The sequence below is a fragment of the Nipponia nippon genome, unplaced genomic scaffold (assembly GCF_047370975.1).
Source record: "Nipponia nippon isolate SJK-2023a ecotype South Korea unplaced genomic scaffold, ASM4737097v1 scaffold_11, whole genome shotgun sequence".
NCBI classification, from domain to species: domain Eukaryota; kingdom Metazoa; phylum Chordata; class Aves; order Pelecaniformes; family Threskiornithidae; genus Nipponia; species Nipponia nippon.
The window spans coordinates 20,315,513-20,386,922 of NW_028262302.1; the positions used below are offsets into that span (position 1 = coordinate 20,315,513).

General features: G+C 48.4%; 1 protein-coding gene across 5 annotated transcripts; it reads right to left on the reverse strand.

Moving 5' to 3' along the window:
• Nucleotides 1–18,565: 18,565 nt before the first annotated feature.
• On the reverse strand, nucleotides 18,566–60,080 carry LOC148056859 (exocyst complex component 3-like protein). 5 transcript variants are annotated; one of them, XM_087747788.1, is made up of 14 exons: nucleotides 59,804–60,080; nucleotides 43,750–44,064; nucleotides 41,465–42,059; nucleotides 39,643–39,760; nucleotides 38,635–38,748; nucleotides 35,471–35,545; nucleotides 33,239–33,339; nucleotides 32,110–32,202; nucleotides 30,636–30,768; nucleotides 29,303–29,413; nucleotides 27,630–27,785; nucleotides 24,449–24,570; nucleotides 22,660–22,845; nucleotides 18,566–20,727 (listed from the first exon to the last, which is right to left on the reverse strand). In XM_087747788.1, the coding sequence occupies exons 2-13, from the start codon at nucleotides 44,021–44,023 to the stop codon at nucleotides 22,665–22,667; spliced, it is 2,073 nt and encodes a 690-aa protein (XP_087603914.1). In that variant the 5' UTR covers nucleotides 44,024–44,064; nucleotides 59,804–60,080; the 3' UTR covers nucleotides 18,566–20,727; nucleotides 22,660–22,664. The 5 variants fall into 5 exon arrangements, with proteins under 5 accessions (XP_087603914.1, XP_087603916.1, XP_087603917.1 ...); XM_087747790.1 differs by lacking the exon at nucleotides 59,804–60,080 and adding an exon at nucleotides 52,723–52,814; XM_087747791.1 differs by lacking the exon at nucleotides 38,635–38,748.
• Nucleotides 60,081–71,410: the final 11,330 nt, after the last annotated feature.

Below are 71,410 nucleotides of genomic sequence, written 5' to 3' on the forward strand. Positions count from 1 at the left end.
AGACAAATATATGCAGGGTAAGCCCAAAAGGAGGAGGGTGGGCACCGGCCCCTAGAGGCTGATGTGACTGGCCTCGGGAGCCAGTGACAAGCTATACGGTTGTTCTGTTTAGGTGTTTCACCTGCATGTCATCAGGGCAGCCTGTGAGGTCTGGTGAAGGAGGTGTTCTTCTCTAAGACAGGCTGAGAAGTCACCCAGGGGCTGGGGCCAGTGTCACCTCTCCCAGCAGCAAAGAGCCGCTTGTCGGACAGCCGCTGCAGGAGGGAAATCCCTGCCTACCTATGTAAGGATGCAAAACAACCATTGCTGTAGTCAAGTGGTTGTCTATCTCCTGGATAAGGAGGGAACAGGAAGAGTTCCGAGGAGGAAGGTGGTGCCTGCCTGGATGTCCTGGGAAGATGTCAGAAGAGGATGGTTGTGCCATGGGAGGGGAGGGTGATCTGACACCAGCACCAGGAAGGGGGACCCAGAGCTGGTCTCTGAGACAAGCTCTTTACCTACTGCTCGTTCTTGCAGGTGAGTCTCTGTCGGAGGCTCCCAGTGGGCACAAGCCAGAGCACAGGAGCAGAAAGAGGCTGGAGGCCTTGTTGGCGTAGCGTTAGTGCAGGAAGCGATGCTTGCACATCTTTCATGTCTTCATTTGCAATGGTGTTCTCAGATGGAAGAACAAATTATGAACCCCTGGCTGTGCTTATGCTCTTTAATCTGGCTTGGGTAACTGCCATGTGAGGTGACTGGGTAGCAATGGGTTATCCTGACAGACCATGGCATTCCTCCTCCAAAGACATAGCAAACCCACAATCAGGGGCTGAGGCACCATAGAACAGTGCTCCAGCTCCCCCAAATACTCCTAGCCACAGGCATGACACATGAGGGCAGCAAAGGCATCTCCTGGGGGCCTGGTGGCTCTCCAGTACACAGCACAAGCTGCGGGCAAATGCCTGGACACGGACAGAGCCACGGGACGGATGTCACAGCTGCGACTGAAAGCCAGAGAGACACAGCCTTCAAGGTCAGATGATGACTGGCTTAGGACGTGTGGCTCTATATTTGGCAGTGATGCAATTAGCTAGAAGCAAATACTTGGTTTCCATTGATCTGTAGGCAGGGAAACCGTCGCCAAAGGTAACATGAGCACCATCAGTGACACACGAGACGTTGTTGAGGTTCAGACCATCTGACTTTCCTGTGTTTCCGTGTGGTCAACAGTTCTTAATGCACTTTCATTTCTCTTGGGAAAAAAACAAGCAGAGAATGGATTATTTCCTTCTTGCTATATAGTACCAAGCATGACAAGAAATGGTGTGGTATTTCCACAACCTTAGGCAGAGGTTTCCTTTCCCAGCCAGGATTTCTTTGTCACTCTGTAAAGCTTCGGTGCTGTCAGCCACAACTGTGCTGCACACAGAAGCCAGTCTGAGGCCAAGATGCTTTCAAGGGTGGAGTGTCATGCAGCAGTGTCTGCTGAGGCAAAATTTAGCTAAGCAGTGGCAGAAACCTGGAGGAGGGAGCACCCTGCCCTGCCCACAGGAACCACAGCCCTGCAGATACACCTTCACCAGTCTGTAAGCGACCAGTCCCACAAACAGTATCTTGTCCTAAAGTCAACCCTGCCTTCAGCTACAGCTCCCAGAAAACAGAGGCCCTTCTTGAGCTGCTTGGCCAGAGCTCTATCCTAGCCCTGATTTTAGCTGCCGTCTGCCCAGATCAAGGCATTTTCTTTATGGCAGAGGAGTGTGTTGCTCAGCATGTGTCTGCTCTCCTGTTGTCGTCTGTGCTTCACCCAGCTGAATTCAAGTAATGTCATTAATGAGGGTCACTAAGCATCACTTATCATCTCTTATAGCCAGACCAAAATGTCTAAATGCTGCACATTATGCAGATCAGTTGAGGGGGGAGCAGGAAGGAGAGGGAGATGACTGCAGAATAAGAGTGTTTACATGCACTGCACAATGCTGGAGCCACGGGACACAAGTGCCCCTGACTTACATCAAGCCAGAAATATGCTGAGCTGTGTCTGCTGGGGCCCCAGGGACGCCACTCCCAGCGGGCACTGATCCTGCTCCAGCAGTTCTGCTGGCCACCAGACGATGGAGTTGTCATCAGCCACCTCCATCCCCACCCAGCCCTGACGGATGCTGTTATCTCACTTACCTCTGACAGCAACCCACCTAAGCCAGGAGGGAAAGGAAACCTAGGGATGAGCTGCGTTTGTGCAGTGTGGGGAGCTGGTCATGGGGAGCTCAGAGTGCATCTTGCCAAGGTCTGGGGCGAAGATCGTGGCCTTGCTGCAAGAAGATGACGTGCGCACCAAGCTGCCTCCTGAAGCCACGTGTCAGGGACACATGACATCGGTCTCAGAGGGGACCTGGTAGCTCTGGAAAGCAGATTGGTCTTTCTCACTTACCATATGGAGGAGACAGGTAATTCATCAGCAGTGTGCAACCTTTTGAAGTCCCCGATGTGGCTGCTCCACTGTGAAGAGGAGGAAACCTTTGAGGTCTTAGCCCGGGTAGCAACTGCACCTTTGGCTAAAAACTGCTCCTCCCAAGAGCTACCTAGAGAGATCATCGTGGGCAAACAGAGCACAGAGGTGCGCCGGGAGCCCATGGCAGCTGAGCATCCATCAGACCAGCAGCTGGGCAAGTGCTGTCTTCAGCCTCCCTCCAGCCTCCGCCATGGGACCATGGGCGCTGTGTTTACCCTGCACAGAAGTAAGACAGATGGCGATTTCATCAGCCCAGGAATGCACATGCTCTACGAGTCCTTGGTCTCATGTTTCCTCTGCCCTCTGCTCTCTCACTTTTCTGTCCTGTCCAACACACGCTTTAGCCTGTAGCTTTTTGGGGAAGAGGCTATCATGTGTGAGGCTGGCTTGGTGCCTAGCCAGACCTGCTTTACAAATATAAGTGGAGCTGTCAAGCATCTCCAGCAGCACAGCAGAGCAGCATGCACAGATTTCACTGTGCCTCAGTCCAGCTGACACAGCCACAGTGTGCGTCCACCAGGTCAGCCCACATCAAGCAAAAAATGAGGGCATCAGGCATTATTTTTATTGGCTTTCCTCCACGCAGTTGAATTGTGCTTGCTTCGCCTTGGGTTTGTTTGCTTTAATTTATCTCTCATTACAGGAAAGCATTGGAAAGAGAACTTTGAGCAATGTCAAATCTCATTAAGTTAATGGCTGGGAGAAATCAAACCCAAACAGCCTGCATACTTCAATCAAAAACCTGTAAGTTGAGTTAATATCATGGAGTCCATATTGCTACACCTATACTTAGTTTTAACCACACAAGTGACTTTGAGTCCTGTGTTTCTGCATAGATTTAAGCATGTAGATAAGCCAGATAGGACTGGGCTTAAAGGCCTTTACTAAGGCATGCTTTCTGCTTTATATCACCAGTACAACGCACTTGCCTGCTCCCATTGAAACATGCTTCAGTTCACAATGTGAATGGAATTGAGCCAAGCCAAAAAATTCTTAAATAAGGGGACTGCACTTTTTTCAGGGCAGATGCATAGCAATAACCCTGCAGAAATCACATTATGCTCCGACTGACTCGAACCACACTGCTGTTTCACTGGGGCAAGAGGCATTTGGCCTTGTTCCTCCTTGGAACAGCCATCTACTTAGATGGCCCCTTGTGTCCAGGATCACAGCCCAGTGCTGAGCATTTATTCTCTCTGTACACCAGGGAAAAGAGCTGTGCTGCATTTTACAGACCAGGAGAAGAAACACAGATATGACCTGCCCTTTGACACATGTTGTGAGCTTGCAGTAGGACCCTGACTTGAACCCAGGCACCCTTCAGCCACCAGACCAGCTTAGATTTTCAATCAAGCTAAGGCAGTGAGTTTGGAAATGGAGAAGAGCCTCCCACCATCCTCCCTTCTGACATCTATTATGCAATACTGATGGCACTGCGACACAAAAGGCACCAGCTAGAAGATGCAAGCTATGGCTTGGGAAGCCCTTGCATTGCATGCTGCTGGGGCCTGGATGTGGCAGAGAGCATCGCTGGGGGCATGCCTGGGTCTTGCATTCCTTCCCCAGCCACCACTAATGGCTGCTTTTTGTTTGCAATGGCGGTTTGCTTTTTTCTTTAACTATCGCAAAGCTTATGTGGCAAGGATAGCAGTGTGCATGAGGAATGGACACCCCATGAATAATATAAACCAGTTTAATCACACACTACGTGGATGGTTTCAGTTGTATTGGACCATAGTCATTCCAGGATTTCCATCAGATGATGCTGTTACCATATATTGCCACTGTCCCTGTTCACCTTCTGTCCTCCCAACACCTCTGTCGTCATCTGTGACCAGATGCATGGTGGGGTCTGCATGCGAAATGGAGAATCAACCTGAAAGAGTTCCTGCTCCAGCATGGTTAACTACATCCCACCGCCCTTGCAGAAGGACCTAGATATAATGTTTTCCTTCTACAGTTGCTGCCCTACATCCCCCTGCTGCATGCCTGAGGGCTCCCGAAGAGCCAGTCTTCACCCTTAAAAACAGTCATATCTGGGGAATAACAGAAACAACGGACACATGAACCAGAGAGTGTGAACAGCTTGCGGTCTCTCATTATGGCAATGAGCCCGTAGCTTTGCCACAACAACTTACTTCCCCTGTACATTCCCTGTGTTACTGTCACTGACTGCTCAGTGGATAACTCTGAGTTTCCCTATTTGTTGCCTCAACCCATTTAACGTTTTTCACTTCTTCTTTATCTGAAAGCCTCAGACCTCAAGCAAAGCCAGTGAACTAACATCACAGGATTTAACAGCAAGTTTTCTGTTTTCCCTGGCTGCAGCTGTTCACATTGAGCCAGAATGGCTGCGACACCCCCCCTGCTGCCGGACGCAAGCTGAACCTGCAACGCAATGAACATGGGTTAATTGGCCACATGCACCAGGAAACACACTCAATCTGTCTGTGCTGGGAAAGGACCAGGGTGTGGAAGGCCATTAGGTATTGAAACACTGTCTTTTTCCTTCAAAAGGTTAGCTCCAGCCAGCTACTATGTTTTGGGGCAGAATTTTCTTCCTGGAGCATTTTGGTGTATTCCAGCAAAGGGTCGGTTTGGCTGAGGGCTGGGTATCACAGCCTTACAGGTTTTACTTCATTTGTAAATTATCTTTTGCAGACTGGAACATGCAAGTTTTTAACTACCGCACAAAAAGGAAGGGAGAGAGAAAAGTCATTGTGTCCTCGGCCAAGGAGAATGCATCAGCCAAGTCAGGCTGGGCAACATGCAGAGGGAATAACCCAAACTGCAGCCTGTGCCCCAGGGCAGCTGCCCACCTCCACACCTGCCTGGACCCCCAGGACCCACCTGAAGAAACTCTACAGCTTTGGGGCAATTTTGTTTCCAGGGGCTCCTGGAAATCTGACAATTTAAGTCACTTTCCTGGATCCAAAGCTGTCTGCATCTTCCTCTGGAGGGCCTCCCTTGAGCCCATGGGCTTTGCACTGCTGTAAGCCAGTGGCAATCAGAAGCCAGCCCCACCTGGGGCACACTGGGAGAGGACGACTGTCACATGAACAGCTTCCCCAAATGTGTGCACTCCTTCCCACTCACAACTGGGTCATTTCCCCATCACAACTACAATGACTGTTTTTACCAGTAAGTAAACCCAGAAAAGCATTTGAGTTTTTTCTGTAGTCTCCATCTCTGTGTCTCTGCTACAGACACCCCTCCTGCCTGCCACAATGCCTCCCTCAGATATTGATCTTCCAGTTAAAAAAAAAACATCTCCCAAGAAGGTCTGCAAGCTAGGGCCCCCTCTCTGGGCTTCCAGCTTTAGCTTCAAATCCTGTTTGTTTGAAACTGAGTGAGCAACCTTCGGGGTTATCAGAAGGAAGGAGGAAAGTCATCATCATGGGTGCAGCGGACTCTCCTCACAGGCTGTCCTCCAGACCGCAGCTGAGACATCTCTGTTGTAAGGCAGCAGCCTCACCACCATGTCCCCATCTGCCTCTCTGTGGTTCTTATGAAACAAAAGTCAAAACCCTGGGGACAACAAGAAGGGACCCATGCACCCTGAGATACAAAGCTCAGATGTAACGTGGGGATGGAGAAAGGAGGCGTGTGACACACTCACAGACACGTGTAAAAGCTTTAGGAAACCTGGCAGATAGGTCTCTGTTTGCAGCAGATTCACATGGGAAGGATGTGCTGCATCAATCAATGCAAAACTGTTGGGTGGGCCTTGGAGAAGCACGAAGCAGCTGCACCCACTTTGCACCGTGGCCCCATGCCCAGGAAGGGCTCCTCACTGGGGCTGGGGAGGGCAGGCTCCCTCCGGCACAGGGTCTGTGTGGCTGCAAGCCCAGACCCTGCGGCAAGGACAGCCCTTGGGTGCTGCCAAATAACCAAATAACACCCACAGAGCCTGGCCCCCTTCCGTCGGGTGACACCGGCACCTGACAGGAGCCTTTGTCACCTTTCTCATGGTGATGCACTGGGGAAGAGCCAGCCCTGCTTGGCAAGGAGAAATGGCACCTCACAAGCCCACTGGTGTTCTTGGAGGAGGTGAGCAAGGGAGTGCAGAGGAGATGTGGCTGCTGTAACCTAATGAGGTTTCCAAAAGGCATTTGACAAGCTGTTGCCAAAGGCTCTGAGAGAAAATGGGAAGCAATAGGATGAGCGAGAAGGTCCTCACAGGGGCAAGTAACAGAGCAGAGATGGGAAATAAGGAGCAATTTTCATATTGGAGGGGTGTCTTTCCATCCAGGGTTGTGCTGTGGTCTCTGCAGGAACCTGGGCAGGGGTGGACAGGCAGGTGACCCTGTCATTTGTGAATGATACCAAATTGCTTATGGCAGTAAAAGTGACCTTATGAGGCTGAGCAAGCAGGTGTTCAAGTGGCAGAGGAGATCTGTGCAAAGGGATGCAAAATCCTTGTTTTGCATAGAAAACAGGGGAGCCAAATGAGACCCTGGGCAGACAGTGCTATGGAAATGTCACCTAATGCAAGGAAGTGAGCAGAAATCTCAAACTGAATGCTAAGAGTTACTAAGAGAAGAAAAAGTGAACAGATCAGGAACAAGAAATTGTGCCATAACGCAAACTCATGGCAGCCCCAGCTCAAGGACTGTGCACAGTCTGGGTCCCTCCATCTCAAAGATGTGCCAACAGAACTGCAGAAGGTCCAGAGCAGAGGCGTGGGGTTAGCAGAGTCATGGCAGAGCTTCTGGGTGTGCAGGACAGGATCCTCCAGGCTGGAAATGGGACAACTGAGGACGGAGGTCTGCAAAATAATGGAGGACTAGAAAGGGTGGAAAGAGGAAAACCGTCTCTTCCTACACAAGAGGTATCAGTTGAAGGTAGTAGGTGCAAGACCCAAAACCAGAAAACTGAAGCTTTTTTCATGCAGGGTGTAATTAGGCTGCAGCAGCTCCTGCTGCAGGATGCTGTGGTTGCTAAAAGCTAAGCTGTATGCAGAAAGCAGCCAGACAGGGACGGAGAGGGGGCAAGAGGAACAAAATAACTTCGAAGACTCAAATACAGACATCACTCTGGCTTGGAAAATGTGTAAGCTGCAAATTGCTGGTGTCTGGGAGAGTACATGGGGGTGCTTCATGCTTCTCCCATCCCTTCTGCTTTTCCTGGGCATCTATTCTGGCCACTGTCAGGGAGCAGACGCTGTGCTGGAGAGATGTTTGGCTTGACCCACACAGCTTCCTGCACCCGCTCCCACACTCCCCAGCTGTTTGAGGCTTGTGGATTGTGACATTTTGCTCCATACTATCTGAATTTTGTGTTTATTTTAATAATTTTGATGTAGTGCCCAGAGGTTCAGGAGATGCAGTGAGTGCCTCTATGAAAGGTCACCCTCAGACTCTGCCAAACCTCAGCCGCACTCATTTTCAAGCTCAAAAGCAATCTGGGAAGTCAAACTGGTAAATCAGTCTTCTCACAGTTCCTCCCAAAAAGTATCTTCTGTGCACTTTCTTCTTGTCACCCAGCAGAAAAACAAAACAAGGCTGATACTATGTTAAATATAGAAAATGTCTTTACAAGAGAGGAACTGCACTTATAAATTCAAGCCAACTTTAGCTCACCAAAAACTCCCAAATCTTTTCACTGTGGAGTTCTGGTTTCATGGGAGCCTGGAGCCCTGCCTCCCATCCCTGTGTGCAGCTAGGACATGTGTTTATGCTCCAGTCATGTCAACAAGAACAAACATCCCGAGCAAGCACCACTTCTTGGTTCGATGCCCAGAGAAAGCAGAGCCTTGTGGGAAATTCCACCCTTGCCACAGGCTCTTGGGAGGCCTTGCTTCCCAGGAAGTAGCACAAAAATGTAGGTCCTCGATGCCAACAAGCTTCAGACTGGGAAGGACCAGTGGCACAAGGAAATTCACGTACTTGACTCTGCTCTTATCTTGGCTGTCCCATCTTGTCCCATGTGGTGAAAAAAACAGACTGCTGACTTCGAGGAGATGCACACCTCTCTAGTCTACTCTTAATTATGTTTTCGCTCTCTTTGTTTGCTCTTTCTCTTAGTACAATAGGTCAACATTTAAAAATTACAGAAGGATAAGAGTGTTCTTCACCCCGGCTCTCCGTTCCATCAACCTCCCTGTTACACCATGCTTGGGAAAACAACCCTTCAGACAAAGACCACAGAGCATTCACCTCCTATTTCTTTTCAGGTGGGTAAGAAGTAGTGATCCATTACATATAAGCACTCAGACAAGCTGTAAGTAAGCTTGGCCTGGCCACAGGGCTCACAGGATGATGGCACTGCTGGGCTTCCAGCCCACCTTCCCATTCAAAGCAGGACCATTGCCAATACTAGCTCGGGTCAGCCCATGGTTTTGCCTAGCTAAGTGTTGAAAACCTCTAAGTGGAGAGTCCACCACCTCTCTGGGCTGCATCACCCCCTAGGGAAGAAGTTTTTCCCTGATGTAGAACCTAAACTTTCCAAACCACAACCTGTACCCTTTTCCCCTTGGTGTATCACCTGCTACTACTGAGAAGAGTTTGACTCTGTCACTATCAAATTGTCCTTTATCTTCCTCTTTGCCAGGTTAAGCAAGCCCAGCTTCTGCAACCTCTGTTCATCAGCCACATGGTCTAGAACCCTCAGCTGGACCTTCTCACTGACAACATGTCCATTACTGGGGCAACTCTCTCCTGCATGTGTTTTCAGATGTGGAGGACTTTGGTGGAGATCATTGTGGCCAACAACTGTGGTTTTCCAAAACTAGTAGCTGTCAGAGGACAGGCTGCTGCCCCTGTCTCCAAGCCCCCTGACTTCAGCTCCCAGCACAGCCCTGGGGACATGCTGGAGGTGTCAGCCCAGGCTCAAGGATGGCCTTTGCTGTTGGCGTCTAGTGTCAACACCTGGGTAGTGCAGCAGTGCTGCCCTGCCTATGCTGGCAGCCTGGCAGCCCTGGGGGAACCTGGCCAGCAGAGAAACTTGTCCCCAGCCCTCACCTATGGGAAGAGGGAAGTACCCAGCTGCATCCTAGCTGAGGTGAAAGGGGACTTTCATCAATGCTGAAACCATAGGAGTCCAGCACTGTGCAAAACATTTGAGGCTAACATAAGCATCTCCGCATTTATGAAAATGGAAATCAGATGGTGTCTAAGTGAAACCAGAGTGCTGTTCCTTCGGGGCAGCGCTCTGTCATTTCTCTGCGGATGGAGGAGCTACTTCTCTGGGAAGAGCATGGCTTTTCCAATGAAATGACTCAAGCCATGCTCTGCCTTCATTGGTAGTTACAGTCTTGCTTTGACACAGTGCTTAAAGCATGCAGAAATACAGGCTTATGTCATGCCTGGCAGCCTTGACTGTTTCCAGAGGCCTGGGGGCACATCTGATTTCCCAGAATCGCTGCTTTTCCTGCATCCTTCCAGCTGCGCCAGCCCTTAAATACAACCCCAGCGCTCTGCTGGGATAGGAGAGGGATAGTCCTAAACACACTCCTTAACCCCGGAGGGTTTGGCAGCTCAACCTCTGCTGAAGACTAGGACACATGCGAGCTAGACACCAGCCTGGGTTTATCTGCACAGCCTTGCAGCAACACAGGACAGACAAACCCCCTGCACCTTTCTACTGCTGGGATACTCATGACAAAACGTGGCAGGACAGGTAGCAGCAGTGCTGCAGTTTTACAATGGGAACTGAGGCAGCGTTGCTGTCTCGCAGCTCTTCCCAGGGCCATGCACCCACGTGCTGAGGTCTCCCCAAGCATCCTGCAGCCTTTTCAGCCCAAAGCTCAGCTGCAGAGGAGATTTGTCTGGAGTTCATCCACTTAGGGTAGCTCCCATTCCCAGAACAGCCCTGTGCTGCCCCAGAGGCTAGCAGCATCAGAGGCACCCATGTGCGTGAGGCAGTCTGGCTGCCCCCAGCCTCTGGGCTGTCCTCCTTCTCAGACCTTTTATACCCCCCCAGCCTGCTACTTTGGAGAGACCCCCTTTTCCTTCGAGGGCCCCGCCGCCCTCCTCCTGTCCTTCCAGAAAGGCTCGACCGAGCCATACCTGTGGGCTGCCATGCTTCAATCCCAGGGATGCCTCTCGTGAGCCTAAGCCTCCATAGATGCCTTGGAAAGTGCTCCTCACTCCTGAACTGAGTATGCAGGGCTCAGCACCACTTTCCTGATCCTCTTCTTCATGGGGTGGGAGACGGGATCTGGCGCAGGGCAGAGGAAGGTAGGCACCAGGGATGGGGAGACCAGAGAGACACCAATTCTCAGGACAGGAGGAGCTGGAAAAATGAAGACGGTGGGGGCAGGTTGCAGCAGACACAGATGCAACAGGAGAGACCCCAGGGCAGGTCGGTCTAGGGGGAAAGTGGAATTTAGAGAAGCAGGCAGCTCCTCAGGAAATAATATTTAAAGCACGAAGAAATCTCCCAGTGCAGAAAGAGGATGTGCAGCGTGATGGGAATTCAGCTGAATCGTGAATTCCTTAATCCCCTGAAGTTTAAGAACAAATTACAGAAAGAAAACAAGTTCTTCAAATTCCAGGATATTCATGTAAAACTGTGGCACAAACATCTGGGGAGCAACTGGAAAGTGCAGATGCTGGTACCAAGGGATAAGAAGCACCAGGGGAACACAACTGTAAGTGCTCGGAGGTGCATCTGCTCCAGCAGCAGCCTTGGCTTAAGCAGCCTCTGTCACCCCCCATCACCGCTGCCCCTCCTCAGCCCCCCACAGCCGCACTAGCGCCGGGCGGGGGGGACATGCAGTGGGGGCTGCTTACGCCAACGACGTTGCCAAAAAATAAATGAAATAAGATAATGCTAACAAACTGTGCGTCCAACTGCAGCCTAAATAAACTGGAGGCTTCCAGAGGCGGATTTCATCCCCCTACCTTGTCCCAGCACAGTGTGTTTGGAAAATTGGCCAAAGCCATCTCCCAGCCATCCACCACGATGGCCAAGAGGGAGGTGGCTCCCTGGGCAAGGTCAAGCAGTGCTGATCTTAAAAGAGGGGGAGGAATAAGCCCTGGGGTTATTTCCTGGAAAAATATTGGTAGAATTAAAGAGCTTTAAGCATGAGAATGATACCAAGGCAATACACCAAGACTGTTCTAATCAAATTTGTTCTGCATAAATGTACTTGCTTTCCCTCCATGGCAGAAGTTTCCCCTCCCTGAGAGCAGAGCAGCTGCAGATGTTGGGACTCTTGACTTTAGTAAGGTTTTTGACACCGTCTCAAGTACTATTTGTGTAAATAAGCAAGCTAGGGACCGTGGTCCCTGCCGATGCCAAGCACTGCCCCTGACAATGGCAGCAGGGATGAGGCAGCGGAGCAGAAGCGGGGTGTCACTGCTGGCTGTGGCTTGGAGCAGGTCTGGGAATCATGGCACATCTCTCCTGGCATACAGACCTCGGGCTGGGGGTCTGCTCTTGCAAAGCTCCTGGGAGGCAGACACAAAACTGGCTGGAGGTTCATGATCAGAGCAGAGCTGCATGGAGTGTTGAGTGTGAGTCCACAGGAGTCTGGTCTGAGCCAGCCTCATTAATGATTTGGATGATGAAACGCAGAGGATGCTCACGAGAGCTTCAGGGACTGCAAGTGTGGTGGCCAGGGATAGGGGACAGGATCTGATCTTGCAGTTATCTAGAAAAAAAAAAAAAATCTATAGGATGCAATTCAACCAGAACAAGAAGAGCATATGGCAATGACACAGAAGTAAACAACTGCACAAACACAGGGAGAAATTGCCTGTTCGGTAATAGCTCTGCAAAAACCCGAATGCTCTGGAGTAATGAAGGGTCATGAATGGGCTGTGTCAACACATTGCTGTGAAAAAGGAAACCTCTAGCTGGGACTTGCAAAAAGGAATGACACCTGGGCCACACGGAAAGAAACTCCCCTGCTCCAGCTGTCATTGTCAGAGCTCGGCTACTGTACAGAGTCCACTCTTGGCACTCCAGAGTCCAAAAGAAAAGAGAGAGAATGACTGACAGTCCAGAAACGTGATGTCTGAGTAAGCACTGAAGGAAATAACATAGCTTAATTTGGGAAAGATGGCGGGGCTAGACAAGATGTTGGCAGGTAAAAAATGCTTCTAGAAAGAAATGCAATAGGAGGAAGGAAAGGAGGGGATGGGAAGGGATGGGAAGGCAAGGCAAGACAAGGCAAGGCAAGGCAAGGTTAGACTGTCTTCAGGGAAATTCAGCTCCACGCTGGCTTTGATCCCAAGCCCTGGTTGCGTGATGGCAGCTCTTCCCCAATCACTCTTGGGAAATCACTCTCTCAAGGCTTCCTCGTATATTGTGAATGCACAAGGTTTGCTGGCAGCTCCACAGTCTGCTGGGGCTCTGGTTTTTGACCAGACAAAAGGGGAAACGGTGCCAGAGCTCTGCCCCTCGAGCCCCCGCCTGCCCCACAGGACATGGGCACTTGGCTCCTGCAGTCACTGTCACCTCTCCTCCCTCCCCACAAGTGTCTGATGTGCAGAGACATTTCCCACTGTGCCCACACAGTAATCCCAGCCCCTGTGGCTATCAGGCGGTCTGGACAAAAACATCTCTGTCGTGACTATTTTTAATTATGATCTCAGCCTGAGCTCCACCTGCCTGGGCCTGTTTTGTTTAAGAAGAAGCCAAGAAGGAGCTGCTGACAGGGTTGGTTACCAATGACCATGCGGGACATAAAACAGAGCAGGAAGCTCCCTGTTACCTTCCCACCGGCCAGGGACAGCCTCTATAAAGAAACCACCACAGGTTTGGGCTTCAACTTAGTGCACCCTGTTTCTCATGGTGTTTCTCCCTTTGCAGCACAGACTCCTGCTACGGGACCTCCCCAGGACTGAAGCACCAGCAGCAAGTGCTGTGCACTGGGCACAGGGCTGAGCCGCGGTCAAGAGACAGCCAGGACAGCCGCAGCCCCGGGATGAGCAAACCCCGCTGCGGCAGGGGAGCTTGGCTGCAGGGCTTTCCCCAGGGAAGGGAAGGAACAGGCTCCAGCTGGGAAGTCTCTGGGATCAGGTGGGATTTGGCCACAGGGCAGGGCCAGGATGGGGACGGACCTGGCACAGCGCTTTTGCCATGGCTCAGGTCCCAGGGAGGAAAGAGAAGCGAGCTGGTGGGGATTTTACAGGAGACATAAGTGTAAGCATGACGGGAGAAGGAAGCACACACGCAATGGCCCCTCTGCCACGGCGCAGAGCTGCTCCCAGTGCTGAGCCCTGCTCCGCGCTACCCTGGCAGCAGAGAGCGGGGTGAGCCTGCCGGCGAGGGGCTCTGCGGCCCCCCCAGGGCTGGGGGACTGGGGAGCCCACCCCAGGGCCCGCACCGGGTGTTTGGGCAGGACCCAAGTCTGTCTCAGACTTGCAGCGCTCCAAACAGCAGGCGGATTTGCCCCTGCGAGTGAGTCCAGCTCTGCTCTCCTGCGTTTTTAAGCTGGAAGATGGTGGGACTGGCCTCAAGAAGAACAGATACCAGTTAGCAATGGGGCGAGAGTCAGCCTGGCACTGGGCACGAAGGAGGAACCCCCACACCCACCGCGCCTGCTGTCCCCTGCACGCAGGGACAGGTCCCCCCAGCGAAGGGCAGGCAGGGAAGCGGCCGCAGGCCCCCAGCATCCCCCCGGGGTGCCGGGCATCCCTCCCACGCCGCCCTCCACGGGGCACAGCCCCGCAGCCGGGCCCGGGGGACCCAGCCCACGCACGGCCGCCGCCCCGCCGGCCCCACGCGTGGGCCCTGCCCCGCCGCGGCGCGCTGCTGCGGGCCTTCCCGCAGGTTTTACCCCCATCTAGCGGCGGGTCCCAGCCTCACACGGGCGCCCCACCAGCAAAGGAAAAAGGCATCCGGGGGGGGGACCGCAGCTTGGCTTCAGGCTGGGCAACGAGACCTCCTCGCTTTTGGGGGGAGGAGGTGACTACACGCAGGGCTGTGGCTGGGGTCTGCCCGAGAGCAGCCCCTCTGCCAGGGGCCTGCTGGCGCGGGGTTAAGGAAGGGGTAAAACCAGACCTTATTAACAGCTGAAATTAATTTAAGGGAGGGGAGGCTGCAGCCCCCCCGGCCCAGGGTCGCACCTTGGCAGGGGGAGGTCTCTGTCTTTGCAGTTCCCTGCGTGCTGCTGCTCTGAAGGAGAACCAGCAGAGCCCATCACCTGTGTGTCTGGGCAGCCAGCCTGGGGCCGCATCCCTGGCACCTGGACAAGCTGCAAAAGACGGTTCATCATGAAAGGGTCATGAAACACAGTAACGATGAGGCCCCTGCGGCCATCACCACCTGAGTCGTTGGCTGAGCCGGCCCCAGCGGAGGCTGTGCATTACCAGTGCACGCTCAGGGGTACAAACCGGCAGGGAGGTCAGGAGAGGTCCAGCTACCCGACCAGCAACTGCCCGAGTCGTCTCTCCAGACAGGCAGGTCACAGCGCGGAGGAGAGGGGTCACGATCGCCACATCTGGGGATCGGCCCTTTCCTGTCCCCCCACCCTGCGCATGACCGAGCTGCAGGCGAGTGCTGCAGTTGTGGCTGCGTCCTGCCCATCGCAGTGTGTGCCTTGGCCTCGGGCCCAGCACCATCGTCATCTCCACAGCAGCCCCCAGCCTCCCCGGCTCCACGGACAGACCATCTCCAAACCAGCCCCTGCCTGGAGCCACAGCAGGGGGACCTGAGGGTGCAAGGAGCAGCTCAGACGCGGGGGGGCAAGGGTGCCCTGGGATGGCCGCAGCCCAGAGCTACACGCACAGATGGGTGCTGCCACCCACTCCAGGCCGCTCCTGTTATGTTGTCACCAGTGCAGCAAGGGTGAGGCCACTGACAGATGTGGCAGGACTGCAAAATGCAGGCTTGAGCAACACCAAAGCTTTCTCCACGCTGGCCTTTGCATGGGTGCTTCACAGCAGGCAGAGCACAGCCCTCAGCCCGGGGCACAGAAGTGCTCCTCCCTCCACAGGGCTTTAATGCAGAGCTCGTGTTTAGAAAAGCCAGCGGCCACCCCAGCTCCTTTCTGGGCTGCAACACCTCAGCGTTGGCTCATCCTTGCCCTGGCCAGACCCAGCTCTCCCTCCCAACTTTGGTTCATGCTGGATGAGACCCCAGCAGACACTCACAGATCCTGGCCAGTGGCAAGCAAAATTGGCCACAGACCACAGGGCAGCATCAGCAGGAGCCACAGCTAGTGTCTGGGAATGGAGATTCAAATCTTTCCCAGCACTGGGCAGTCTGGGAGGAATAAAATGACATCATTTGGCATAGCACAAGCCGGTTTTGTTAGGCACAAAAGATCAGTGTGGAGAAGTTCAGAGGGTACCATCCAATGAAGGAAAAAAAATCTGATACTCATCTGTGAACTAAGATTTGCTTTACATTTTTCCAAAATCCTGCAAGGATGTATAACAAACTACTCCAGACAGTCTGCTCTTGCAACAGCCATTGCAAATACTTTGTCCCAGCCCTGAAACACAGGGGTTTTCCCAGCAGCTGTTCTAAACCCAGCCCACTTATTTTAACTGCTGGCAGCCTGGCATTCCTTTTAGAACAGCCTGTCTGGGCAATATGCAATGGCCCCGCACAGGCTGCGTGACCTGGCTGCAACCAAACTGCCAGCAAGGGAACGGCTCCGTGTCTGGCGTGGGCAAGGGGGCAGCTCGGGGAGAGCGGCTGGGAACAGGCTGAAAACCGCAGGCTTTGGGATGGCAAGAGGAGACAGGAGAGTTAGGTGTGGAGCTGGCAGCTGGAGCTCGGAGAGAGGTAACTGCCCCAGAGCCCCTGAGAAGGAAAAGGGAGAGGCAAACCCATGGAGAACTATTTATTTTGGCTGTTAATTTGCTGTCACAGAAGTGGAGCCGACCCCTAGAGCCAATGCAATGGAGGTGGTGGGGAGGCACCCGAGGGTGATGGCAGGAACCCATCTTCTGGTACCAATATGGCCTTAGGTCAGATTAAGCCAACTAAAACCTCATCCTAAAGCCTTTCACTGCAGCAGGAACCCCGACTGCTATGGAGAGGGAAGAAATCAGTTCCCTGGGCCCTAGCTCTGCAGCGCTGTCTCTCAACCTCTCCTCTGTGCACTCACAAGCTTCAGCTGTTTTTATAAAGCACAGGACACATCCTGACAGTTTTGCTCATCGCTTTCTTTCACAATCTTCCCACAAAAGTGCTGGTTATTTGGCTGGCAGAAATATCTACATGCTCTGTGCATCCTGCTTTACATCAGAATTCCCGGTAAGGGGCCACTCACAGCTCATGCAATCGATATGCCACGCAGGTATCTACCCCTGTAGTACCCCATAATAATAATACAAATAATAAATATAAAAGACCCACGGCCATTTCCATGTCCCAGTGCCACTAGATGGCACCAGGGGCGTACGCTTCCCAGCCCAGGGTGTCCCCAGGGCCACTGGGGGAAACTGGGGGGGCCCAGCCCAGCCCTTGGTGCAGAGCAAGAGACCTCAGCCATGCTGGTGCCTCCTTCTCCTCCTTCGCACGGACCATGGGGTGCGGGGGTAAAGGCAGACATTTAAGCCTTAAAATCACACCTTCAGCGATGGGCTGGGGTGTGTCCCTGTGAGGGAATTACCCGTGGTGGCTTCTGCCGTGCTGCCGATCCCACGCAGGCACCCGTGGGTCGGGCATCGCTGCCCAGCAGGGTGCTGGCAGAGCCCGGGGCTGGAGACGAAAGCCTCAAAGGTACATGCAAGTTATTCCAGTTAATATGCGGATCGATGTATGAGCTTCTCAGCATCGACAGCCTCCTCTTGGGAAGGAGAAGGAAAGGGAATAAAACACAGTTTGCTGTATCATTTTGCAATCAGCAAGTGGCTTGCCCTCTCTGAGGTTTAGGGATTGACTCTTCTCGTGCACATTTTCTACGGAACAGAAGTCAGCATGTCCAAAATCCTCAGTATTACCTATTTTTTCACCATCAAGCCCTCCCTTCACTGTCACATATCCTTGGCAAAGCCACTAAGTAAACTGGGGAAGCACAGGTGGCACCGCAGCAAATGTCAGGTCTTTCCTCAGAGCTTGCAGCATAATTAAGGAGCGTCTGTTTTCCACTGTCTTCAGCATCCAGCACTGAAGGTGACCCTCGGGGACAGGAGCTCAAATGACAGGGGTGGCTGGTGAGGCTCTGCAGCACTTCAAAGTGCGCAGCCAAACCCCGGCCCCGAGCAATGTGGGGGACACAGGTGACAAATCGCCGCTCACCACACAACCTGTCGGCCCAGTGCAGAGCCAGAGAGGTGATGGATGGAGAGCAGCTCCCAAAAAAGCCAGAGCATCAGACTACGAGGAGCAGTGCGTCACTGCCTGCTGCCCACGTCCCCAGGGCTGGCATGTCCGGGTGATGGGTGAGCATGGCAGTGGCATGACCCTGGCATCAAGGGGATCCTCGTGAAACCCTGGGTGCAGAGGGAGTGGGAGAGGGTCTTTGTGCAGGGACCCTCTGGGCACTGAGCTCTGAGCGATCCTGTCCTGCTCACAGCAGTGGAGCTGCTGTGGGCGCTGCCGGACAGGAGGGCAAGTGGGAGATGCTCGTTGGGGCTCCATGGTGGCCCTGGCAGGCTGAGAGCAAAGGCAGTGCTGCCCCTGCCCACATCCTGAGGCCATGAGATAATCCTGCTGAAGGATCCCGAGTGTGATCCTGCTTCCTGGCCCTCTGCAGAGCACAGCACAAATCCCACCAGAGAGCTTTAACCTGAGCCTAGGGTGAAGGCTGGAAAGGAGGAGGCTGGGTCACTTGAGAAGGTCAGGGCACATGGCAAAGCAGACTAAAATTCCCCCCAAACAAGGGAAATCCCTCACTCCCCTTCCCCACAGCCTTCTTCCCCTCCCTGGCCACCCCAGATAGCCCCAGATAGCGACCCAGCATCCCCCCTGCCCCTGTCTCCCCTCCTGGGGAGCCACCCAGAGCCTCCCCACATACCATCTGCTCTCCCCAGGCAACTTGCAGGTGGCCGAGGACATCCCTCCCCCACCACCTGCCTCCACGCCAGGCGGCCTCTCCCCATCACCCCCCATCCCCGTCCCAGCCAACATCCCCATGCCTTCCAGCTCTGGAAAACCTTACATGTGCCACCAGCACTAAAACTCACGGATAAATTTAAGTCTTTATTTGCCCTGTCCATAAGTGGATGCTATGCACAGGATGGAGAAACTTGACACTAAGAAACCTCATTGAAAGCAGTGCTTCTCTACGCGCACACACACAGAGCAAAGGTGCTGCCCGTCCCCTGCCCACCCAGCGAGGACAGGCACCGCAGCAGCTGCAGTGGCATGGGGCTGGTCCTCAGCCATCTCAGCCGCTGGGTCGGTAGCAGCAAGGCTGGCAACCCCCACAGCTCCCAGCTGCTGCTTGTGAGCAGAATATACCCTCGTCTGACTGTGAATGTCAAATGGCAGAGATGTACGCAGCCATCCACATGTACGTGGCAGGAGCCATCCATGTGCTGTGGGATTATTTTTAGCCTGACGGTGATCGAAATGTCAGAGGAGTTTTTATTTATTTTCTCTGGAAGGCTCCTTGCTTAATATCCCCATCAACAGAGGCTGACTCTGACCCTGCTGTCGCAGTCAGGGTTCTCATCCCTTCCCGCCCTTGAAAAAAAAAGTGCAATTAGGCAGGAGGAGAGGGTGACTGGCCCAGTGTGCCCAGCAGGGCTAGCACCCTTTGGAGGGCAGGCATCCACCCAGCACCACAGCCTGACCAGCATGCACCCGGCCAGGCTGCAGCTCCCCCAGCCTCCCCACGTCCCGGGAAAGGTCTCACCGAAGCTGCAATGGACAGCTATAAAATGCAAGGGACACAGGAGCGGGGGCTTTCAAGCAGACATGCGGTCAGGAAGGGCAGGCAGGCCACAGGACACTCTGGCTGCCCTTTAACGATGTGAGGGACAGAGCGTAACGATGCTGAGGTCTCATGGTGCCCCGAATACCCACAGAGGACTCCCTGGAGATGGAGCAGCCTGTTCCTTCCTGCTTCTCTGCCACTCGCTCCACGCTCAGCGCTGTGCCAGGAGCAAAGCTTATGACAATTATAAACCTGCTCTGGCTCCTGTCAAGCTCACAGGACCCCATCTGCACGAAGGGCCCTGGGCAGACAAGCTGCCCCTGAGCTGGGACACCCACGTCCCTGGGGTGACAGCACAGCACTGCAGAGCGTGGCAGCACCCACCTGAGTCTGCGCTTTCCCAGGGTCCCAGGGCCTGACATGTCCCCCACCTCCGCACATTGATGGGTTATGCACAAATTTGCCCCTTTTCTTGTTAGGGAAGCAGATTCGAGGCGGAATGGCCGCTCAGAAAAGCACTGGCACGTCTGAGGTAGTAGAGCCTTTTTTGCTTGTTTACATGGCCAGAGAGGAGCAGTAATGGCCTATATTAACACAATGGCAAAGGAGGGCCTTGAACGCAATCCAGCTAGGAGGCTGTGACCAGTCCATAGATAACCGGGAAGAAAAGTCAGCGTTTTCCTAATAGGAACTGCCTATTTACATCTGAAAACAGCACAGACCTTGCCCGGAGGCTGGGACAAACAGCTCCTTTCACTGCCTGCTTCCCATGAGGCTTTCCCCTCCCTCTCCAAGAGGAAATTTCCAGTAACTGAGGTATAAAAATGAATGCAAGACTCTGCTCCAGAGCCAGCTGTAAAACTCATACGGGAAGAGCTCCTTGTCCCACAGCCGGCACCACAGCAGGCTGCCCCCAAAGCGGGCCACAGCCTTTGTGTGTGGGGAGCGAGGGAAGAGGCAGCTCTGTCTGCACCCCTCCTGCTGCAGGTCAGGCTTCAGGGGTGGATCCAGGCGCCCAAACCCGCAGGCACCGCCGGCACCATGGGCTAGGCAGGATTCCCTAACGGAGGGTCCTGGGTCCCTGGGGGAGGCTGCGATGCCATGGCATCTGCTAGGACACTGTGTGGTGCAGCAGTCCCTGGTTTCATGTGAGATTGCATGAAACAAGGGATGGAAACAGAGAAATTTGGTGAGGGAAAACCTTCCTCCTCCTCAACACACCACCACACCACATTGTGGGAATAACCAGCAGGACTCAGCTAAGCGGCAACCTCTAGGAAATTTTGAAGGAGTGTCTTTCTGCCATATCCCATTCGTCTTCCATCTGGACTTTGCATAGTAGATTAGGATTTGGACCACGTGGTTTTCCTGCAAAAGTGCAGGAATTGTGTCTTCCATAGCTGTCAGGCTTCTCCGTGCATCCGGCTGCACGGGTCCCTGAAGCTTTCAAGAAGCTGTGATTGCAGACACTGCCACGTGGGAGCAAGACCTCACGTTTCTCACAGCAGCCCTAAGGGAAAGCACGAAAAAAGCTGGGTAATTAAATAGCACTCATCAGAACACGTGCAAGAGTCAAACAGCAAAAACATCTTTCCTATGCACAGACTCTTGTATGAAGCTGTATCGACATTTACCTGCTGAAAATCTCCAGTTCCTGGGCTACTCTGGCTAACGCAATCCATGGGCCCACAGCCATGGGCAGCACCCTTGCTGCTGCCTGCCCACTCCAGCCAAACCTGCTCACTCTTCTTCTGGGAGGTCATTTCATGCTAACATGAAACAACCAAAGATAACACTTTTCCAAAGTTCTCCCACCTCCGCATACAGAAGGGACAAATACGCACAACTGTTCCTGACTGGGAGAAAGCAGATGGTTCCCGATGTACCTGCAGGTCACACCCCAGCACATGGCAGCAAAATCGCAGGGCTGGGATGAAGGAGGAAGGTGACCTCCCTTTGAGCACATCCCAACACGGATTTCACTGTTACTGCTACCCCTGAGCTCAGGTGAGACTACCAACCTGTGCTGCACACGTGCACTGCAGGCACAGCCAGGTCTTCTGGGATCTGGGAGCCTATTTACCCAGGGGATTTCAGCAAAGAGGAGACGAAGTGACTTACCGTGTTTTAAAAACATGTTCCTGAATATCTTTTCTAAAGCGAAGGCGGTGCCATGCATAATTTCTTTAAAGGAGGATATAAAAGTGGGTGGCTGATAGCCAGTTCATTATATCAGAATCAGGTTTCATTAGGAAGGGAAAGTTTGCGTGCTTGTTAATTGTTTCTTTAATTGCTTTCTCTCCCTGCTAACAGGGTAGCCTGCTGTCTGCTTGTGCCTGGAGGCCCCAGGTCAGAGCCCTGAGTAACTCATCCCTGATCTGCCAATATGGGGAGCTATAAATAAACGGTGACACTGGAGAGTGGAGGAGGAGGTGCAAAGAGACTGTGCTTCTCAACCTGAGACACTCGGTCTATTCAGCTTATCCAAAAGAAGGTAACTGATGACAATCCGTAAATATTAACCGAGGGAGACTATTTCTGATAGCCGAGGGCTCTGGCCTGGCAAAGATAAAACAAAATTCTCTGGCTCTGAGCTGGACAAATTCGGACTAAAAAGAAGTTGCAGATTATTTAAAGTGAAGCAAACAGCTGCATGTTCTCCACTAAGTATTTTTAAACCAGGAAGACCTGCTTAGTAGTTTCAAGATCTGCTGCAGCTTACCCCCCAAAATCCCCAATTTGTGACTGTGAAGGAATCACTCAGGGAAACTGAAAGGAGATTGCAGGTGCTCTAGATGAGACCTGGCAGCTCTCACTAAGGGGATTTAAGACATTACAGTGACAGTCATCCCTCTGACTTTTATCCCTCCTCCCTTCTGCCACCAGCTGCTGCTGCCGGCGCGGAGGGGGCACGCTCAGTCACCTGGGCAGGCCCGCCCCGGTTTCATTAATACGGCTCTCATGGAGGGGAGCAGCAGTGGGGCTGACATACCTCTCCCCTCTGCACCAGGAGAGCAAGGGGACCATGCAGGAGAAAACCCCGCAGCCTGCCCTGCCAGGAGGCAGTGGCACTTGCCTGGGACACCCTGCCCATGCACACATGGTAAGAGCTGGGAGGGAGAGGATGCTGCGGCGAGGCAGCTGCAGGGACACACAGACAGGAGTGAAGGGCAGGGAGGAAGAGCCCTGTCTTCTCCTTTGTCCCTGCAGTAACCTGAATCACACATCTAAGCATTTAGCACCCTGCACTGCCTACAACACTATGCTTCATGACGTGGAAAATTGCAGGTGGAGAGAGGGAAGTAGAACCGGCGTATACAGCAACGACGACCTCGGGGAGGTGATGCTACAGCCATACTTGTTCCACCTCCCTGAAAGCAGGCATGCCTATGCCTGTGCAGGTACGCACGTTACACACAAGCACGCTCACACACACACCCACCTTTGCTAACAGCAGAAGCAGCCACAGAGTCCATACTTTCTAGGTTTTACTTCTATATCTGCAAAAAGCAAGTTTGCTTCTGTTTCTGATTCCCTGCAGTTATCGTGAAATGCCTTCAAGAGAGCAGTTCTGTCTTCTCGGCTGAGCGAGTCCTTGATGTCCAGCACTGCACTCAGATGCTCCTTCCTTTCCAAAGGGATAAGAGGGCAGGTCAGTGAAAGAGTTGAGGCAGAAAGCTTGCTTCCTACCCCTCAGTTTTGCTGGTCCAGACCAAGGCTTGGAAGCTGCTGAGCTGCTTTTCAACACCCTCTGGCCACCTAGCAAGGAGGAGGCTGTATCACGAGAGCTGTGTAGGAAACGGCTGAGCTCATGGGTCCCAAGCCCAGTGCACACAGCATCTTCATGAAACTGTGGAAATCTTCACCTCAGGTTTCTCCTAGAAAAAGATCTGTATCCACCACAATAGGCTTCAGGTAACTCTGCATTTGACCATTTGGAAGCATTTTTGATATCTTTTCTCCCCTCAAATGGGGTTACTTCTTGTTCATCTGGAAGGCTATAGGATTTTTGTTCTACATAGCATTGCTTCGCTGAGCGGGGCCACAACATATTAGTCTGATTAACAAACAGGGCAAATGTATCCAAGCCAAAGAGTTTTAAACATACGGGAATCTGCTGAAATCAAGAACCGTGCATCTACTCACACCAGGATGACCTCCTCTGAGATCTGGATCAAAATAATATTCTGTGAGTACTTCCTATGCCCAATTCCTATACTATATATATATATATAAATACATAGTTTTATATATATATTACTATTTTTATATGTGTGTGTATATATAGTAAGAGAATAAGAATTGCTATGCTGTATCAGATAAGCAGCTTTTTAGCTCAATAGCATCTTCAAAAGTAACAAATGCTTAGGAAAAGAATATAGAAGCCAGATAAAGCATAACATGATCTCTCTTTGTCTGTCTTCCCCCCCCCCCCCTGCGCTTCTGGCAATCTGCAGGTTAGGGACTTCCTTTGCTGGGGGTTATATCATGACTGTCATGTTGAATAGGCACTGAAACAATTATCTACCACAAATTGCCTGCTCCCCATTTGAAGCTATTCACACTTTTGGCCTTCACAGCATCCTGTGACAGAGCGCTCTACACTGTAATCATGTTAACTTGGAAAAATACAGTCACTAGCACAAGCCATCAGAACAAAAGATGGATGTAATAAACCACAGACTTTGGAACAAATGCAGTTATCTGAGATCTCACCTTCCTAATAAAACTTGGGTTTCATTTCTGTTAACAGCTTGCTGTGAGAAATGGAGGTGTATATTCTTGCTGAACACACCTAGGATTTTGTGGAAATAGAATAGAATAGAAAAGGACTGGTGAAGTGTTAAAGCCAAAAGCCAAGTGCTTGGAAGTTATGAAATGCCCGAGTTAAGGATGTTCTTGAAACCTACGTTTGGGATACATGTGCCTGTAAATTGTCCATTCAGGTAGTATTTTTCCACAGCGTTCCTGCTTTGTTGACGGCCATTTCATCTATCCTTCACCTTTACAGAAGGACACCTCAACTCCATTGGTTAATGTCTGGCAAAGCTCTAAACCACATTAACCAGCACCTGCGAATAGGCAGCATCGAGTGCATTCAAAGGTAAGCATTGTGCCTAGCCCAGCATGCTGCAAAGAGAAATTATTGCAGGACTAATACTGCTATAGGTCTTCTGGTGGCAAGTAATCAGTTAAGAAACTACAGAAGTCAAACCAATAAAAGACCTTACCTTAGATCAGGAAATTCTTTGAGAATGGGCAGAAGGGCTATTTTCATCCCCTCAGCATCAGAAGTTTGAATAAGTCCTAAAATTGCTTTTATAGGATCCTTAAGGGGACCAGCTGCAGGACCCTGGGAAGAGAAGCAAAGGTGTGTTCAGGGCAAGGGAAGCAGCACGTAACATTAAGAGCTGGACTCGTCTCATACTGGGGATTTCACTGCGTGGGTTGGGAGCTTTGCAGGACTGTCTGTGTATATATAGGAGCCTGTTTTCCCTCCAGGGTAGGAGAAAAGAAAATGGGGTGTAACCACAGACTGCTTCCAGGGTGGCTGGGCGACTACCTTCAGCAGCACAGAATCCCCTCCTGCATTTCCCTTGACAAAGAGAGCAAATGTACCTCATTTTCCCTACCTCAACTGTCCTCTTGAGGCCATTTCAACCTTTGGGAAGTGGTTTCCTTCCAGGGGTAAGCACAGCCCTGTACCTATGTGAAAACAAGCTCTGTCGGCCAGACTTGATGGCATTTCTGCTGTCCTGAAGCAAGCCCAGGGACAGAAAAGCAACCCTGGGGAGAGGATGAGGGCACACAGATCCTCTAACAGAAAAACAGAAAAAACAGTAAGCAGGGCTGGGGACTGTAGAGGATATGACATGGCTGGTAGATGCTGTGTGTGGTCAGCTCCCTCTGAACCAGAGCACACAGAAGAAGAAAGCCTCATCCAGAAACACACAGCTTTTTTAGCAAAGCCAGAGGAAGCAGAATGCAGATGAATTTCCGAGAGAGAGCTTCAGGTCTTGCTCACGTTTTTCATCAGTGCAGTAATGTGATTAAATTGCTTCTCTGAATTATTGATGCCATCACGTCAACAGAGACTGTGTGACAAAGCAAACCTGGAGAACGGGCTGCCAAAGTGGGGCAGGAGGAGCCCAGGTTCCCCTGATCTCCATGGGGCATTAGAAACAGCAGGCTGCATTCTCGGTGCAGCTCACCTCCGCATTGAACATAAATTAAAAATAATAGTAATATTTGAAGACAGCCTTCTCTCTCTTCCTCCGCACTGCAGACAAACAGCATGTCTAGCTCTGCACAGCACACAAGCTGTACTCAGCTCCTAACGCACCGATACTGTCAGGCTTCATACTTGGCAAGCTCACTATTACAAAATGCTAATTAATTTGAAGGTGTCAGATTTAGTTAAGGGCTATACAGACAGGCAAGGTCAGAGGTAAACAGCCTGCAATCTAAAAGGACAAAAAAGAGGTGTCTTGTCAGCAGTGCTTAAGTGCCTTTGACACATAGTGCTCTTAGGAGAGAAGCAAGGTATTTCCTAATGTGCTGTAAAGACGGAGGGGAAGGCAGAGCCTGAAGAGAGGGCAAAGCAGGGCAGGGAGCAGGTGCAGCCTGCGCAGCAACTGCACGATAAATTCAGTCTGCAGCAGAGTACATATTTTGCATGCATAACCGTGTACCTCATTTGACTGAGTATCAAGCTGTCCCCTGCAAATCGCTTATGCATTTCCTCCCCAAGGTTTTCGGTGCTCCCACATCAATAAGAAAGCACACAGACTGGGGACACAAGGGAAACAGTGCTAACTAGATGCAGACTTTTTTCACCCAAGCTGAACGTAGGGTTTTAGTGCATAATTAGATTTCCTGTATCTCCTTTACACTATAAAACCAGCTTTCCTTGCACCTTACATCCACAGCTAATGCTGAGCACAGCATTACTGGTAAACTTCAGAGTTAAGATTAGAGAATCCTCCTGCTATTCCCAATGGCTCGATTGCTCAAAGCATTGACTTGTCTGTGATTGATCACTCCAGGAGAGGTGGGTCTTCAGCTAAAAGCACTGCCAGCTTCCAGCTTTCCACCATGAAACTAATGCATTAATTGTAATGGGTCTGAGAGGTTTTTAGAGGAGGCTACAGATAATCATTTTATTCTTTGGACAAAGTCGGAATTGCTGACAAATTACTTGCAGGGGGCTTGTCTAGAAGAAATAGGTTTCCAGTCCCTAGCACTTAAATTCACAAGTTGTGAGAATGACTCAGAATTTGTGAAATTATTAAAACCAATAAAGCTGAGGCTTTTTATCTGCTGTGTCACATCTGAGTCCTGTTACCAGACGAGCTTTGTAATTGTTGCTGCGATGCTCAGTCTGGCCTCTCACGAAGTGCTATGCCCGGGTGCTCTGAGCCTGCATTTGCAAAAGAGCTGTGCCAGGGGCCATTGCACGGCAGTGATTCTCTGGCTGGAGCAGCCGCAGGAGGGGATGCTGCCGGCATTGCAGTCCTTGCCCTTGGGCAATCAAGGGACCAATGTGACAGCCTGGTGGCATCCGCAGATGCCATGTGCAGCACTGCCAACTATACCAGATTATGAATTAAGTGAAGAGGCTTTTTAAGCTTCCAAAGTTGCTTCTGCAAATCAGACCTTGCTTTTTTCCACAAGTTTTTTTTCAGAGGTGTGGCTCTGCTTTTACACCCAATCTATCCTTTTTGCAAGGCATCTTTACCTCCTAATGGTGTGAGGCGTTTACCCCTGCAGGAAGGCTCATTCCTCCCTGCAACTGTCACCAACCACAACAGCATCGGCATGTTTCCGCCCATGAGGAAATACTGCAGCGCCGGGAAATGGCTCATGCAGCCATCAGCCCAGCTCTGACGGGCTGGGAAGGGCCTGCGGGGAGGGAGGAGGCCGGACGGAGGGGTAACAATGCATACCCCATGTCCAAGGAGGAGCAGCTTACGGAGCAATCCATGGAGAAGGTGAAGCCCTGCAAGATGTGAAGCAGCTGATTTGGTTCATCAGCGCAGAGGCTCAAGGGAAAGCACTAGGAGGGACACAGCTTTTCCTCTTCTGCACCCCCATGCCATGTACCAAAGGCTTGCCTGGGGGAGCTGACAGCTTTGGAGCTGTCTTACCAACTCAGAGGATCACGCCTCATTCTTATTTCAGTGGCAGGAGTGTGAATCTTGCCTCCTCTAGTCACACATTGCAAAGCTATAAACTAACAGCTTCTGGCAGATCAGAAGGGCCGTCAGCACATTTGATGACTGTCATTTCTGTGAAGCTGGATACCACTGTGGTAAGACCTCCTAAGCTTTTCTGTTGCTTTCAAAGCCTCTTCCCCTGCTGGTACTGTTCTTGATGACAGAGAGCAAAACCGTAACCATATCAAAGACTTACTAAGCACTCTTTAAAGATGGTTTGCAGCATCCTATGATCTTCTTCTATCTTGCTGACAATCCTCCTCCTCTGCACAGAAGATGGTTTCCTGGAAGTGGTCAGGAGAGCCTGCACATATTCTGTAATAATGATGACATTGACAGCCTTGACGAGGGCCTGTTCCAGAGCAAAGAAGACCAAATTAACTTCCCTGTACTGAGCAAGGACCAGACCATACCTATAGGACTCTGCCCAGTGTAGACAGGGGATATAGGGTCCATGCAGACGGGTGGCCCGTTTCTCTGCTTAAGTGTCCCTTTAAAATGCCTGGTCTAACACATGGTACCTCCAAGCCATATGTGGATGACACAAACATTGATGGTAAGTGTGGAGACATCCAACCAAAAGCGATGGGACCAGTTAGCTGAGTCAGAGGTCACCCACACTCCAGAGCAGCAGTGACACTTGGCTTAGCCCCAAGCTGACAAACACGTCGCTTGGCGACAGCCTGGACTACAGACAAAGCCAGATCCAGCCTCCCTGCAGCATCCCCACTAGACACATCCCAGGGCCATACCCTTGGGCACACAGTTGTGGCTGGTCACGGAGAAGTCACCTGGGCATCTCTGAGCCACCCACTACCTTCTGAGAAACCCGGGTGCCGAGACCACGCAGTGCCTGAAGGGGGAGGGAGAGCCAGCGTTTCTAGGGGGAGATGGGCTGCACAGAAACCGCATTTTCATTAGCAATTGAAATCAGAGCAGTTTCAGGCTGCAGTCCAAAGGTACAGGAAATCCCCAGCCCTGTCCAAAAGAGACAAAGCAAGAGACAGACAGCTCTGGCACAGCACTCCACCACCGAGCTCCTGCTTGCCCCAGCACTAATGTGACATAATGTCCAGTGACAGACTCTGAACAACAGCCGAATAGCTCCTAATTTTTTCTGTTCCACTACCTTTTTCCACATTTCAAAATGTTAATTAAAATCGGCACTGACAAAGAGCCTGAAGACCCGGGAGGGTAAGAGAAAGAGAGTCCAGCACTTAGGGGGACATGTACACTACAGGTAGCAGCAGCAAATCCAACCTGCGTGCAAAAGAGGATACCCCAGGTACAAATCTCACTGCTGAACAGCCAGACTCAAGGGTGTTGTGAGACCCTAGACAAATTGTTTAGGCTACTGTAAAGGTGAAAAAACTTAGCTACTCTGTAAGGTTGTTCTTCGCCAACCCTGGCACATTTGACTGCCTGAGTCCTTTGGGGATCTGGACTTTTTACCTCTCTCTGTGTCCACTGTCCATCAAAGGGATATATATTCCTTACAGCTAAGGTTGAAGCAAGTTAGAAGCTGAGAAGATTTACAATATAATGGCATTGGGGCAGTGGTAGGATCAGAGATGGCCCAATGCTCCCGCTCTGTATGTGGGAGGTACATTCAGTTTCCACATTTCTTCACTTGTTGGTTTCTCTGCTGAGATTACAGGAAGGTCCTAGCTGTCACAGTGAGGAAGATATCCAACTCTGTCAGATAGAGGAACTGGACTGAGACCACTAGATCTTTAAAAGCCCTTTTAACAACAGACAAAAATATAGTTTGGATTAATGCTGAAATACTGTGCAATCCAGAGGTTCAAGGACTAGTTTTAGTGATTTCCTAAGTAATATCTCGTTCTTACTTTCTTACTTATTTCTTACCTCATATGTGTCTGTTTTTTTCTTGCCAAATGCCAAAAAGCTTTGCTTTAAGGATTCAAGGATGTGGTCAAAACCACTGTCACGCTTTTTGAAGTGCTCCTTCAGTGTTCCCTGAGGAAAAGGGACAGACAGAGTCAAAGGGTGCACACGTAGAGACACCACACAAACAACAGATACAGATTATTGTGCTTTTGCTCTTTCTTCTCTCAGAAACAGACTCCTCCACGAGCAGCAGCATCCTGTTCCTTCATTTCAAAGAAAAGCAAAACATGAAAGAAAGAAACAATTCAAACTCAGGAAGGATGTATTAAGTTCTTAAGCCCAAACCTGGAAGACCAAAAACTATGAAAAATGGGTGGCCATAGCTCTAATCTGGGAACTATGTAAAACGTGCTCCTATGGATGGGGAGTGCAGGGAGAGCCAGCCGTTCTGCACCCTTCTGCTCTGGCATCCTGCTCCCAGCATGGCTGTTGCCTCTTATTCAGTGGGAAAGTATAAGGATCATTTAGCAGACAGGCAGGGCATAAACTCTGTCTTTCATGATTCAAAACCCATGTTGACACAGTCGGAGAAGGACTGAAAACCTGAGCCCTAGGTCTCCTGTTGCTCCCCAGGGTTGGCCATGCTCCCTGTCAGAACCACCCCTCGCTCCCATCTTGATGTGTGGGTCCATGGGACAGGCTGGCAATGAGCTCTGGAGACCAAAACTGCACAGTGTAGCCAGGGTTTCTTTTGTCATTTTCCTTTTGCTGCCATCAGCATGCTCGAGGGAACCTGTGCAATGAGCCTGAAGATGCTCAGGGGAGCTTCCCAAGGAAACTCACAACACCACACGCTATGAGGAGCCTGCATTTGTGTGTATCTAGACATGGAGCCCAGGATATGAAGGTGGCTGTCTGAGCGAATAGTCTAATATTGGAAAGTGTAAAGGGAGGGGAACTTATCCCAAGAGAGGGATACATTTCTGGTCAGCCTACTCTATCCTGCCTACCCACCACAGCCTTGGGCTCTGTGAGTTATCTCTGCGCCGGGAAGATGCTCGGCTGCTGGGGATGAGTAGGTACCAGGTGAAGTTCAACCCTTCAGGTCTGGGTACCCAGGGACAGCATGGGGTACCCATTTGTAGCACAGCAGCAAATACTAGAAACAGTGGAACTGGGATCCCAAAAACTGGAAAAGATGAAGCTGTCAACATACAGCTTCAGACAAGGCAGAGAATGGTACTGGGCCTGAAGACTAGGGTTTCACCCTTTCCAAATCAGGACATAAGAGTGAAGTGCGTGCCTGCCCTACAGTCTAAAAATATTCAGTGTTAACATGGGTCTCCCATACCTTGGCTTTAGAAGTGACTGTTTGCAGAAAATGCTCTGTAATCTCATCTTCCATCCTGTCCAGAAATCCATTTACCTTAACATCCTGACCAGTGCTGGCACTGCAAATGTATGTTAGCTTATGCCAGACAGTCCTGTTGAAAAAAAAAAAGGGGGGGGATATGGAAAATATTGATCAGATCAAATCAGGCTTATTCTCTCAGATCAAAACTCTTCCTACAGTAACCAACACAACTGCCTGGGTAATTGAATAAACACATGCTCGGGTCCAGGGCTAGCTCAGTGACCCACATACGTGCACCCATCTTTTGAATAGCTCTCATTAAGATACTGCCAGAAGGACACAAAAGCTTAATGCACGCAAATGCCACTTGTACCCATCACTAGTGAAATTAGATAAGTAAAAATTCTAGTATTTTCAAAAATGGGTAGGCATGGAGTGGCCTTGACAAATGGAGGCTGGGTGAGCATCCTGTGTGCTTCCAACACCCTACAAATACAAGACAAACAATTATCTTCCATCAGAACAGTCTTCAAGTCAGCAAATCCTGATCACCAGCTTGAAACTGGATATTTTACTTTCTGGAAAAGCTCAGTGTATAACTTCATTCTCAGTATCACCGTAAAGAATTACATAAGAGAGCCTCTAAGTATTCAGCCTAGGATCCAGCATCAGCAACATGCAAATACAACAAACAAAACAGCTACCTAGGCTCAACGCAAGGCTCCGATGTCAAGTAAGCACTGTGCATATGCTGGATTTGGGCATTTTGCTGACTCCAGAGATTCCCAGATAATTTTACACAAGAAGAAGAGAAGCAACCTTGTTTTCTCCATCGCTGCAAGCACTTCTGAAATTAGCTCGAAGGTGCAAGCAGCCTCCCCCACCCTTCTGTGCTTTATTTCTTCCCTCCTTCCTAGCAATGCCAGAGAAAGCCTGGCATGTTTGACAAGGTTTCATTCAGCAAAGCGCTTAAGCTTGGGCTTACCTTGAAGCATGCAAGCACACGCATCTCAGTGCAACGTTTATAAGGATTTCCTAGTGAGGGAGAATCAGGCCAGGGAGAACAACGACATCGCAACACACAGCAGGGCTGGCCAGGATAACGTCCCCACATGCAACACGGTATTGCTGCCCGCCTCCTGCTCAGGGTCGTGGGCACCAGGAAGAGCACGATGGTGGACCACAGGCTATGCCCCCTGCACCTGCAGGGCCTGGGAGCAGGTGAGAAGCAGCAGTACCGGGCTGCCAATGCAGCAGTCCCGGCCCCCTCTCTCCTGCAGGGCAGCTGGGACAGCTCTGAAGGGGTCTTGCTGACTGCAGCTGGCTCCCTCCACGCTTAAAGGTTGGTGTGCATGGGGTTGGATGACCAGATCCAGCTGGAGGCAAGGCTGGCCCCATAGCAGAGTCAGAAGAAGATCAGACAGGAGAAAATTAATTTTGCTCCATATGCCACGACGGTCTGGTTTCTAACCTGAGAATGCAGCAATTCTCCAGGATTCGTAAGCTGCTGCAGATCCCAAGGCAGCCATCGAGCTGGAGAAAGCTTCTTACTTCATTTTCATAGCTAAATTAAAACAGAAAGAATATCTTTAAGCTAGTGTGCTCCGTAACCCATCTGACAGCATTAGCCCAGCAGCAAATGGGAGGAATATTCTGTGATTATTTGTCTTCAGCATGCACAGTTTCGTTCCCCAAGGGGGGATCTAAAGCAGGACAAAGACGGTCTCTGTTCTGCCCAGCTGCTGAGGAAGGAGAGCACAGGAACGGCACAGGGAGAGCCCTCGAGCTGCCTGGGTGCCACTGCTAGGGATCGAGAGGCAGGACGTTCCTTTGACCATTGCTGTTGCTGCAATACTTGCTTCTGGGAAGCAACTTGGGCTTTGCCAATAAAGCTGTAGAATAAAGCCTCAGCATGTATGAATAACCCACAAAGTCCATTGACTGCTTCGTCACAGCCTCAGTCACACAAATGGCTCCTGGACAACTCCGTTTTATAGGAATTTCCTTCCCCTCATAATGTGAAGGGCCAAGGATCTTAAACCAAACCTTCTTCTGAAATATTCATCTACAACCAGCAGCACTGGCATTTTCTGCTGCGGGGGATACACAGGGAGGGAGATGCCCAAGAGCAAAGAGCAGATGAAGGGAGCCAGAAGGAGTGGTAAGAGGGCAGAAGATGAGAAGAAGACATTCGTCCTTCTCTGAGAAGCAGGACAGAGCAGAGCTCCTCACCCTCCCAGGGAGCCAGCAGAAAGCACTGTGCCCAGGAAGCACAGCCAGGGTAGGAAGGGCCAACCCCTCTTTCTAGTTGTTTTTAAGGTCTGAGCCTCTCCAGAATAAACACCCGCCAAGGCTTTAACCTGCCTAGGCAAGTCCAGGTGCACTTTGTTCCCTCAGCTTTAGTCCAACAGCAAATGCTGAGCACAGAAACAGCAGCGAAGCACTGTCCCTCCAGTAACAGCCTGATGGGAAACAGCCATCAAACTGAAGAGGGGCAATGGCAGATCTGGGTGAACACAGCATCGCCAGTCGCTTCGTCAGGATTTCTTTCTTTTGAGCACTGAGGACGTTGCCGAGGAGGAAAACAGCATCCCTCCTACCTCTCCAGGAACCTCAGGCACTCCTCCAGGCACACAGTTTCCACCTTCTCGCTCAGGCTCTCACTGACACGCCAGGCAGCCTCCGTCTTCTCTGTTAGTATCTGTGGATTTCAAGGCGTGAGAGGAGAGCAGGACAAAGCCATTTGTTCCCTATGCAGTGAAAAGAATACATCCCATCCCTCACCCTGTTGCAAATTCCTCTGCCTTCTAGGCAACAACTTCTGTTTCAGTTTTGAGAGCCCTTGTAGAAATAAAAGTATTTTTTTAGGAGCCTTATCTTAATGCCTGATCCTACACCTTTGCTACCACTGCTTTCATTGCGGTCAACAGGCTGGAGGCTAGTCATACACTTGGGGAAAGCCTGTCCCTACAAATGTTCTCTGCTAGCAATGTCCAGCCTGGCAGCTCAGCTCATACGAAGACCCGCCATTTGCGGGAGCACCTGTGCTTCTACGTGACTCACCCGCCCAGATAAATTTGGGTGCAGCCACTAAAAAAAACATTAGGCAGCGTTAACAGTGTGCCCTGCGCCTCTGCCAGGGTCTCTACCAGGGATGCCTGAAGAAGACAGGTGTCATTGTCCCAGCCACCACCGCTCACGCCTGACACGGCAATGTATGTTAAACCCCACGGCGCCTGTCTCGCCCCACTGACCCCAGTTGGGTGGCCCAGGTGCCTGCAGGAGGTGGGCTGTGCCAGACAGCTAAAAATCCACCCCATATTGGGCAGGCTTGAGCAGGTGGCAACTTAATGCTGCCCATTAGTTGCCCTGTGGAAACAAAAGCTTGTAAGGGGAGGAGAGCCAGATGGATAAAAGGAGACAGATGGACTCGTAGCTGTGCTCTCCCAGTGCTCTGGGAAGTGTCAGCCAGACACAAAGGGTGACTCACATCGTGAATGCGTTTTTCCACCACTCACAACAGATGTAAAAGTTCACCCAAAGGGACAGGATAAAATATGCCACCCCAAAGTGTCAGGAAACTATGGCTGATGAGTTTCCATGACACCTTGTTCATTTTCTATCTGATCTTTAAGTGTCAGCCTGAGAAAATTGAGGAGGCAGTAATTTCATAAGGCTTGCCTATTTATCCAGGCTTTTCCATCACCTACCCCAGAGCATTCAAACCTGTCAGTTACATACACAACAGAGCAAAGCCACTCATGCTGAAACATTGCTAGATGTTGCAGATATGAGGACCACAGCTTTGGCCTGGTCCCCATTAGAAACCTTTGCTCTGTCAGCCAGAAGCAGGAAAAAAAAAAGCCAGCTCAGTAGCTAAAAGCCACCCTAGCACAGGTAGATCACTGAGTACATCACTGCTCCACCGCTCCGGTGGGCACGGGGCAAGGCAAGGAGGGAGCAGTCCCCTCTGTGAGCTCTGCACTTGGTGCCTGGGTCTGAGTTGGGCTAGAAAAGCCAGTTTTTGCCAGCTTAAGCTGTATCCTCATCTGCAATGACTACCGCCAGCCTCCAACGGGGTGCCTGAGCTTGTCTGCCATCCCAAAGGACCATGGGGCTACTTCCCTCTCTCATGACCTGAAACAGGACCGCCACTGGGGTGGTGGCAGTGGAGAAGAAAGATACAGTCACGGCAGCCCACAGCCTGCCCCTGATCTCTAGCATCACTTGAGTCCACATGTAAACTCCAAGATTTATTTTAAGCCTTTTGCGGGTCTTGATCCAAACAGCCTCTGGCCATGGTATGTACTGCTCATAAATCAGCAGAGTGTGCTTCTGCGATGCCCTTCGAGCACTTGGCTTCGCTGTGCTCTGAAGCACGCAGCTGTACCCAGCACATAAGAGCAGGGAGCAAGCTGCCTGTGTTTGCACTGCCAGATATGGGGACCTGCCATGGCTTGGCAACTCTGCTGCATTTATAGAAGTGCTCTGCAGAACTCATATGGAGCAGACCGGTTAACGTACACCATGACTTTCCAAAAGGTTATATGAAAATCCAGGCGCATATATGAAAATGCAACGTCAGCATCAATCAGCTAATCTCAGGCTCATCCTTTTTTAGCTGGTTTAGTTTTCTTTACATATGCACAAGACAAAAACAGGTTTGGGAGCAAACAGATGCAGTTTAAGCATGGCAGCTAACTTGCAAACTTGTAACACACCAAGCTTAGCCCAAGACATGCAAAACTGGGTCTTGCCAAATACCTATGTACTTGAGTGCGAAAACACCACTGCCCCAAAATATGAGAGCTTTTCCGTTCCCCCCGGTTTACCTGAATGACTGCAGCATCTGCACAAGGGGGTTTCCCAATATCAAAAGCTTCTTTCAGGGCTTTCCCTACTTCCTTCTAAATATTAAAAGAAAAGAAAAAAGAACAGTTGAGATAGATACAATGGCATTTGTAATGAGTTAGGTTTCCCAGCCTCTCATTATGCATTTGGACTAGATTAATTTCTGCCTCTATTTTTCTGGCTGTGTCATTTAACCCAAAGCCTGGCTATTTTCCAGCTGACCTAATAACATTGTTCTGTTTCGTCCTACATTGTTTGTTTGAGTTTAAATGATTTGCAGCTTCCTTTCATCCCAGTGTCAGCTTGGGTTATCTACAGTCTTCCCTAGTTAGCTTGGCTCAAATGAAGACGCCCACACAGCAAAACAACGCTTCGACACAACGCTGTGCTGCCAGCCACTGTAGCTGAGATTTTCCACCCTTCCTAGCTCCATAAACCAGCCAGTGCTAATTAAAAGCATTCCCTCACTGGAGCCATGGACCTGTAAGTGCAAAGAGGAGTCGGGTTAGAGTTTAGAGCTACTGTCACGGAGAGATGAGCCCCACGAGGCTGCATGATGGGAAATTTCCTAAGACTTGGCTGGCTTGTGTTATTTTGAATGGACTGTAAAAACAAAACTAACACTGCAGAGAAAGGGCTCATTGCTTGAAACATGATCTGACCTTTATAGAAGCATAAACTCAAAAGCTTGGCCTGCTTATTTATTCTTTCATTTCTGCATCTTCCTCCAAGGAAATAGAAAGAATGTAAAGTCTGATCTTCCGTTTTTGTCTTTGTTCTTTTTTGGCTGATGAATTAGGGAATTTGTGGCTGTCACTGAAGAATTTCATCAAAAGTATATTCAGAACAACTGCTCTGCCATACTCATTGAAAAGTGTTAATCAAAGACAAATAAGCAGTTGTAAACAACCCAAGAAAAATTCCTTTCCTCCTGAGTGCCATCACCTGACTGTGAGCAATTGTGTGGACACGACGTGCTAACACATCCCAGCTGAGCTTCACAAACACTTCTAGCCTGCCCCAGTTGCACAGTAAAATGTGTCGACTTAAGCCAACACGAAGGTCTTGCTCCCCAGTGGGACAAAGCACGCATTTAGTTAGTAACTGCAAGGCAATAACTTGTTGAGCCACAGTCCTTAGTTGCTTTGGAGGTGTCTGAATTAGATGATGTGCCTGAATGAGCTTGCCTGTTTGTAGCTCTTGGGGTGACACCAGCACCTCGGGCACCAAAGCTCCAATGTGGAGAGGACCAGAATTTCTGCTGTAACAAACAGGCTCATAAATAACCTCTAGTTTCCTCTTTGTCCCTGCCTGTCTGACCAAGACATCGTAACCCCACACTGTAAAAGCTTCGGATCCATGAACGGCCAGCCATGGCGCTGACTGCCCAGCCAACCGCTTCCTCTTGGAAAACACAAGGGGTTGAGTTATAACTTGGGTCCCCCATCTGTCCAGCTGCTGTTTAAAAACATGCAAGAATTTAACATCCTTGAGACCTCTACATCAAGTGTGGTCAAAATCGGCTAAGAGGCTCAACACAGGTGGGAGTGCACTGCTGACACACCAGCAGGCAGGCGGGCAGAACAACTGCACAGCCTTATTCGTCTGGGTAGCAGCAGGTCCTCGGCTCAAATTCTCCAAAGCACATAAACTTCTCAGTCCTCCTTTTGTCTACTTGAAAAAATAGAGGGAGGGAGGGAAGAAGACACAGACCCAAGTGATCCTTTGCAGGTCAGTCTAAACCCTCCTCGAGCTTTTGTCCAGGTGTGCATGTCTGGTCCTACCCTCTCCAGTTTTGGGCAAAGAGCCGGTTTTGAGCTGAGGCTGCAGAAGCAGGGGACAGAAAGTTCGTTTTCCACCTCTCAGTATAAGAATGAACCCTGGCGTCATCCTGGAAGGTTTGCCTTGCACTCATGTCAAATTCCCCAGTACAGCGAGGCCAGGGCTGACAGATTGACAACCCAATCGATGGCACCATCATTTCCAGTTCACCAACCTTGCAACCTCAAAAAGCACAAAGCCCCCTTGCCCTAGACATGTCCAGGCGAGGGAACACCTCCTGCGTGCAGAGCTGGCCGAGTTCCCCGCAGTGGTGTTTGGAAGTGGTTTTGAACCCCACGTGGCATCTGAGCTCTCAGCACCTTCAGATGTGGTCACAGTTCTCATTGCTCCATTCTGTTTAAAGTGCTTTTAGTTTGCACAGGTATCAGGCTGGCACTCCCACTGACAAGCCAGGTATTCATAGGCAAAGCAGACCATGGCTTATTCTGCTCAGTCTCTTTTCATTTAGAAAAAATTAGTCATCCATTGAAGTGGCAAAACCCACACCATGTGATTTACAGTCACAATTATATATCACAATCACTCAGAGATAACTGACAGGATATTTGCTCAATAGCAGCTTCCTATAAATTTGGAATAATGAAGGGCTGGTGTATCCTGGAAAAAGAAATAGAGGGATAAAGCAGGTTTTATAAGCTATGCCACTGAGCTCAGTGAAGAGACATCCATAATTTTTCCATATGGAGTCAGCTCATGTCCACTTAAGCTCATTAGCTTGAACCTGGAGCTGATCCTAAGCTGGCCGGGTTTGAAGCGAGCTGGGACGCTGCTGTACCAACACTCTCCAGCAATTCCAGCTCTGTTCTCTATGTACAGTGCGGCACCATGTAAAGCTGTGATGCTTCCAGATCCAAGGTGGCATGAAAAAACGCAGCCAACTCAGGGCAGCATGGCACAAGAGTCCATAACCACTGCCAGATCTAGGCAAGCCTGCTCAGCACACGGTGTATCAGGAAAGCAGAAAGCCCATGGTTAAACAAAAGCTTTCTCCAGCTATTACATTAGAGGGAACTAAAAAAAAAAAAACAAAGAGTTACATTCTCCATCACTGTTAGTTAGCATCTGTGAGGGTTTGTCAATGACTCAGTGCTCATGCTCTAAGATAACCTCACTAGCACTGCCCTGAGGAAAGTCATTTCCTTCATTGAAATACATACTAAAAACAGACCTTAAGAACATGTGGTCTTCCTCAGGGTAATAATTAGAAACAGCCCATAAAGATGCTTAATGTTAAACACTGAAATGAGTGGGTTTTAAGCATATTGTCACCAGCTGGCACCTCTACTCCCATGTTTGTGACTACCTTTGTGTTCTCCTTCAGGGAAGGTCTTGAGGAAAACCTCTGCAATTTAGAGTACTTTCCCTGGGGTGATTCAGCAGTTTGCCATGGAATTTCCCCTCCTCTGCTCTCCAGGGGCTGGTGGAAAGGGAATGCGAGAGAGATGAGTGTGGTAAATCCTGCTGCTGCATTTCAGCTTTAGCTGAATCTAAAAGGCCCGGCGCAGTTTTCCAAAGAGCACGGTTTCTTCTGGAGCTCCCCGTTGCTACAATGCACCTTCCCTGCTTCATTTGTATTCCACATGCCGAGACAGCATTCTTCAAAGGGGGAGCTTCGCTGAGAAAAGAAAGAGATCCTGCAGCCCTGGAGCTGAGGTCACCTGTGGGATCGCAAGGCAGGATGCCCTGCTCAGCCTTACGGGAGGGCTGTGCCGGCTGCGCACCAGCTGCACAATTTCTTGTGCTGGGCTCTGGAAATAATCTTTGCTATAACCTCAGCAGTGTCAGTCCAGCAGGCTGGAGAGGGCTGTGAGGGGTCCACATACAGACAAATCCGGCAGCCTCAATATCTGCACAGCCGAGGCAAAGGGAGCTATAAAAAACCCAACTGTTGCACACTATGGGCTCATTAACAGCTGGAGAGAAGATGAACAGCATCTTGAAAAGGCCCTCAATAAGGAAGTGGATTTCACCCATAGCCTCCCTTTCCTCCAGATGCATTGGCTTCTGAGCAGAGTAGATTGCAGCACTGTGAAGGTGCAGCAACAGGATGAAGAGAGATTTGCAAATGTCCCAGCATCTCTTTGCTAAGGAGCAAGGACACGGCAGCATCCCTTTGGCAGAAGACAGTCATGGATCTTCACACCTGGGCTCTGCAATGAAACACGGCCAAGATGGAGACCTTGGGGCTCACTCAAACCTGAGCGGAGCTGGCTCAGCTAGCAAGGGAGCAGCTAATTTAACGAGGGCATTCCTTATTTTAAAACCGTGGGAATAAAACAGGCAGATTGGGGTAAAACTCCTGAGTTCTTACCCGGGCGACTGCAAGTAACTTTTCCTCAGTCTTCAAAATAATCCACACGAGACACTGTACACCAAGGGAAAGGCTGGGCTGCGGGGTCTGCCTGGGTCTCAGACATGTCTCGCTGCCACTGCGTACAGAAACAAGAGCTCAGCCAGAGGCCTTTCCCGCTGGTCCACAGCCCGTCACCCGCCTGGCACCCCCTGCTTGGCACCACAGCCTCATGCTAAGCAGACGGGGTGCCCTGCAAGCCCCCAGCAGTGTTTGCAGCGTCGGGGCAGCCACAACATGGTGGATGATCTTTATCATGCCCTTTGGCCAGCTATTCTTTTGTGCTGTTTCTTTTCCTTCTTCTATATTTGCTGCCCAAATTACACTTTTTGCTCACCATTTCCCTCTCCCCTTCCCTCAGTCCTGCTGCTGAATTCCTTCTCGGGCTTGGGCAGAGTCACACAAACACACTTCCATGGATGCACAATTTTACAAGTGTTGCATATTCTCTCTGGAATAAAAAGCAGCGATATACCAGGACGACTGCATCTCTACAGGAGCTTTCATTAAGGTTGTAACTGTATTCAGAGAGGAAAATCCAAATTGTTAAGTCTGACATCTCTGCTCTTCTCATTTCCACTTTCTGCACTACTTTCTGACCCTACTACAGTCACAGGCTGCTCTTGCTCTCTTGCTTTTTTTTTCTTGAAGGAATTCAGTATTTGTATAACACATTTTTTCCTGTCTTGGAGCTTTTCATTATATATTTACATTACATAATTATTCATCTCCAATTTCATTTAAATTTTCAATATTTCATCAATCCATTACTCTTACCTAAACCCAAAGTTTTACCATTTTAAACCCATAAAAGTAGCAGTAGAAGGGATGCATCCTGGCCACGTCTCCCACGTGTCTGAGGACAGCACGCACCAGCACGTACCCACCACCCTGCCTCCCTCCTTTGGGAACTGCTGAGGGGGAAGAGCCCACCTGATGAACTGTTTATGAGCTAATCAAGAGTTTCTAGGTGTAATTAATACAAGGAACAGAGAAGCTCTAGGCTTGGATGGAAGCAATCAGATAACCCAAAAGGGCTGAAAACTATTAGCACATAAGTAGATTGGAGCTGTCAAGTAGCAAAGTAACCATGGATACAGAGAATCAAACACCTCATCTATCACTGTCATACAAAAAGAAATCACAAGAAAGCTTCAGGCTTTGATGACAACCACAGGCTCTGAATTCACATTGGGCCAAAAGGTCCCAGATGTGTCGCTCTTCAGATCATGGGGAAAGCCACATCCGTTTTCCCGAACTTGGGCAGGAATTTAATGATCTGCTATATGTTTTTCCTGTGATCTGAAGACTAATGCAGGAAATATGGAAACAACTGGGCAAACAACAAGCCAGATAAAGCAGCAGGAGAACAAAGGAGATGACAAGAGAAGTCCACAGAGCATAATGCTGACATAAAGGCAAGAGAAAATTATTCTGGAGTAATCAGAGTATTATGGACCTTGCTAAAAAAGGCTTAATGTGAGAAAAGGAATTCTTCAGCAAAGCAGGACACTGCGCATGTCCAACAGGAATCCAGCGGAGAAATACCTGCCTGCCTCAGGTAAGCCCCTTAACCCGATACTAAGGATTTAGAAAGAGGCAGCGTTGCAATGAAAAAAGGCTCTGATTCTGAGAGCACAGAAGGTAAAACAGGCAGTGGGCAAGTCTAAACTCAGCAAGAGTCCTGAGCATCACTGCGTTAGCAGGAAGCAGGGATTGTGCTCAGTACTGAAGAATAGAGACATAGAAAAAATGTAGAGAAAAAGAAGTCCTTCAAACATACCTTTTGTACATTTTAAGGCCCCATTCATAAACTAAAAGACATTGGCTGAAGCTGAAATTGCTCCTGTCAGTAAGGGTGGAAAGGTGAGAAGACAAAGAGGCCTGACAGCAGCGGGCGTAGGTGACGAGCAGTCCTGCTTCCTTGAAGAAATCACTTCTGTGCTCCAGGCTGGGGAGAAACGTCATTTCCAGCTGACTCAGATGCTGTTTTAGTGCAGTATCGTCTGTGTTACTAGAGGAACCAAAGGGGGGGATCTGAGCCATCATGTACTGTATCAGTTTTTCCTCCAGATCTTTCCTCCAGAAGTTTGGACTCCAGGTGGAAACAGACTCTGTCTCTTGGCCGCTGCCAAGCCACTCCACTTCCTTCTGCTTCTCCCACTTCAGCGATTCCCCCACCGACTGCAACGGCTCCAGGAACATCCTACCACTTCCACTGAGCGCTTCGCCCACCACAGTCCACATTCGTTCAGCCAGTAACGTATAAAGTGATTCAGCCTTTCCCGCACCATCGTTTCCAGAATGCTCCAGACCATAAATATGATCACAAGCCTCAAAAAATTTTCCTTGCTCAATGAATCCACAGATGGTTTCCTCTGCAATAGAGAGAGTAACAACACAGCTTGATGTTTGTTCACTCCTCTATAGGACTCATCACTTTAATATCCACGTACTGAAGTATGTAATTTACATGTATCTCAAAAATCTTCAGGATCTACTCAAGATGGCCTCACTTCAGGTCTATCACTAGCACCTCTCAGTTTCCTCAGGGCAAGCACTTTCTTTCCTCTTTCTTTCTTTCATCCTTTCTCCTCCAGGCTAACTAAGCCTGCAGACTAGTCTTCTGCAGCTTTCTGTCATCATCCCAGTAGATCTCCTCTTGTGGGCAATGCAGGTTCATTAATGACAATCTTTCCTTAAGGAAAGTATCTTTTTTTCCAGAAGAAAAGCATTAGAGAAAGGACATCTTCTGAAAGAGCCAACAGCTGAAAGAAGGAATCCTCTGTCTTCTCTACAGAAACCTTGGCAGGACCAAAGTGCTGCAAACTCCCTTGTAAGGTCTCTCTCTCCTGTCCACAGTCTGGCACGGCTATGCAGAGGGTCTCACTCCTGCCAGCGAGCTCTCATCGTAGACCGAGGCTGCTCAGTGCAGCCCAGGGCCCTCTCTTTGCCAGGGCTTTTTAACTAGGCCAAATGACTACATGTACTATTTCGCCCAAAGGTGAAAATCAGAAGGTGGGCTACCGGTCTGCAGTGTCTCAGCAAAGGGGATTCACGTAACTCCCCATGACTTCCACGTCTGCAAGAAGCTGTGGTGACTGAGCCATTGCCCTAATCACCAGACACCCTGTCAAGGCAGTTACGAAATCTTTAAAGTTCAGAAGCTGGAAGGAGGAGCTTTTCACTGCTGCTTGCTTCCGAAGTATCTTACCCATTGCACCCAGCCCACCACTAAGAGTTAAAAGGAATTTCACAACAGCTGCACAGAGCTGCGTTTTTTTCCCTGTGCATTTTACAGATTACAAAATTGAGCAACAAAGGGTTACCAAGATTTGCCCAAACGTATCTGGAGCAGAGCCCAGAGGAAAAATCAAATTTGATGAGGACCCAGGGAAAGTTAAGCAAGGACAGAAGCAGTGGGACTCTGAAATCAATTCAGGATACAGCTTTGGGTGTAGAGTGAAGAATGAAAGAGTATGAGTTTCCATTATCTTTCACCGGTATCCTAACTTCCCTCTATGAAAACATCTCGTCTGTGTAGTAAGAATTAAATCAAACAGGACTGGAGGGAGGAACATGACACAAAATGGAGAAGGGCTGATGCAAGGATCTTCAGCAAAGCAACGGGCAAGCTGCTCAGGAGGGGTCTAGCAAGCTGCACTCATCTTGCCTCAATACATGCAACATATAGGAAATGTTTACTTGGTACAATTAGCCCATGTACAACCTACCTCCCCTTCCCCATCTGTGGAAGAACAGCACAACCACACATGACAGGGTGTCAGTCACACGTACCTCGTCTTTCTCACAAGACACATCAGGAGTCTTTGCAGGGATAAAAATAAGAACAGCAAAGACAAAGACTTGTGAGGCAAAAGGGAAATAAAATATAGAAGTTTCCAGAGGAGCAAGTGTAGAGTTCAAAAAGGACAAGAACTCAGGTGAAGGATGGGGAGGAGGAAAGTGTAAAGCACCTACTCCAGAAGCTAACGAAAACAAGAGCTTGCAGGGCTGGGAGAGGGTGAGAAGGTCCAGGACTGGACACAGAGATAACTTCAAGGTTACCTGCGGGCATCTCTCCCTCCGCTTCCTTCCTGCTGGTTGCCATCTTCAGCAAATTCCCAGCCACATCCTCACTGCCAGCCTTCTCCACTGCCTCCTTCCCACTAGCCACGGCCTTTAGCAATTTGCCTGCCATGGTCTTCAGTTTCCCTCTCCTCTTCGCTTCCTGCTTCTTCCTCTCCTCGTGCGCGGCCTTGGGCAGCATCCTTGTGTTTTCCCCGGCCATTTTCTCCCACTTGCTGCCTCTTTCCGTGGAGGCTCCCCAGGTCTTCCTCATGATCCCAGCAGATCCAGATGCTTTCTGTCCAACTGCAAATACTATTAGAAAAAAACATTAGAAACACTTCTATGCAAGGTGATCTTAGCGGCCATCTCCCGGAGAAGACATTTCTCCCCAGATTTATTTTTTTTCCGTGAGGCTGCAGGCTTCAGCTGCCTTCGAAGAAGTCTAACCTGGTTCCTGCCCATGCTGAGTGAGGACATTTTTATAGCCTGCCAGACTGCTTATGTAATCTCTCTCTCTTCTAGGAAAATAATGTCAAAAACCTCATACACAATCTAACCACAAGCACTGGGGGAAAGCCAGCGGGGTTTTCGGCACTTTCTAAATGACTAAAACATCCCTACGCGCTGCCAGTTAATTTGATGACAATCCTATCAGTTTAAGGGAGTTGATTATTAATAGTTTCTATGAAGCACACATCACTTTCCACCCACCCCACGTGCCCCGGCTGCACCTGAGTTCTTCTTGGGCAAGGAGATCACGCCTGGCTTTGGAGCCAAATTTTTCCCCACCTCCTGGCAAGCCTAGTGTTAGCCAACAGGGAAGTAAAGCCCCGGAGAATGGGTGTTGGTTTTCTTGTTTTAGCAGCACCATTCAGAGGAGATAAAAGTGATCTCAGCCTTCTGGATTATGCAATTTTCCAGCAACTATATACGTTATTATATATCATTTTATTCTTATATACACACACACACATATATAAATGGCATAACATTCCAGCAATCCACCATAAATGTGTGCATGTGTGTCCATATGTGGATGCGCATATATAGGTCTATTCACCAGCTAACGTCTGCAGTGAGAGATGCATGCCCACTTAGTGCAAGGGCCGTATTGGCGAGTCCGGGGCTGCTAAAGGGTCTGGCCATAAATCTCAGAACAACACCGAAAGCATCCTTTAACTCCAGGAGCTCAGGTTTAAAACAGATTTTTAAAAAGTCCCTGCACTGCTGTGAAAAAGACATTACACTTGGAGAGAAGCTGAAATGCTGTCCTTACCATGCCCTCTTTGCTAGATAGTTACAAACTGGGTTTTATTTCTCCATTCCATTATTATAAAAATGAAATCATGAACCTGAGGATTTTCATCAGGTGAGGACAGAGTCTTGTATTAGCTATTACAAGCTGTGTTGATTCAAAACCATACACTATTCAAGGATGATTTTGGGGGGTATGAATTTAAGGGGTTATTTTTCCATACAGCATCTAAATTATTCCAAATATGTGCATTCACCTTTCTGGGTTTAACACCTGCAGTTTCTTCCAAGATTTTCTACATTTTCATGACAGTAAAATTCCACTAGTTTCCTACTTGGAAACCAAGTAAATGTTATGTTGTTCTGGCTCTTTTACTCAGTGCTTAATTCCACCAGCATGTTATCACAGAGCTGTTTGATTCATTAGGAACGATAGGGAGGAGGAAATAAATACATTTATTGACGGGCAAACAGAAATTACAGCAGTGGTCATACATTTGAGCTGTGACCAGTAGGAAATACCGAGGTTGCAAAATACAGTGTTTTCCTAGGTTGTGAAAAAAGTTGAAAACTGAGAGGTTTTATGTACATTCCATTTTGACCTTCATTTTTAATCGGCTAAAGTTAAAATGTTTCCTTTGGAATATTATAGCTGCACTATCCATGAATACAAGACGGAGTGAGAGGGTTAGTAGTGAAGAGACACATTCCAGGCGTGCTGAAATGCTTCAGCAATATTTTCCCATGAAAATTCCAACACAATGTGTTTATGTTTCACTTCATCAGCATTTTTCCAAACAAGCCCAGCTCTAACAAAAATCATTTCCCCAGACTTCTCTGTGGAAGGAAACTGGATGTCAAAGTGCCAGTCCTGCAGGCAAGATTCTCTGCAGTATACAGATTTTGAACACAGTACAATTGCAGATCGTGCCCTAAGCTGGGGCAACATGATGTATGGGAATTGCTGTATTTTCCCAGAAAGCTTTTTTCAAGGGAATACAATATGAGCCTGTGGAAAGCGAGGAGTGACTGAGCAGAGATGGATAGACTTCCTGAGGCTAGGACCATCTCTTGCTCCATGGTCCACTCGATCCACTCAATCAAAGCCATAGCAGACGCTTCCCAAGATGAGAGTGCTCTCAGGGCACACCCCATCTGAGCACTGCAGCACCAACAACCCAGATCTCATCTGTTTTACCTTTAATTGGTTCACAAACCAGCGACAATGTGTATGGGCAAAGCAGGCAGTTGCCTGGGGGAGCAGGCAGCTATGAGCACCCTACGAAGGGACAGCAAGTTGGGGATGGCCTTCCTCACTGTGGGCGCTGAGCCTGTCAGCAGCATGAGGTGATGCCCCATCCATCCCTCCTGCTGCAGCGGGAGCAGCAATTCATCGTCACCCGCTCTGCATACCTCTGCCCACAACCGCTTTCCAAAGGCAAGGGTTGAAGGATGGTGTCACTGAGGGGGAATGCACTGTACCAGGAGAGGACATGCCACAAAGGAGCTGCCAGAAGGCCACCAGCAGCCTGCTTTTCTGGGTCTATGTGCCTTAACAGCACATGCAGGGTGGACAGGTCTCTCCCTTCAGTCTCCAATGCTATTTTACTGCTCAGGCTAAAGTTCTGCAGCTAAAACATGGGAATGATTTGAATCTCTAGGAACATCTTCTACCACAGTGCTTCCATGAATGGTTTTATGCCTAGACAAGCAAAGTCCCCAGGGAAGCTACACCTTTACAGCAGAGGAGCTGCAAAGTGTCAAATCAAACTAGAACAAAGGTCTTTCACCAAGTGTTAACATAATGCAAAAGGATTGTTTGCTGTCCAAAACCATCATTTTGGGCATTTGGGGAATCGGGGCACCACTACATTTTACCTGCCCCTTCCATGGGCTCCTGAGCTGCCCACCCCAGGGGAGTCCTTCCAAGCAGAAAGAAGGGCAATAGGAAACCACAAGGACACAGCACGGTAACAAGCACAGTTCTGCTTCTGAACAACCTCCTTTGTCAGGTGTACCAAATGACATCCTTCTTCCTCAAAAGCCACTTCTTGGAAGCCTGCCCCCACCCCCTCCTTCTTCCTGGTGTTTCAATGCCTCTATTTATCCCCCGTGTGACGTTCTCCAGGGCGGTCATTCTCCTTCCTGCCCTGACCCTTGCTATGCTCACTGCAAAAGAGGAGCAATTTATCTTCTGGGGACATCCCCAGCGTTCAGGAGTTTCCCCCGTTGCCTGGCGCTCCTGGAAAAGCCCACAGCCTCCCCACATCACTGAGACTTTGTCTTTCTACCTCAGAAAAACTGTAACTCCTTTGTCTCTGGGATCTTTCACTAAACAAGCAAATATCTTGGGTAAATTTTTATATTGTTTCTCTGTTGACTTAACTCTTTATCTTGCTGCTTCCCATTTCTTTTGCCTATATAGATAAAATCTCTTCATAATAAGTGGATTGTGTGCCCGACTTGAACAATAGCTGTTTGGTCTGGATGCTAATCGGATGAAGTCAGACTATTAGCACTTCAAATGAAATGACTTTGGGAGAGTCCAATTCCATTAACATTCCGATTCCAGCAATGCAGTGATGCCCCTGCTTGCTTTGCACGGACTCCACGAGAATGCAGTCAGGCATATACAATGGAAACTTTGTGCTCAGTAGCATCTGTTATAGGAAAGATACTTGAGTCCTAACAGGCAGGCTGGATCTGCAGTATCTGGAGAGAAGATCTGGGTTTTTTTCCACCTCCTTCTTTGTTTCCAGAACATGCTGGTACTCTCCACCACTTTGAACCAAAGGCATGAAAGATGGCAGAAAGAAATATTAATTATGATGGTAAAACATACAGGGTACGACACAGAAACATGGTGGTTCCCTAGGCTATAAATCCATGCAAAAGCACTCTGTGAAGCTATGCGGTAGTCTGATAACGTATTCTTCCACCCACACACAGCATCTTTGATTTCATCAGCAATCAAAGAACAGCCAGTCTGTATTACAAGCAAGGTAGGTTTTTTGGAAAGAGAGAAAACGAACGAACAAACAAATCAACCAACCAAAAATACCTTCCCCTCCAGTTTGACATTGCAGCCGGCATTGCCATAATGGTCATACGCAAGAAGTGACTTCGTTAATTGTGCAAAATTAGCTGTTTATAATTCTGTGGAAAGCATGTATTTATTCTTATTTCCTAAGGATAACCCCATTTCCTAAAGAAATGAGACAATGCAGCCACAGGTTGTGTGCATCCCTCTGTTAATCTGATCCCCTGCCCTAATGCACTTGAGTGGGTTTTAAGTCAGTTTTAACCAGTTTTAAAGCTCATTTTAACCAAACTGACAGAGAGTGGCTGGCACAAAATAGTACATCCTTACACACTTCATGAAAATACAGGACCGAGGAGAGAGGATAGACCTTCACTGCTCCTGCTGAGGAACAAAACACGGGACTAACTCAGCCTTTATTAGACATCAGAGACTCCACCTGGCAGCTCAATCTGAAGGTAAACAGACATGGTTTCCTTGCCTCTGTTGCTCACCAAATCCCCTGCTTACTCTCCAGCTAACCCATGTGTGTGCAAGAGTAAATAAAGCAGCACAAATATTTAATACAAGCACCCTTTCCCATAGCAACAGCTGAAACGAAGCTGCTTCCCTATGGTGCCTCCTCACCACAGGCTGCATCCCCTCGCCTCGCCTCCCCAAGATCCGTGGTACCCCAAACAGGCCCAAGAGCTGCGTGTTTGGAGCTAATCTGGAGCTGCCGCTGCTGCTCAGTGGCCACGGGGGGAGCAAAAGGGAAAGAAGGAAGTTTCTTCCTTTCTCTTACTGAGTGCGTTCGCTTGAGTAGCTCTTTTCCGCTCAGCCACTGATTTTCATCCTGTTTTGCAGAAGTTAATCTTCTGTCCTGCTCTGGATTTGTCTGAAACTGGAGGAATTCAGTTTATGAGGAGGGGACGGACAGATGGACTGACAGGCAGACAGACTGCATGGTCCCAGCAGTTTCAGAAACCACACTGAAGTCCTGATAATAAGTTCCCCGAAGAACTGAATGCTGCCCCTTCCCCTGCCCTGAATACTGAAACAAAACACATTTGGACTTGATGTATAATTTGAGCTGCTTCTGTTTTCCTCCTGATTGTGAGGACCCCATTCCAAACTGACCTCAATTTTCCCTTAATTAGTAACCTACTTTGCTGTTCCTTTGGAACATTTTTAGCTAATTCCTGGGGATTTTGCCTAATTCTGGGGTTTTTTCCAGAATGAAACAACCATTTCTTTAAGCAAGATGTTTCCCCTTTTGACAACAACAACAAAAATAGTAGTAATAAATAAATCAATCACACAACCCCCAGAATTTTAAAGATGAACTGTAGAAAGCCAAGCAATAGGGATGTTTGAAGTAGCCCTAAAAGTCCCTGCATTAAGAATATCCTATCCACGTAGTAAGAGAAGAATAAAGCAATACTTCCTGCAGTAGCAGCTTAGTCTTCAGTAAAGAAACTGGGACCAAGCAGGGAATTCCGACTCCCCAGTTTTGCCCCGTGGGCCTCCAGCAAGGACTGAGGATCCTGTAGTAATTGCAACTTCCTTCTGTTTTCCTTCAGCATCAGTGGAGGAGAAAGAAAAAATTATCCACCAGACAGAGCACACAGCACACAATAAGACTGGTTAAAAAAAGTTTCTCCAGACCACAAAAATAGGTGGTTAGGTTCAACCAAACACTGGCATAATAAAATATTTCAAAAAGTAACTTGTTGGTTTTCATGTATTTAATAGACCTGAGGCCCTAGGAGCTAGGTTACATTTAGCTGTGGGGAGGCACAGAAATAGCCGACAGCGGGAGGAGCGAGAGGTGGTTTCTGTGCCCCCCCCCAGCTCTGTCGGGAGGCCAGCGGCTGGTTTGGCATTACCGGTGTGGAGGGACGGGGGCTGCAGCCCTCAGCGTGGCATGGGCACCTGCAGGGGACATGGGGAGAGGAGGGGGGCCCGCAGACCCTGGTCGGAGAGGGGATGGAGCCCGTCACCTCCATCCCCTCGCCCCGTGCATCCCAGTTTGGTAAAAGCCTCCCGCTGCTTGCTACAGCATGGGCTGGGCAGGACATAAAGTTTCTCTAAAGGTTTGAGGGCTATTTTCCAATTTCTGCACAGACAATAAGTTATCAGGGAAAGCAGCCGGCATGGAAAGCATCAGGGCCACAAAGTGAGGAAGGCTGACAAGTTCTGTGTTTGCCCAGGGCCTCCAGAGTCCTGCACGAGCAGTAGGTGAAGAAGAGATACTGTCTGACCATGTTCCCCTACCATATGTACCCTCTATATAAACAACATAGACAATATATACCCCATGCAAAACTGCAAAGCATACTGTGCCAAGGAGGTGTTTGAAGGACAGGTGACCTGGCCTCTCTGCCTCAAAAGGGATCAGGAAAACACGAAGGAAAAATATCCCAGAAGTATTTTTTCACACCTTATCTCCTATTACTCAGGGTCCACCCTCGTTACTTCAGCGCTCGGAAAGCCCAAGTCCTGAAGAGCAGCTGAGGGAAGTGTTTCTGCCCCAGAACCCACCGCCGTGCTGTTGGTCTGGTCACATCCCTACAAAGAGCAGCCACCCAGCAGCTTAGTTTCTAATCCTAAGAGCTATCTGAAGAATTATCGAAGGAAGGCTCCAGGGTCAGGTCTGCCAGAGGAAAACTACAACTTAAATGCTGCTTGCTATCCTTGGGATGGAAGGAGGTTTTTTAAAAAATAAATTACGGATATTGTTTGCTAGGGTGGTAAAGAATGCATTACCTCAACCACCACCATGTCTCTTTTCAAGATGATCTATGATTTTATCCAGAGAGGTTTTTTTTGAAAGCTTGTGTTATGAACATTCCATCTCCATTTGGACAGACAAGCCTAAAATTATTTTATTCGAGTCTTTTCATTTGGCTTAGATTGACAGGATTCCTCTGTACATTTTTTCATAGATTCCTTCCAGTAGGAAAAACTTTAAGTACAGCTTCGCAGGAAACTTCCTACACACATCTGTACCCGCAGCCCTACACGGAGCAGCATATGCAGAGATCACAGAATAACAGAATGCTTTGGGATGGAAGGGACCTTCAAAGGCCATCTAGCCGACCCCCTGCAATGAGCAGGGACATCTTCAACTAGAGCAGGTTGCTCAGAGCCCCGTCCAACCTGACCTTGAATGTTTCCAGGGATGGGGCATCTACCACCTCTCTGGGCAGCCTGTTCCAGTGGTTCACCACCCTCGTTGTAAAAAATGTCTTCCTTATATCCAGTTTAAATCTACTCTCTTTTAGTTTAAAACCATTACCCCTTGTCCTATCGCAACAGGCCCTGCTACAAAGTCTGTCCTCATCTTTCTTATAAGCCCCCTTTAAGTACTGAAAGGCTGCAATAAGGTCTCCCCAGAGCCTTCTCTTCTCCAGGCTGAACAACCCCATAGGAGAGGTGCTCCATCCCTCTGATCATCTTTGTGTCCCTCCTCTGGACCCGCTCCAACAGGTCCATGTCTTTCTTGTGCTGAGGTCCCCAGAGCTGGACGCAGTACTCCAGATGGGGATTTGGGACTGAAAATCCACATTACATCATTTGCATGTTTTTCCTGCTGCCACAAGAGGCCAGTGACTGTGTCATTTCCAGTCTCCTGTGTTTCACCCCCACCGTACTGACATGGCTCCACAGGCATATCTGCCAGACACCATCTGGAGGCTAAAAATCATAACTACAGATTCTACAGATTGGCTTCCAGGACATCCCAAGACCGCTCAGATGGGAGCTGGGCACATTTAAATATTGACGCAAGATCAAAACTCAACCATTTCTCCATTCAACATTCACAGCAGGTATCTCTGGCTACAAACTAAGGCAAGAACGCCCCACACACCTGCACTGCCAAAGGAGTTGTTATATGGGATGGGGTATATTAACAACACAACTCAGGGCCCTTATCCTCATTACTGAACACTCTGACACTGCAGACAGGTTATTTAGGAGAGGAGGTGAGAGAAAAAAGATCAGCTTTTGTATAGACACCTAAATAAATCACATTTTCAGAAACGCTCAGCAGTTAGCACCTCCCGTTGTCACTTCTGGACAGTCTGAGTAAGAACTCCAGTCCCACCCCACAGTGAGTGAGGAGCTGGTTTAGCCATTAGCCCTGGTAAAGCTCAGGATATCCAAGAAGATGCCATGTCACTGTAAAAAGCTCAATTTTAAAAGATTTTTGCAATCTCTAAACACCAGAGCTAGCTAGCTACAGTAAAGGGTTTGCTACAGCAAGAGGAACCCAAAAGGGTCCTAGGAGAGAGCTAAGCATCCTCTGAAACTGTTTCAGAAAAATACCCTGGGGAGGAACTCTGCATGAGCACAAAGAGAAGCATTAAATTTTTATGAGCATGAGTTCAGGCTGAATAAATACAGGGTGATAAAACATTGACACTGCACCACTGTGTTTTCTTCCAATACCAGAAAAGCATTTAAAGGAGATGTGGCACTAGAAAATTCAGCACTGCTACATGATGTGGAAGCTCCCTGAGAGTCTTCAGCATTTTCTGACACCTTCCTCTCTTACAGGAATGAAAGAAATACCAACAAAGCAAGAAGTGGGCAAAACTTGGCAGGGGGGGCATCAGATAAAGGCGAGGTAAAGGAAAGGGAAGAGTATTTGTAATGCATTCATCTGCTGCCAGTATCAGGATGTATCTCACCTTTCCGTTGCTTCCCACTTCTCAGCAAAGCGGAGGGAGCTCTATATAGATTCAGAGACACTAACCCAGCTCCCGAGAGCTGCACAGCACCGACTGCCAGCACACTGGCAGTGTTCCCCTGCCGCCTTCATCGCAACCACTCTGCCAGCGTTAATCGCTCACAGCAAGTTCTTCCCTGCAAAGGAGAAAGATGTGGTCCTTGAGGAACCAAAATTAGCTAATTTGTAAGGTTGTTTCTAAATTATCAAGCAAATTAAAAAAGGAGCTGCTATTTTTTCCCATCCTGAACAAGCATGTTACCTGTCCTGTTATGACCTTAGACCTCCAGCACATCTTATTTACTGGCTATCAAGAGCCAAGACACTTGAAACTCAATTAATAAAGGAGCATTAAGACCACATTCCAACAAAGGATTTAAGTGACTACTTCCTTTAGTTTCAAAGAGAATATTCAGCCTCTTAGCTGTACACATCTGTTTAGTGAGCAGGAAATAGTGGTGTGGAGTGGTGCTTGCGTGCTCCATGGCTACATGACAACAAATGCCTTGGAGTCAACAACGTCTGAAAATCGCACAAACTGCAAACCAATTTAATATAGCTGATCTTGACACAGCACAGAATTGTTGGATTTTAAGGCAGCTGCCTTGGAGCTTGTTTGTTTGAATGAATGGATTTTAATGGTATTTTCTGGTATTTTAATGGGGAGCTTCCAAGCCCAATAATGGTTACCTGTTCACTGAGGTCTCCTTGGCTGTTACCACACTTTTCACAGTTAAATATACCTTAGGTGGGCAAAATGGGTAAAATGGCAGCAAAATAGAAGCTTTCATGCTCAAAACCTGTTTTACATCAGGAAAAAGAAGACTGCACTGGTTTTGTCAATGAGGATAAGAAGACAAACTGGGCATTCCCTAGCCCTGGTTCCTACTAACCTTACCCTGGGTAACCATTTAGGTCTACACAAAGAGAAAGGCAAAAAGCTGTAAAATACCTTCTGAATCAAAATGGCTATGGATCCCACTTTGTACAAGTGGGACCTGAGTCCTTCATGTCTGCAATTGCCTTCCCCTACCCTTTGCATGTATAAATACCACTGAGACAAAGCATATTAACACTTTCCTCTTGCTTCCCAGTCTCGGGGGGCAATCACACACAGATAAATCAGAAACTCCAAGCTGGACTGTAGTCTTACATAAAATATATAACACAACAGATCTGCCGTGGTACAACTAGTTCCAAGAAGAAGCAGATGTACCTTGTGATATTAATTTATTCTAACATTTTTTGAAGGGAAGAGATCGGGAGAGATATTGATATGTATGGCAGGTACTGACTGATATTTAAAACCTTTGGCATTACCATATGGGCCTGGAAATAACTGCCAGTGCTATTAGTTGCTGTCATCGATGACAGCATGTAAATGACTATCTAATCTGCATATACAATTAAATAATTAGATGCCATATGTAAGAGTGGTTATTTATAGGTGCAGAGTCAGAGAAAAAATTTAAGCCCTATCTTCATAACGTATCACCTCATGAATCAGATCCTCTTGAACATAGGTACAGATCTTCATACTGAGTGCCCCATCTTCGGTTAAAAAAAAATTAAAAAATCACAATAAATATTTCATATTATTGATTTTCCCCTGTGATGCACTGAATCAGTAATGCCTGCATCTAGCCTGCTGGCAGGAAGCTATAGCTGCCATCCACAAAACGCCTGTCAACTTTCAGAGCTCATTATGAACAAAACAAGCCAGGAAAAAACCCCATCCTGCTGAAGGCCCGTCCACCGCGTTCAATGAAGGCTTGATCTATTCTTATGAACAGCTGACCTAGATTCTCTGCCTGAATGAGAGCACTTCCCAGCATCAAGGCTGTTCAGAGAGTCAGAAATTCATGTATTGCTTATCATGAGAGAGGGGGGAAAAAAAGAAAAAGGATATAATCTTAAGGGAAAGTGATGGCATCTGTTAGTCATAAAAGAGCTTTATCCGTATCTGCACAAAGCCCCCCCCGACATGCTTCTGCTCTCATTTCAGAGTCTGGAAAGGACTGCAGCCCTCGTTTCAGCACAGGCAGCAGGCCAGGCAGCCACGGCTCCATGGAGAGGCTAAGATGTGCCAAAGCCGTGGAGGACACGACCGCACAGCAGGGTGGCCAGCTTGCTGCTCCAGAGCCACCCGCGGCTTTCCGGCAGCTCGGAGGCAGCTCCTGCCCCTGGGCTGCCGGCAGCGAGGCTGTGCCGGATCAAGGACTGCTGGTTCCCATCATGCCAAGAGGAAATAAGCCAGTGTGGTCTGCTGAGCCCTACACTGCCAGGTCGTGATGGGATCTGGCTGCACACACAGTGCACATCCATCACCCCTGGGAAGCTAGAGAGGCCTTGACAAGGCAATGCCATGTCCTACCAATGAACCACAATGGACACTTCTCCATCTGCCAGTTCTTCAAGAGATGGGAAGCGCATCCTGTGGCACTCGATAACATAATGATGGTGGTATGTGGCTCAGAGGGACAGAAAGGCTGGTCAGCCCAGGAGTAAGGACTGCTGAGACCTTTGCTTCCTCTGCTACTGATCTGTTTTGTCTACAATCACATTCCTCATCTCCCTGAGATCCTAGTGGGCTCCTCCATCAGCCAGGCCCAGTGTCCTTTCATATTAACCAATGATAATTACCAGACCGGTATTCAGGGGACCCTGAGGAAGTCCATCACTGTGAGGGATGCCAGCTTGATGGCTGCTGTCACTGCTGTCACTGACACTGAGCTGCCCACAGGGAGGAGGTCCAGGTCCAGGCCAGCATGTCCCCAGGTGGGATGAGAAGGAGCTGGCAGGCAGGGGCTAGTGCAAGACACTCTCAGGCCCACCAAGTTACAGCTCCCACCCCAGGGCTATGCTGCAGTGCTGGCCGCAGGGACAAGGACAGGAGCACAGACCGAGTCCCTGGGGTGGGTAGGAGCTGGGCAGTCAAGAGAGGTTTCCTTCGATACCAAAATGTTTTGATCTGCCTCACAGATGGAGACAAAAAGCTAAATTCACATACATAAATTCAGGTCTTCTGATCACAGAGATATTCTGACCTTTCTCCAGACATGAACATCCCAGACTGAGCCTACAGAAGAGGCCTTTTGCTCATGTGGACCCTCACTGACTGCACCACACAGGCACAACCCACACGTCCAGCCCAGGCAGAAGGCAAGCGACTGCTGTGGGCCATGCTGCCAGTGGGCATCCCCCCTTCCTCTCTTCCCTGAAACCTCCAGAGGGGCCGCCGAGAGGAGAATAGAAGATCTAATTAACCACCTCTCAATTCAGATCTGGTTCAGCAAATGCAAATACTGCATCAGGCAATTGGGTTTTCCTCACCAACTTATTTTTTGCACGTGGGCAACATGCAAACTAGGTCAGTATTATTCCTAACAAAACACCCGCTATGGGTGTTATTTTTAGAAAACCATGTGATTGTCTGACTTTTATTTATGAGAGCACAGTAAATCTACTGTATATTTTCCTGTCTGTCTTGTTTGGGGTGGTTTGTTTTTTTAGTTCTTTGGGTGGATTACTGAGATCTCAGGCCTCTTTTTAAAAGGCAAAGTCAGACTCAATCAGGAGACCTTGCAGGTCGCATGCCTTGGCAGTCAACGAAACAAAGCACATGCAGTGGTGAGCAAACCAAACCAGACAAGAGCAGGGAGAGGCTTTGAAAAGGCAAGACAGTGATGCAGGTAACAAGGGACAAGTATATGAAGCAGAAAAGGTGCCAGGGGGTTATGGGAGGTGGGGAATCAGGCAGAGTTTGAAGGATGATAGAAAACACTGCACTTTTAGATCTTCAAACTCCTGCAAGGGTAGACCCAAGATCTCAGTAGCCAGACAAAAGTTAGCAGGAGAGCCAAGGTCAGCAACAGAAAACTTGTCCAGAGGTTCAAGTTTATTTTCTGAGACCTCTTCTTACCTCCTTGGCACAAACAAATCAACTCGAGGCAACAAAATCCTATACCAGCTTTTCATTCAGCAAGTTAGTGGTCACAACCCCATTCAAGATCCACCAGACAACCAAGCCAGGGTGGATCCCCTCAAGGGGCAGAGGGCCCCTATGGCTGGGACCTAACAGGGACCCTCTGTGTCCAGGTCTCTACCTGCCTGGTTTTCATCCAGCCTGTCTGGGGAATCCAGAGTCTTTGCCCAGCGTGTGAGTTAACAGGTGACTCAAGTTCTGGGGATGTGAATCCTTTTACTAACCTTGCATGGCCAGTGTGAAGAACGCTACATCTCTGCTGATAATCCAGTCTGCTTTTATAACCAGAAAAAAGGTACAGGCATAGGCAGTGCCCTTCCTCTCAAGTGAATGTAGACATCTAAAACAGGCCAGTCAAGCAGCATACCAGCACTGCCTAATTCTCTCTATCAACAGTAAAAGGAATGCAGAATGAGTAGCTCAGACATCAATGTATGTATTTCAGAGCAGATGAACCATAGGCTAAAATTCCAGAAATTAACCGTCACAAAAAGTGTCATAAACTTGTCCCCAGGCCCACAGGTCTTCTGAGTTCCCACTCACATGACAAAATTCAGATGTATACGGTCTGCAAGGGCAGAGTCAGTTGTATGGCTGATGAGTCCCATGCCTTTATGGGCTGCCTATCTGGCAATGGCCCCAGCAGAAATTGATTGCTGAGGCAAGTCATCTTGGCAAGAGGGGAGCTCCGCATGGGAATCCTGCTTGCCCACCTCCCCAGGATACGACCACTAGCCAGGGCTTCTGCACGGCTGGGAGACACTGCTGGTTCTTGTCTTCAAAACTGTGCAAGCAACAGCGGATTTTGCTGCTGAGAGGATGAAACATGGGGACAGGCTGCTTCTGCCACATGGGAAGGAGCTGAGCTGGCTGGGAGAGCCCGGTGCTTGCTGACACCCTTTCTGCCTCTGCCCAGGAACCAGGGCCCTTTTGGGGTCCCAACTGCCTCTTTGGCAATCCACCAACACACTGCATACACTCAAATTCAGAAAAGCTGTTTTTATCTGTCCCTTCTAACTGATCTCAAGCCCTGAAGCTCCCACCTGAGCTAATTGCTGGTACTATCCAGGTGACTCCCCCTAAAAAGAAACAAGAACGTCGAAAGAAACAACACAGGCAGAGACAAAGACGACCGGACCAGATCAAACTCAACTTCCAACTACAAATAACATTTCTTTCTCCAGCAAAGACCACGCTGCCAGAGCATTAGGTATGCACTGTAGATAAAGCTACGTCCTCCACGCAGGGCAGGAAACTGTAGATTTTCCTGCAAACAGAAACAGCACAAATGAATGGGGGAAAAGGCAGGCGTCTGCCCAGGCCATCGTACAGCTTGGGAACTCAGCTCTGTGTTCCAGGGGTGGTGACTGAGAATCACATGCAGGGATGCCCAGGGTTGTTTTAAGAACATAGGACACGTCCTGCAAACTTGCGGGAATGGCCTGGGTGATACAGGCTGGCTGGAGGATTAGCCAGGCATCGCTGTGCCATCATCTAACACTGCTATGCCACCCGATTCTAACATTACTCGCAGGAAAAGCCGTCGTTTTGGATAAAAGTCGTGAAGATGGTTTCTTATACCCCAAACTTTCAATTTTTTTTCCATTCCTCACGTAAGACTCGCCCATGAGTCACTTCTGCTACCTATCACCTGCAACACATCGCATGTGATATTGCACTGAATTTTCTGTAACTATACTTTTTTGGGATCAATTCATACAAAAATAAAATGTACTTTATCAGTCACTGAAACATGCGTTCTGTATCTTGTTAAAACCAGCTAACTAATACTGCCTTCAAAAAGAACCGAAGGCAGCAATTATTCACTGCACTCATTAGTAGCAAAAACTGCTTTCCAGCCATTTCAGTTACCCTCCTGAAATTACGCAGTTATTTGTTGGTGCCAGATTCTCATTTATCTCAAGAGCCTTTTGTAACAACAACAAGTAGCTTCTTCTTCATTTATCAGGCTTCCCATAAGAGGAAGAACTCATGTTACAAAGGAAGGGCCACATAATTGTGCCTTACTACCTCAAGGTACACGGGACTTTCACAAGTCCCTTAGAAATTTCAGTATACACAACACCTAGGAGAGTTACAAGCAGCCCAAGGAAAACAGTCTGATCTCGGTAACAGAAGTACTAATGAGTGCGGGACAACAGGCACAGGTGGGCAGGCAAACAAAAAGCAGAAGGAGAAGTGTAATGGGAGCCACGTTATCAGCTGTCCCATAACAAGAGAGCTGGTCCAGGTCTGCTCCGTCACCCACCAGCACCACGCGCTGCCTCACTGAAGTTCGTGGAGCCACCCCAGAAGCTGAAGCTGTTGCAGAGGTGAAAAAGGCAACTCCCCTGTTTCTGCTGGTCAGAAAGCATGAGTCCTCTCCTCTGAGCTGAAGCGATGTTGCCCTCACTGCTACGTTTCCTCACTGGCAACGTGCGTGCATCATTCCAGTGCAGAGCAGATTCAGGGTCACATCAGACTGGCACACACAAGACAGTACTGAATTCCCTCATTCTTTAAACATCCTTTCTTTGTGGTTTTTGTACAAGCATGAAGTGAAGACTTTGTGTCTTTTTCAAGGAGGGTAATGTTTTATTTAAGATGGCCTGCTAGCACCATGAATTTTACATGACAGAAGCGCCATCCCACAACAACCTTCAACCTCTCCTCATTAGTCAGCAGGGCTCTGATCCTTCAGCCGGGAGATGTGACACCAGGAGCCCTGGCATGAGGGCTGACTCATGGTGTTCACAAGCACACCCCTTCCCCCTGCCCACCACCACTCAAACACAGCCTGCCCTGAAGCATCGCCTCAGAGACCTTCCCGGGAGACAGATCTGCTGCATCAGCTCCCCCTCCCAACGCTTCCCACAGGAATCCCCCCCACGCAGGCTGTTTGGAGATACACAGATGTGAGCAGAGGGTGGGCAGGTCTAGCGGAGCATCCTAGCTGCTGCAAGGCCTCTGGAGGTCGCAGATAAGCAAACACAGGCAAGGACACTGCTAAGGCCATAGATATATAAGCAAAACAAGACAGGCAGCAGATCAGACGTACCTTCCCACGATTTTGGGTCTAGTGCAGGACTCTGTTGATGTCTGTGGAGCTATGCCTGGTAATAAGTGTTCAGAAAGGCCAGCTTTTACAGTAAGCCAACCATATTCAACTCTCAATTAGCCATGGAAGATTAGCTGGGTTGGGGATTAACCGGACACTTCCTCCCCACAGCAACCACAGCTACACCACCACACCACCGCACACCTAACGCAGGGCACGCGAGCCTCTGGGCCGTGCCCCACGTGGACCCCAGCAGGTTAAAGCTGTCCACGCTCAGCACAGAAACCGGCAGGCTTGTTACAAGCCTTTCACAGGTAGAAGACCTGAATATGTTCTTATCCCCTAACTAACACAGCCTGTACTAGCTAGGATCTGGTCTTATCTAGGTTATCCCACTTTGTCTTCGATGGCTGAAAGCTGACCATATCTAAGTGAACCAGCCAACGCTAAAACAAGAACACGCTGTGTAGCCTGCAAAAGCTGTCCCAAGCGTTAGGCAGCTGGTGTGCTGACACCGTTGCCTATGTGCTGAGTAATGATGTCTCACTCTTTCTTTGTGCTCCCTTACCCATCTCTTTCCATCTGTCGTTCCTTGTCTTCCACTTGGATTGTATGCTGTTCAAAGCAGGGCTTTCTGTTAGCACCTAGGAGATAATCTGTGACAGGGTGTCACAAAATCCGTCTGATCAATTGACAGGAGTAGTGAATTGGAGTTGACATTGCACAGGGATGTGTGCATGAATGGGTTAAGCATGGTGTGTCTGGATGGAAAAAGTGACTCAGAACTGTTACTAGCATTATTCTTTCTCATGTCCATAAACCTAAGGAAGAAATGGAAGAAATGGAGTGGGTAGAAAAAGACAGAGAGGCAAAGAGACAGCAGGCTGGCGGGCAAGCATCTCTCAAACACAAATACACTAAATTACGCGTACACAGATCAGATGCTGAGAAGGGCTGAGCATTTGCAACTCCTACACACATTCTCATTTCTTTTACAGCTATTAACTTTGCATGCTTCTCCATTTTGTTTTTGCTTCATCTTTCATATACATAGACCAAGACTTGGATCTTATCTTCGTGTATCCCAGTGACTTACTGGCATATCATGCGCACGCACAGCTACACCCACAGGTCAAGGCATCTCTTTTGCTGCCTTCTGTACGTGATGATAGCGCAAGTACGCTGCTCACCAGGACAACAGTCACAGCCTGTCAAACTGATAAGAAGTTGGTCGGCTGGGTTCAAGCTCTGAGAGAGCAAGACCGAGGCAATAAATGTAATACACAGCAGTGAACTGCAAATGGCATTTGGTTTTCCCTTTAGGGAGTTGGAATGAGAATGAACATGAGAGCAGCAAAGAAAGAAGAGGGTCCGAAGAGAAGAGGCTTGCTGTTTTACTTTTAAAGCTCCACAGTTAATGAGAAATGGGAAAGATTCAAGTAAGACACAGGACTGGAACTCAGATCTGAGCCTTCCCATGCAAAGGAAGCAGGTTTGACCCCACATAGTCCCAAATTTCCAAAAGTGACCAAAGCTACTGTCATGCCAACGGGCTCAGAGGTTGTCCCTGCTGGGCACCAAAGTAAGGGGCAACTAAAAGAAATAGGCATTACATTCCAGGCTTTCTCTGTTTCGAGAATTGCCTCTCGCTAACAGCAGCCAGGACTGCTAAAGGACTGCACTACCTCCTACCAACACCTAAGGTGTCTCCTGACTGGACCTGAACCCACTGCAAGAGGAGGAAGCTTCCCACAAAACAGCCCCACCAAACAGCGCTGAGCTGAATCCAGATTCAGGGCATGCCATTCAAGAAAACTATTTTGCCAAATGGGCATTTGGTAGATACAGAGGTCAAGTTGTAAATCCAGTCTTTAAGTTGTAAATCCAATCATCTGGACGTGAGCCAATAATGTGCTCTTGCAGCCCAGAAGGCCAACTGTATCCTGGGCTGCATCAAAAGAAGCGTGGCCAGCAGGTCAAGGGAGGTGATTCTCCCCCTCTACTCCACTCTGGTGAGACCCCACCTGGAGCCCTGCGTCCAACTCTGGGGCCCCCAATATAAGAAAGACATGGACCTGTTGGAGCAGGTCCAGAGGAGGGCCACAAAAATGATCAGAGGGATGGAGCACCTCTCCTACAAAGACAGGCTGAGAGAGTTGGGGTTGTTCAGTCTGGAGAAGAGAAGGCTGCAGTGAGACCTCATTGCAGCCTTCCAGTACTTAAAGGAGGCTTCTAAGAAAGATGGGGACAGACATTTTAGCAGGGCCTGTTGCAATAGGACAAGGGGTAATGGTTTTAAACTAAAAGAGAGTAGATTTAGACTAGATATAAGGAAGACATTTTTTACAACGAGGGTGGTGAACCACTGGAACAGGCTGCCCAGAGAGGTGGTAGATGCCCCATCCCTGGAAACATTCAAGGTCAGGTTGGACGGGGCTCTGAGCAACCTGCTCTAGTTGAAGATGGCCCTGCTCACTGCAGGGGGGTTGGACTAGACGACCTTTAAAGGTCCCTTCCAACCCAAACCATTCTATGATTCTATGATTCTATGATCTTTTGAATGCTGCCAAAGTTCAGGAAAACACAGAGCTGATATCTCTCATGTTCAGTTTTATGGCTTCAAGGCCCACAGTCTGACCATTTTGCCAGTGCAGAAATAGATAAGAAAGACAGTCTGAAAAGAAAACCAGTTGTAACTGGAAGTCGAGTCCATTTCATCATGTTATCTATAGCGAGTGGCAGGGGGGATGTTATTGACAGGATTTATCAAAGTGGTAAAGCCTCGTCAGAACAAGAAGGAATTGTGCATATCCAGGTGAAATCCAAGAACTCTGATAAGACCATTCCTTGTAAAACTGATAAGAAACGCCGTCCTGTCTCTTTGAGGGATACACACAGACACAGCGGGGCTTCTGCCAGAGCAAAGCTTGCATTAGCTGTGTTCAAAATAAGGTCTGGAAATGCAGGTCACACTGGTCAAGCTCTAATCCAAATGGGAACAGGGGAGCAATACAAATACTGTCATGCTGTGTGACATGGGATCAGGCGGACACACCAGCCAGTGCTAAGGGGCAGGTGATGGTTAAAGGTCTCCTCCCCACCTCTGCTCCCCGCTCCTTCCAAGACACAGAGGAAGAACTTCAGTCTCTTTCTCCTGTCTCCCAGCTGTGATTCATCAGCGAATTCTCTTGTTAGAGAGGTGCCCCAGCATTCAGACACCCTCTCTGTCCCCTAGCCTGCACATTAGGGAGAGGGGAACTGCAAAGCCAGCTGCACAAATATCTCTGCTTGGCTGGGACTGAGACATACACAATGGGCCAACACATTCAAGGCCTTTCTGAGCACAACAAAGCAATGCCAAGAAACAGAAAAATGTCATCAAGGCCATATAGGTGGGTTTCTTGCATTTGTTCTGCATCTCCGTCAAAACAGGCAGGCATAATGCAGGGAGACAAAGACGCCTTTCTCAGCAAGCAGCGTGGCATGCACTCCTGGGTCACCTCAGGCGGCTGTCTGTCTGCCCAGTCCCCTTTCCCCTGTTTTGATTGTAGCTGCATCCTTTCTGTACCAAGATGTGGATATTTAATGCATGCTCACCTTTGCCCTCAGCTACAAGCTGTTTCTGCTTAGCTAATGCTTTTCTTGGCAGGCTCAGCCAGGGAAGCCAGAGTTCAGTTTGCACCCCGATCAGCTGAAGCACAGATGACTGGCTCTGGGAAATGCTGCAGAGATATGGCCAAAATGAACTGAAGCCACTTATATGGAGCTGCAAATTGCTCTGTGTTGGTACTTGGCCAGTTTGATTCTGGCCCATGACTGGGCGTCCAGCCACAGCCAAAGGACAAATCAAAATAAACAAACCAGGAGTTTCTTCTAGGGACGTATTATGAAGAGATTTTCAAAGCAGGATTTAAGAACAGAATCCTGTCTGTCCTTAATGCCTCAGCATGGACTGTGCACAATGCCAGACCCTCTAAAAAGCTTTAAACACAGTTAGTGTAAGTGGGCAATGGGCAAGGTATAAGATACGGGGCAAGAGTTAAGACATATAGGGCTTTTCACAGCTCTGGCAGAGCTCTCCCATGTAAGTGATGCACACCAAGCTTTCAAAAGTGGTCAGGGAGAATGGCTGAAGCTTAGCTGGTCCTGAGTAAAGGCTTAAGAATTTGACTTCACTTTATCTGACATTTTTATTTATTTCTTGAGAAGCAGCCATTAGTCAGAGCTCCATGAAAGAGACTGCTATGGGAAACCCATAACTAATAACTCTCCTTTGATTCGCTTGTTCTCATTAGCAGGTTTTTTGGAAGAATACATTGCACAGCCTCTTGTGCGATAGCCCTGTGCAGGGTCCATGGATGTAGGGAGACGGACCTCCCCAACACTGATCACGTCTTCCAAAGATCTCTCAGCAGAAATACGTAGGTTGGAATCACTATGGCAAACAAAACACCGCAGATCTGGAGCACAATAAGTAAACAGGCAAAAATCAGGCAAATCTGCCACAACCCAAAGTAAGCTACAGAGCTGCCTCTTTAAGACCTTTGCTAGGGTAAGGGAAGACATTACTGAGCGGTTTATTCCATAGCAGGGGATAAGGAGGTTTGTGCTGACTCTTAAGCAACCTAGCTAGCAGGCTGTGACTTGGCAGCCCATCGCTGCTTTGCCCGCTTCCCTGCTGCTCCAGGAATTAAGCTGCGAGCAATCTGCCGGCACAGATCACGGCATACGCCTCCCCGCGCACCAGAATTAGCACGCTGCTGGGCAAGGTGGAGGGGCCAAGCCCTTCACCCTCCTGCCCACCCGAACGTGTTGCAGGCTGCAGAATGCAGTAGCTCAGGACTCTCTGCAGAGGAAGCGGTGGGAATCCCCCACATCTGCGAGGGGAGCCATTGCAGGCTTCATCTGTATGACTCAGCTGTTCACTGCAAGCCTCTGCGGAAGCAACAGTGGCACCGAGATTCACAATTCGTTACCTATAAAATGAAAAGAAGTTTTATCAAACCTGTACTAGTAAACATCCTCCAGAGCACACAGACTCGCGCAGAGACTTACCCTCACAGCAGACAGACTAAACTATCAAAACCCCTTGTCGCAGCACCTCTTGTCTCGGTGCACCAGGAAAAAAAGCAAGCAGGGAAAATAAGGGCCTTCTTTAGCCACAGTAGTGTTACTAATCAAAAGAACCAAATATCTACAAACTAAAAATAACCATTTATAAGCGTACATCTTTGAAAGCAGAAGTATTATATCTGTATGGCATAATCAGGGATAAGTGCACAAAGCCACTACCAGGAAAGACATCCCAGAAGTAGCCTCTGAGTTAAACAGGCACATTACCCACTGGTATAAAATGGTGCATCTGCATGGACTTGATTGAGCTCACAAGGATTTACATATGACCTTCGAGATCCCACCTGCACCCACACACCCTCCCTAACTTCATCTCGAAAGAGAATTCATCCATCACCTAGTCATCCATTAATCTGTCCACTGTGCAAACAATCAGAAACGAGAGGAGCTGTGTATTTATTACACATTTCTGAATAAGTCATGCCCAATATCTAGGACAAACAATACATTAAACCCTAAAGAACCCTTTGAAAGCTTTTTGCCTGATGGAGACAACAATGAAAAAGTAACATGATAGAAAGGGAATAGTAAATCATTCATGAGAAAACAAACTGTGGGTGAGGTGCAGCAAAACAACACTGAAAACAGCCAGTGTATTCTTCTTGAGTATCTCATCTTTTAGAGGGTGGAGTGGTTGTGAGCAACTTTAAGAAGTGCTGCTTTTTGTTCTTTAGGGCAGAGAAGACGTACCAGATACAAAATGCATGGAGAACTGCACAACCGCAAGTTACAGCTTATTCAGGCGCCCCGTGACTACCTCAGGCACTGAAGCAAAAATGCTATTGTGCTTAAAATTACTTGTGCAAATAAGGCCTAACTTAACAAAAAGGCATGTTAAGGACACTAGTGAAATAAGGATCAATTAGACTCCCAAGGGCTGAATAACGCTTAACACCAGTGATCTCGCTTACACGCACACAATCATTTTGGAATCCTCAAATCAACTTCTGAAAGAGTTAGTGCCAATATGTTCACAGCTACCACCTAATCCAATCCAGTTGCTCGTACCATAGTTTCCCAGATGAGTGTGGTAGCCACAAATCATGTTATTAGCATTTATTTTAGATCCCTTCAACTCTACGAAAATGCCTGTTTCAGGAAAGCTTGTCTCCTAAAACTATCTCAAGTAAAAAGTTCAAAAACAATCAATGCAGACAAGATTTGTTTCTTAAAGAGTCTTAAAATAACATCCTTGAGCTTTAAAGCAAAATTCAGCCTCCATTATGCATTTGAGCATTCATTGACCCAACTGTGTGTCTTAAGACCTTTCAAAAACTGATTCTGAAAACAGCTCAAGGCAGTAATATCCTTGTAAGAAAGTTCTGACTTCAGTTTGTCTCCTGGGTTGTTCTCAAAAAGAAAAATCTACATCAGGTCAATAAAATCATGCTAGGCTTTACAGTCAACACCATGTTTGACCTGGATTCACATTCAAGGGTATTTTTAGCCTCGTTTCTTAAACAAGCAAGATTTATGTGATTGTGGTGTGTGTATCTGTGTGTGTGTATGCACCCGCCTGTCTCTTCAGCCCTGTCTACCTCTTCCTGAACCCCCTGGATAATTCCAAATACATTTGACATTCAAGTACATGAGGCATGGATAGACGGGTAGAGTGAGACATTATTAGTGCTTCAAGTCAGCTTTTATTAGCCATCACAGGGTCCCCACAGGCCAAAACCAGACAATTCATTACACCACTCTTGGAAACCATGTGTGTTATTAGCTATTTTAATATTGCTACTAGTCTATGTAATATCCTAAGCATACATAACACTTGGCGTGTACAAAACATAGAACAAAGTTTCTGCCTCGTTTTCTTATTTTAAGTACCACTCCTTTTTTTTTCAGTTTGGCAAATAATTTACTTTAGTAATATAAATATTTGAGCCGCAAACCACCAGAGCATTCAAAGACTTTGGCACTGCATCGCAATCATGTATTATTTGCTTCATTACAAAGGGTAATCCCTGCATTTTTATTAAGAAGCCCGCACCAGCTGTACTCAAGCTCAAGGCAAAGCATACCAAGCAAGCAGCAAATTCTGAATTACAGCCTACAAATTCAACATTACGCACTACAAAACCTGTAGTGCCCCACAAAATACTTTCAGTGTTGCAAGAGAAGCAACTCCGTAAGGGATACAAAATCAGACTTTGGAGACAAAACTTTTTCTGCTATATGTCTAGCTGTCTGTTTGCAAATGCACGGCTCTGCCCTCCCAGCCAAGCAGCACCTTCAAAGGTTTAGTTCTGGAGAATATGAAGGTTTTCCTTTGCCTTCAAAACAGACTTTTCCTTTGCTTTCAGCACAAGCATCAGGGATACCTGCTCCTTTACTAGATCTGCCAGCAGAAGCACAAACGTAATCCCTAGCTGGGCCTCAGCACTGCCTCCAAACCCCAGCTCTCTCAGCAATGCCCTCATATAATTCTAAAGCAAAGAAACTCCTCCATGCTCAAATGAGCAGAACAGAAGAGCAAAACAGCTGTAAGCAGCAGTGCAGACCCCTAGAAAGTAGCTCAGCAGCCACATGTTTCTGCCCACTGGAGAAGGGCTTTGAGAGCACTTAAGATCTCCGAGGTCTCCCCAGACTGGGAGGAGGTTCTGGAGACAGGCTCTCAAAGCAAGCGGCTACCACATCTTCCTCTTAGGAAAAGCAGAAAGCCGACAGGTAACTCTAAGCACTCATTACTCTTTTTTACCACTTAGAGTTAACATCTGCTGGGAAATCAATACTGATAATCACAGCACTGGTTGCCAGACCATCAGAGGCCAAAGAAAAAGGATGAGAGAGGACGTGTATGTGGAGGTGTTGGCAAAGCGCATGACAGCTGCTGAGGACCTGAGTAATTTCTTTAATGAAATGGAAATGAAAGCGTAAATCGCTAAAACAATACTGGAAGAGAGATTTAACTTAACGCACAAGCAGACAGATTTTGATGTCTGAAGCCTGGCTACGACAAGTAGCAGGGAAATGTAAATGCAGCGGTTGCTAATGGGCATAACGAACAGGCAGGCAGCTTTGACAGCATGCTCTCAGCTGGAAGCTATATTCCCCACAGACTCCTTATCTCCCACATACATTTCTTTCAGCAACCATATAAATGTAGCAGGCAGATTTGCCAACCACAAGCATGCAACTGCTGGATAATGCTAGTGGTTGCCAGTTAGGCCCGTAGCCAAAGCTGCTACCTGGACAAAACGAGGAAACCTGGCTTTTCCGACTCAATCACCAACGCTTCCACCTACTGCTGAGACACAGGGAGAAAAGGCAGCTCTCCAAGCCGGGGGCACCCCTCTTTCACAGACCTCCAGACTGTGCTGTGCTGAATTCACCTCCTGACGGAACTTCCACCCCATTTGCACTCTTCATTTCTGTGAGTTTGCCTTTGTTTATTTGCCTCTTTAAAAACAGACAGCCTGGTTTTATTTGCTCAAAAGGATGTTTTATTTTGTCCTTTCATCCAAACAACGACTGCCTGTAAAATTCCCAACAGACTCCTCCCACAGACAAAGAACCAGCCAAGTGCAATGCCAAAGGTAAAGGTACACTATTGAAAAATCACCAACACGGGAAAAAACATGCAAAGCAAATCAACGTGTTCATGTTAAAAAATAAAGAAATACCATGATGAAAATCCACGGTACCCCACCAAACACAGTGGGATCACTCAAATGGCCACTGAGTACATGCAGCCTGCTAGCCCAAATATACACTTTTCTAACGCATTGCTGAAGATACGCACTGCTTAAAATTCAGAGATGCACATGACAGCCTTTAGCCCTTCTCTCATCCCACACGGACGGGTATTACTCAGCTGTTCAGGAAGCTTGCTAGTTCTTCCAGATGTACCAGCTGGTCTAAGAAAAGACACATTACTACAATTATTTTGGAAAGGGTATTCCAGCAAACATACATCCAGACGGAGCCAGGATACTCTCTGCCCACCTTAGCCTTACCCCTGGAAGCCCAAGTGACAACAGGCCCGTTAGGTTCGATGATGCTCTGGGAAGCCACCCCCTACTCTGTTTAATGCAACACGGTGAATGTACTCGGTGGTGGACGTAGCGTTGGTACAGGCGGGCAGCGACCCATCTCAGCAGACGACCCAGTGCGTGGGCCTCCTATCGCGCAGGGCTAACTGGAGAGTCAGGCCCAGCATCCCCTTAGCCCTGCTCCCCTACCCAGCCAGCCTGTACTCATCCCCCGCATTGCATCCCGATAGGAAACCCTAGGATATAGAAAAAGCATCCTTTTCCCTTAACACTTACAGCTATCAAACACTAGTTAATATTCTGCAGAGAAATCCGGCTGCTTCTCCTTGCTGAGGCACCTCCCTTACACAGGCAGATACTGGAAGGGAAAGAGGGAGGGCAGGAGGGAGCCTCACAGTGTCTATTGAGACGGTAACAACAGATTTGGGGCAGAGCCTGCCTCATGCTGTCAGCTGAACACTGGGCCCTTTCAGGGCACTCAGACCCAAACACTAGCTGGGAGATTTTAGCATTTCTGCACAGTAATAGAAGCAGCAAAAACAACTACCACAAATAATGGGTATATGTGTATCTAACACCATACACTTGCTCTGCTTTTTTTCTCTGTTTACTGATTCCTGAACTACTAATAACAGCTAGCAAGAAGGATAATGTTGCAGAGCATGGAAAGGAAGGCATTTCACAAAGTGAGTCTCCCCGAGATAAACAGTGAGCTGCCAGACAGCAATGAGTGTGGAGCTCCTGAACAGTAAAACCAGAATCAACCTCTGCCCTTGCTACTGATCAGTGCCTAGCGTCAATCCCGACGGATTTTGGACTCATGCTTCCCCAAAGGTTGCCCATTCAAACCTGGCATGTAAATAATTAAACTTTCTCTACACATTTCCAAGATAGGAAGAAGAAAGGCTATTGCTATTCAGGGTTCAGTGTAGCTATACTTAATCTTGGCCCTCTTTCCATCTTCTGAAATTACTGAAATTACAGCCAAAGCTGTGGAGACGGCATGACGAGGAATCACTTACTCAGCTGCTAAGGGTTCCTGCCTGCACTGGACAAAATAACAGCTCTGAACCAGCCACTGGGAGATAACACGTGTGGCTTACAGCAGAGAAAAAACATTCTTCAAGGCCAAGGTTACCAAGTGGGTATTGAAATAGAGTTATGTTTATAGCTAACCACATCACTGATAGAAGACGAACTTGCTGAAGAATAAACCGCAGACAGGACACAAGGTTGTCTATCAGAGAATATAAACACACATGATTACAATGCCCATTTTTGAAGATTTACATTTTAAATATAGACTTATATTAAGACTTCCAATAGAATTTTGATTTTGCTGCATTATCACAGACATTGACTCTTTGTTATTTTTAATAAAAACTGACTAAGGCAACATAGAACAAACTTGAATTGTTCAAGGCTGAACTGAATGATAATACAGCATTCCTGCGATAAGGAAACGCACCCTAAGGTCCACTGGGGAAACTTCCCGTTCTCAGGCACGAAACCACTTCCAAACCCCAACTTACTAATGCCATTTAAAATGCCTTAACTACAATAGTATATATAAAACCTGCTTAGTTTTTACCAGTGAAATGCAAAGCACACAAGCGGTCTGTATTTTGAAGGTCAGAAAAGCAATGTGAACTATGAACTTCAGGATTCATGAAACCATGACATTTGAAAGCGGGCGGAAAGAAAATATTTTTCTCTCTTGTCCAAGCCACGAGATACTAAAATGAACAAACCATAAATATTAAGATTCAGTAAAAATATTTGGGATCCAACATTTAATATTAATGAATTGTTCTGGTGAGAAAAAATTCAACGACACACCAAGACAACAATAATCCACAATTTTAGTCTGTTTTGTATAATCCAGGAGAATATCATATGACTTCATCTGTATGGGACCTGTGTTTTGCAGAAGGAACACTACCTTAAAAGGTAACTCTTTAACTTAATGATGGCAATTTATATACTATAAAATTAAAAAAAAATCCTTCTTTATGCTACTAATCGTAACTGTTCAGAGTTATTCATTATGTCAAATAGTACCAAAGCCAGGGTCTCGTTTCCCTTTTGGTGATCAGTAAAGTGGTGTTGGCAGCAGCATGCTTTAACACTTGTAATTTATTAACCTCATAGGTGTTGTAGCATGGAACTAAAGCCACAGACAGGAGGCATTTAGCAAGTTACACATGCTGCATATTTTCACAGCAAAGGAGTTCCTGCTGTGCTCTTCTTGCCTCCCACATTTTTATGATTTTTTTCCCCTCACGGTAACTGCCAAGCCTCACATATTTTGGAGACGCTTCCTTATTTTGCCCTAACCCTATTTCTCATGTTTTAGAAAGTGTTGCTGTGTATTTATCAAGGAGACATTTAACATATCCTGAAGAATATTTAACTTTTTCAAATGCAGATAGTGAAGTCCAAGACAGACTCACATGACGTTTTACAGGCAGTGTCCTGG

Bases quoted from the DNA above. Each gene is read 5' to 3' on its own strand.
- LOC148056859 (XM_087747788.1), bottom strand. From the start codon at position 44,023: ATGAGGAAGACCTGGGGAGCCTCCACGGAAAGAGGCAGCAAGTGGGAG. The intron at 29,414-30,635 runs GTATGGGAGACC...CCTTTTCCTCAG, and splicing joins CAGTCACTTCTAAAGCCAAG to GGAACACTGAAGGAGCACTT. The intron at 22,846-24,448 runs GTAAGGTCTTTT...CCCTTTGGAAAG, and splicing joins AAAGAATTTCCTGATCTAAG to GAAGGAGCATCTGAGTGCAG.